Raw genomic sequence first — 62287 nt, 5'->3', positions numbered from 1 at the left:
TCTTCTGGCCTTGGGCACCAGACACACCGACATATATGCAGGCAAAACATGCATACTCATGGAATAAAGGATGGTGGACCTGGTGGCACTTGTCTTTAATCCCAGCACCCAGAAGGATGAGGCAAGTGGATACCTGTGAGTTAGAGACAATCTGGTCTACCTGTCCCAAAAATAAATGTGAAGGTAAAAGGGGGTAACAACATGGTGTTGTTATGGAGGGGGGCTTGAGGCTCATTCAGTAAGGTAACTAATGTGTCTTTTTTTTTTTTTTTTTTTTCGAGACAGGGTTTCTCTGTGTAGCTCTGGCTGTCCTGGAACTCACTCTGTAGACCAGGCTGGCTTCAAACTCAGAAATCCGCCTGCCTCTGCCTCCCAAGTGTTGGGATTAAAGGCGTGTGCCACCACCGCCCGGCTCTAATGTGTCTTTGTAAAGACAAGACTTTTTAGAGTGCAAGAGTGCAAAACATTCAATGAGCAAAAAAGTTAAAAAAAAAAAGCAAAACAAAACCCAATATTTTGTAACTTTCTCTAGATAAAAGTTAGATCCTGTCTTATTGGCAATGTAGGGAAGAGGAATTTCAATGTTACTAACAAGTCCCCAGTAGTAGAATGAGGTGCAGAAAATTTTTTCAAAGCCAAGTCACCTGTCCACCACTTTGATCCAGAAAATACAGAAAGACTATTGCTCTTCATGTCATATTTTACAAGTTATTATAAAACTTGCAGTGTGGTTATGATTAAAAATTTGTAACAATGAGTTAAGACTCCTAACAACCAGGTTGAGAGTAAAAATCTATACATAGGTAATCCTAAAGGAAAGGTATGGCTTGTATCTATTTTAGCAGATGTTCCTACATCCAGATGGGGGCAGCCATCTTTGTTAAGATTGGAAAGGATGGATTTTGCCATGTGACCATACTCCTCATCATTTTAAATTTTTTTTATTTTTTTGGTTTTTGAAGGCAGGCTATCTCCATGGAGCCATAGCTGTCCAGGAACTCACTCTGTAGACCAGGCTGGCCATGAACTCAGAAATCTGCCTGCCTCTGTCTCCCAAGTGCTGGGATTAAAGGCGTGCGCCACCACCGCCCGGCCAGCACACACCTTTAATCCCAGCACTTGGGAGGCAGAGGCAGGCAGATGTCTGAGTCTGAGGCCAGCCTGGTCTACAGAGTGAGTTCCAGGACAGCCAGGGCTACACAGAGAAACCCTTTCTAAAAAAAAAAAAAAAAAAAGAATGATACCAGACTAAAATAATATGCAAAAGCAAAGGGCTTCTATTCTACAGAAGTCCAGCATGCTGAGGTCTATTGTTTACCAAGATGGAGTTGCCCAAGTGAGAGCTCACAAGCCCAATTTAAAGCACATTAGGAGAATTCCAGGGAGGGGTAAGTGATCTTTATTTATTTATTTATTTATTTATTTATTTTGGTTTTTCAAGACAGAGTTTCTCTGTATAGTCCTGGCTGTCCTGGAACTCACTCTGTAGACCAGGCTGGCCTTGAACTCAGAAATCCACATGCCTCTGCCTCCTGAGTGGTGGGATTAAAGGCGTGCGCCACCACCGCCTGGCATTTTTTTGGGGGGGGGTATCTTTATCTTAATTGGTTGGCTTTATATCTAGGGACATTCCAGAACCATTGTTGGGGGGTTGGGGAGTGGTGCTGCAAACTGTTGCTAGGGAAGCCTGGAAACTGTTTTTGGGGAAGCCTGGAAACTGTTGCTGGGGAAGCCTGGAAACTGATGCTGGGGAAGCCTGCAAACTATTGCTGGGGAAGCCTGGAAACTGTTGCTGATCCACTGCCCTTACCTCAGGCCAGGTGGCAGGAGAGCTTCTGAAGGCAGAGGAGTTTTGGATGGCTGCCTGAGACCTGGGGTTTTCCAGTTACGACTTGCCTGAATTTGCCTAGTCTCCTGACCTGCCAGTCTGAAGCCCATCATGGAGTCCTCCTTGCTCAGTCTTCTCTTTCACTATACCAATAATTCTTCCAACCTTCGTTAGATGATTCTAACAGATTACCAATCTTACGACCTCACTTTCTCACTTCCCAGGATGTTTGTGATTCTCACCATCACCGCTCTTCCCCAGGGTCACACTGTTCTAATGATTTTTGATGACATTTCTGTGACATTCTCTCTGAGGACTGCAGGCGAGTCTGGGACCAGATCAGAGCACATACAGACAAGTGCAGACACCTTGCCTCTTGGGCTGGTTCTTCATAATATCAGAGTTCCCTTGACGTTATGGCCAAATTTAATCCTCTAGAGAGGGGACTCTAACTCTACAGGCAGAAGTCTTAGCAGTGGCCTTCAAAGTGAACCATGGGAGAAACAAAAAAAAGCTTGACAACAAAACTCTCTGATGCTAGCTAAGGCCTTTCAGACAGACAGAGCATCTTTCCAGGCTCCCTTGCCTGCCAAAACCTGAGGACCTCTAGATCCACACCTCAAATGAGGTCAGAAGGGTCACTGGGCCCGGGCTTGACAGATCCCTATTAAACCACCTTGACCATATCCAAGGTGCCATGAAGGTAGACACTGGGATGTTAACTGCCCACATGTTCCTCACGGCATGAGCACGTCAGGTCCAGGTCACTTTCCAGCCGACCTCTTAGGCTTTGTGATGGATGACTAAGGGGGCTCGGCTCGCTTAGCCAGAACACTGCCATTTCTGACAGGGAGCCCCGAGTTGTCATCACAGTATTAGGGCGACTCAGCTCCGTCCTCCTTGACAATGAGGTCACCTACTCGGTCCTGACAGATGCTTGGTGACCCACATTCTCTCCTTGTTTCTCTGTCGTTGGAATTGGAGGACAGCCTTATTAACCTCACCAAACCCCAGCACTTAGCTCTATCTTTAGGGGTATTTGCCTTACCCCTCAGTAGTACCAACCCGTGCCATCATCTTACTGGGAAAGGACCTCTTAGCCAAAGTGCGAGCCTTTATCTCCTCCACTCCTACAATCTGCTTGACCATAGGCTCACCAATTATTTCTCTCCTTCTCCAAATTACACAGCCGGACACACCTTGTCCCCCATCAGATTCCCGGGTGCATCCCTGAGTATAGGGCCTCCAAACCCCATCCAGCCCAACACAATCTTCCTCTCACCTAACTTCAAAATCCTTACATGCTCACTCAGGGCAAAAGCGGATGTTGCCTGTCTGCCGGGTCCTGGTTGTTTGGGAGGTTTTCTCTATGTGTTTTAAGAGTGCGGATGGGTCTGCTGTGTCTGTAAGCCATGGGGAAAACGCAGGAGCCAGGATGAGAATGGGTCAGGTTCAGAGGATTGTAGGGATGATGGTGGCCACTGCCTATTTTGTTTCTGACTGGTCTTTGAGCATCTGAGCTGTTTGTGTTCATTGGTTTAATTTTTGCTTTCTCTGCTGCTGCCAGCTGCTGGCCACCACCACGAAAGCCATTTGCCATGCCTGCTTTGATGGCCAGGGCTCAGAATTTATCTCTGGCCTTTCTGGTCATTGAATTCAGTTTAGCAGGGATTCAAATATCTTTTGGATGCAGATAATATTAAAGCTGTTTTATGCTGTTCTGCTTTATTGGAAAGCTGGCTTTGGAGTTGGGTTTTGGATCTTCCTCCTCTAGATCCAAGAAAGTTTGTTTAAAGATTTACTTCAAAATCTCTGTCCTGTGTCAAGTGGATCACCTGACTGTGACAAAGAAGAAGGAAACAAAAGAATTCAAAGGAACTTGCTTTACAATGACTACTGTCAGTAATAACTACTTGTGTCTCTGGTAAATGGGTAGATGGAAAATGTAAAAAAAGGGCTGGAGAGATGGCTCAGTGGTTAAGAGCACTGACTGCACTTCCAGAGGTCCTGAGTTCAAATCCCAGCAACCACATGGTGGCTCACAACCATCTGTAATGAGATTTGATGCCCTCTTCTGGTGTGTCTGAAGACAGCTACAGTGTATTCATATATAATAAATAAATAAATCTTTAAAAAAAAAAAGAAAATGTAAAAAAAAAAAAAGGCTCAGTTGGGCTATGCCTTTAATTCTAGCACTTGGAAAGAAGAAGCAGGTAGATCTGAGTTCAAGGCCAACTTGTTCTACAGAGTGTTTTCCAGGACAGCCAGTGCGACATAGTGAGATTCTGTCTCATAGCAAGCAAGCAAACAAACAGGGGGCTGGAGCAATGGGTCAGCAGTTGAGGGCACTGACTGCACTTATAGAGGACCCAGGTTCAATTCCCAGCACCCACATGGCCGCTCACAACTGCCAGTAACCCCAAGATCTCACACCCCTCACACAGACATGCAGGCACAGAATACCAATGCACATAAAAAAATAAAATTAAAAAAAAGGAAAAAAGAAAACAAAAGAACAATCCCTAAAGCAAGTCTTGCGTCTCTAAGAAGTGTCTGAGGATGTCACAGCTGGGTTTTAAGGGAAATGCAAGTTGTAAGGGTATAAAAAAGTCATCTAAGGTAATAAAAAATGTTTCAGATTTCTTGCTCCCCTGTGCTTTTGTTATACTAAGATTTCAAAGGTTCAGGAAACCTATACTCAGTGGTTCAGCCAGACCATTGTTTTGGAGTGCCAAGTCTGGCTTGACCAAGGCAGGGACGGTGGAACAATGTTCCTGTCCCTGGAACAGAGCCAGCAAGGTGTGGACCTCCACGTGTGTCAGTGGCTGCTGTGGGTGTAAGGCTTGTTTGCTCCTCGTTGAGGAAATATTCTCCCTGATGAAGTTAATGACTTCATGATAATTAGGAATAACACAAGTCTAGGAGTCAAAGGTGTTTCTATGTCTCAGAAAAATGGTAAACCCTGAGACCTTCAGGACAGCCTTTAAAGCTGAGGGAAAGAACTCTGAAAACAGGAGTTCAAAATATTTAATTTCTCAACTATGCAAAAAATATAAGGATGCAATATGAATTGTATCATGAGCTTAACAGATATAAAGGAGTAGAGATGCCGGGAGGTGGTGGCGCACGCCTTTAATCCCAGCACTTGGGAGACAGAGGCAGGCGGATCTCTGAATTCGAGGCCAGCCTCGTCTACAGAGTGAGTTCCAAAAAAAGAGCAGCCTGAGACTCAAGTTAAATTGTGGGTTACAAGCTGAGGGCCTATGTTCTGTTCAAGACAGCTTTCCAGACAGCAGCTCACGTGTGTGTGTGTGTGTGTGTGTGTGCATGTGTATATATGTGTGTGTGTGTATTTGTATGTGTGTGTGTGTGTGTGGATGTGTGTGTGTGTGTGTGTGTGTGGATGTGTGTGTATGTGTGTGTATGTGTGTGTGTGTTTTGTTTTTGAGACAGGGTTTCTCTGTGTAGCCCTGGGACTTTACCTATTTAAACCACCGTGTGGCACTCTATCTTTTATGAAGAATAGGGAATCTTTTATAGCCTAATTAAGGACCCGTGACATCCCAGATGGGAGACAGATCATTAGTAAACTTCACTAGTAGAATTTATCACAGCTGTCTGTCAGACATTATCCAATACAGAGGATACATACCACACTCTCTCAAGCCCTAGGTGTAGACACAATAGTATGATCCAGTGTTCTTCAAAGGCCCTTATATCTCTACCGTGACCCCTTAGACCGGATTGATCTACCATCCCGTCATACTATCTTGTTCAAACCTTAACCTCTGTGTTTCAGCTACTGACTAACACGCTCCCTGACCAGTTTGGAGAATATTGGTTGTATCCCTCTTAGGTCAACCTCGCAACCACCATTTGCGGCCTCCCCCATTGTCTTATTAGACTCACCTCGTTAACTGCTCTGTGCCAAATACTACTCCCACCCCTGGTCTCTCCCACAGCTCTCCCTTTGGTGTCACAGACTGCTTTAACTCCTCAGGAACATGAGTTGTGGGCACACTGGATTCTGCAAACTGCAACAATACCTCACCCCTGAGTACTATCCCTCAATCTCTAAACCCAAACATTCACAATGCCTCAATTATTTTTCTGACTCAAGGATACCACTGCCTACTCACTGGGTGGTCTGGGCCTTGTGCCCCGATGCTCCTTTCTCCAAAACTAGGAGTGATCCAGTGACAAACCCTTTTGGGTTCCCATCACAGGGTTTATAGAAGCACAGCCTGACAAACCAGGGATCGGTTCAGGTCATAGTCTTTCTCCAAGTACTGGGCGTAACCCCTGCAATGGCCATGGGAGAGGAAGCACTGACTACTTCCCTAGCTATTACTGTCAGTTTTCCTCTGAGTTCCTTCGGGATCTCCAGTTGGTGGCTCATCCTTACCATCCAGGGCCAACACACTGCCTGCTGCAGTGCTACAAATTAGTGAAGATTTACTAACAGCAGGGAGAGGTGGCCTTTGCTTCTTCCTCAGGGAGGAATGTTGCTTCTATGTCAGACCAATCCAGTATAGGAAAAGATAAGATCCAACACTTAAGAGGGATCTCAAAAAAACAAAACAAAACAAAACAAAACAAAACAAAACAAAACAAAAACAACAAAAAAACCCGTTAAGAAACAGCTTGATGGGGAGGCAGAGACAGGCGGATTTCTGAGTTCGAGGCCAGCCTGGTCTACAGAGTGAGTTCCAGGACAGCCAGGGCTACACAGAGAAACCCTGTCTCAAAAAAAGAAAAAAAGAAAAGAAAAAGAAACAGCTTGATGTCTCCGGCCAGTGGATCATTGACAATCTAATATAGAATTGGAAATTACCCTTCTGAACCCCCTTCTCCTTTCTTTTTTTTTTTTTTTAAGATTTATTTATTTATTTATATACATGAGTGCACTGTCGCTGTCTTCAGACACACACCAGAAGAGGACATCAGATCTCATTATAGATGGTTGTGAGCCACCATGTGGTTGCTGGGAATTGAACTCAGGACCTCTGGAAGAGCAGTCAGTGCTCTTAACCACTGAGCCATCTCTCCAGCCCCCCTTTTCCTTTTCTTAATCCTACTAGACATATCCTGCTTTATAAGCTTGTCTAGATATCTTCACCAAGAGATCCAAGAGACTTCTAAGCAGACTTTTTAATCAGTTGCTATTACAGGATAGCTAGCCCCTAACTGTGGAGCCAGAGGCCTATGATGCCCAGTTATAGTCTGATGGTGAAGATCAAGCCTTCCAGTAGGATCTGATGATAATGTCACACACTTTTCCTAACTGCACCCCTCAAGGCACTGGAATAGCCCGGCCTTATTCCCGATCGCTTCTGTCTACCAAGCCCTGACTCTTACCCAAGACACAGGAGGCTAAGCCCTGCCCTATACAGTCAAAAGCCCAAGCTCAGGACTTTGAAAACCCAGTAATTCCCCACCCTAGAAAACTCCAAGAAATTCTGTATAAAGCCTGCTCAGTTCCCTGCTGCTTCTTGCCCAAGCAGAGGCAGCCACCCTCGTGTCTTTCCCAATAAAATCTCTTATGTGTGTGAGGCTTGTTGTGCTGTGTGAATTCGTGGTATTGCTCGGCTCCTCTCCTGACTGCCAGGATATCTTTTTTCCCTCAGAGCTGCAACACTTACGCCATGTCTGCTGCAAGGAACTACTGCTTAACTCTCTCTTCTTCAGCTGGGTACTCAAGATGCTCTACTTCTGTCTTGAAGAGCATGGAGAGCTGAGGCATAGCCATACCCTGGAGTCCAGGGCCTACTTCCCACAGGACACAGAGTCCTGCAAGCACAATGCTGTGCCGGGCAGTTGCAGTGCAACTTCCTATCTTTCCTATTAATGTTTCCCCCAGTAGCCTAATCTCTCTGCATCGGGAAGTGCCAGGATGCCATTTTCTGGACCATGACTCTCCTACCACAAACCGAGGCTTTCACTAGCCTGACAGAAGCCTTGGCTCTACTCCGGGCATGCCAAGGAAATGTAGAACTTTATCCCTAACAGCAATCAGAGAGTCTTCCTTTTTAAAGATGTACCACATTATTATTATATATATGTGTGTGGGTGTGTTGTCTGTATGTCTGTGTACTACTGCATGCCTAGTACTCTCAGGGACCCTGTGTTACCCTGGTAACTCGAGTTATCAATGGTTGTGAGCTACGTGGATGCTGGAAATTGAACACAGCTCCTTTGGAAGAGCCGCCAGTACTCTTATTTGCTGAGCCATCTCTCTAGTCCTATATATTATTATTATTATTATTATTTATTTTAGACAGCGTTGGCTTGTCGTGTAGATAGATTTGGCTGGTCTCAAACTCTCAAGATATTCAACTGCTTCTGTGTAAGTTTGTCTGTATCATGCCTGTGGAGGCCAGATGGTATTGGATCCCCTAGAGCTGGAGTCAAAAGTGGTTCTGGGCTACCTAACACAGGTGTTAGGAACTGAACTGTGACCCTCTGGAAGAGCAGCCAGTGGCTGAGCTATCTCTCAGGTCTCTTCCTTTCTAAAGCCTCATTCCTGGGGCAATGCCTAATGCAAAGGGCCTGAACGGGGGCCATAATTCGATGTTGGGTACGGACTTGTACTTGCCAGGAAGAGAAACGTGACCTCAGGGTAACACTTGGGTAAATGACACCTAAAGGATCTATCCACTACATGATGTTGCAACCTCTGCCAGGATGATGAGCAGAGTGTCCCGGCCATCTGCCTATCACTGGTGCGTTTCATCTATTTCCTTCTTTCTTGAATCGGGGTCTCGTGGAGCACAGGGGCAGCTTTGAGTTAGTTAGCTGTGTAGCTAAGGGTGAACTTGAACCTCTGGTTCTTGCCTCCAGCTTCAGCCTGTAATGGCTACAGACAAGTATCCCTATGCTTAGTTGTGTATGCAGTGGGGATCAAAGCCAGGACTTAGAGTGGCGGGTGAGCACTCTACCGCCTGGGCTGTTGTGAGGCTGAAGTGTTCAACCTTAACTTCCAGTCACTATTAGGGGCGGAGGCCTACTAATCCCCTGAGGAGGGCTGTTGTCAATTATTAACCCCAAAGGGGGAGAAATCTGTGGGTCTATCCCATTCGTGAGGGAAGGGGCTCAGAAGGGCCTCTTAGGGCTGAGGCTACAGAGAGGATCCTAGAATGTGTTCTTACTACGTCTGGTTAACTTGGGAACCAAAGGGAAAGCTGATCGCCCTGGAGGAAGTGTTAAATGACAATCTTTATCACTTAGCTTTTCCCTTGACCCCGAAGAAACCAAACCTAACTACTGGAAAACAGAAACAGAACCTTCCTGCACAGGCTCCGTGATGCCATCTGGAACGCCACCGTCCCTTCCAGAGCTAAGGACGCAGGTGCCAGCAGGGAGGGAGACCTGACATGTCCGAGACTAGACTTCACTCGGCAAACTTTGTTAATGTGTAACTGTGGGAAAGCTGTCAGCTGAGATCCGGCCTCCCCAAGGAAGGCTGCTTTTTGACCATGGTGTAATTACATCTACAGAGAATCCCCCCTGAACACTTACCCACTTCTTCTGGGGACAGGAACCATTCCTAGTTGCAAAATCAAGACAATCACAGTTACACATTTTCCCAAATCTTTGGCTGTATTGCAATGGTTGTTTCATTTTGTAATCTCCAACTGAACATGTCCTAACCATGGATTAACAATATAGGTACTGACTGGTTTAACAGTATTTATCCAACATAACAAAATAAACTGCAATTTGTTATACTTTTTTTTTTTTTACAAAACATTTTATAAATATTTTTACAAAATGTATACAAAGCAATTTCAAGTGAGACATACTATACAAATGAAGGTATTTAAGCAAATAAAGCCCACACCACACTGACAGTGAGTGACCGTCCTCGGAGCTGGCCAGCCTGTGAGGCCTCCCTAATCTAACAGAGTCTACTAAATTCTCCAGGGCTAAAGGGTTTCCTTATCGTAATTGCCAGTTCAAAATTTGCTTCATCCTTAGGCAATACTTAAGGACACAGAAAATCAATGCGTAATAACAAATTCATACTTTTCCACAACAACAAACAGATTAAAAACAAAGGGAAGAAAAATAAATGATTTTTGTTACTGAGCACTCGTTCTAAAACTCAACTGACTAATGACCCTCAACCACCAACCGTTGACCACTGAGACAGGGCACTTCCCTTCACCAGTGGGGCTCGTGAGCGAATTATGGCCCATGCGGTGTAACCTAATCACAGGAGTAAAATACACTTTGTAATCTTCATTATCTAGAGTCTTTCCTCCATAAAAAGAAAACTTACATACAAGGACACAAAAATTTACAAGTTTCATTTTGGTAAGGTAGGCTCTCCATGTGTGCGACCGACGTCGGGGATGAGAAGCCCTGTAATTTGACATAAAGGAGAGAAGGCTGGGGCTGGGGCTGGAGAAAAGAAGTAACAGATATACTCGAGACGTTCCTCGTCTCTTAAGAATTCCACTGATTTGTAAAATTAAAGTAATTCATTAGTAGCCATGTGCAGGCGTCCAGGGGCCATCTTGAATAGTGACCATGAGAAGATCAGGGGAGGCTGTTAACCCAGGGCAGCCCAGACAGAGAGTTCTAACTGGCAAACAACTCATCTTTCTAGTGTGTTATAATACAGGAAGGAAGTCAGCAACTTGGACATTGGCACAGAGAAGGAAGGAAAGGACAGCTCTAAGACAGCCCAGATTTTCCCATTTCAGTTGGGCTGGGCTGTGGGCAGGGAAAGGTACCTCGCTCTTAAAGCCTGGCTGTCTCACAGTTTGTTTATGTAGTGGACAGAGGAGTAGAGAAGGTCCATACAGACTGCTATTGCTCAACTGTTTCTTCTTCTGTGTTTGAGTCAGGGGTGTGTTATACAGCCCAAGCTGGCCTTGAACCCAGGACTCTCCTGCTTCAGTCACCTGACTGCTGGGATTACAGGTGTATGCCAACATGCCTAGATTGTTGCTGTGTTATATGAAAAAAGATAAAAATCAAAATCAAAAGCCTTCCTTTCCATTGCAGGCCAATCTGGAAAAGAAATACTGCACATGATGACATAGGGACAACTCCATTTGGGGGTATAACGAAGCAGAAATCAACAATGGATGCATTCCCACAGCCTGGGGGATTAACAGAGGGAACAAACCCTCACAGGAATGAAAACGGCCTCTAGATCCCAGAGGTTCGGATGGAGAGTGGGGGGAGAGGGTTGAGAACACAGCACCGTGACCTGTTACGACATGAAGAAAGAAGGAGCAACAGAAACATGCCCTGACACAGGCCTGCACGGAGGGAAAAATGGGACTGTTCTCGGAAAAGAACATAAATAATAAAAGAGAAGGCTCACTATGGTGACCATGAACCACCCACAGCGGGAAAGGGGCCAGGACATGCCCCCTGTCTCCTGCCTCAGTTCCTTCCTTCAGTGGCCTGCTGGCTGTGACTTTGGTTTACTGTGTTCAGGAATGACTGATGCAATGTTGACTACTATTCTCACAAACAAGGCCAAAGTCCCCTTCAAAAGCTTCAACTGAGAGTACAACACAGTTTCAAGTGAAAGCCTTTTGATGCTTGGCTATGGGCTGAAGGAGAGGGGACAGAGAGGTTAAACGGAACAGAATTCAGCAACAATAAAGAACATAGGTTATGTTGATTTCACCCGATTATAAGATGCACAGCTCTTTAAGCCGCACACACAGAGACCCGGAGACCCCGGGGGCTCCAGCAGCCTCCCCAGCGCTGCCTGTAGCTGGTTCCCATCGCTCCCTATTGAGCTTGTGAGGATTTCAAAGCGTACACCCGGGACTAAGAACAGAGCATTACAGACAGAATTCAACATGAATGTGCTTAAAAACACAAAAGGTTCTGCTTCAGCAGCATCACACAGCACGGGTGTCAGGACGCTCTGTGGCTATGCTACTGGCGTCTTAGGCCAGGGCTGTGGGGGTGCAGGCAGAGCACTGGCTACCCACTGCTCAGAGGGCCGAGCAGGGAGGAGAGTCATGGGGTCTTCCCTACGCAAATACCCTCTCCCCCCGAAACAGAACAAAACCAAACCACTACTTTGGAGCTGCAGTGAGAGAGTCTTTAAAAAAGTGGCTTCTGTCAGTCCTGTTTGATTTTTCTTTAATAAGTCTGTTCTTTTGAAATGACTAATGATTGTCAAAATTTTACCCAGGGCCAAGTGTACTGTGGTCTTAAGCGACAGTGCTAAGAAACAAACCACAAAACAAATTAACCAACAACAATGGCCGTAAGCACTTTCATAACACTTGAAATGTGGAGGGCCTATCGGACTGCTTTCTAGAGAGAGGTGGGTGTACTGAGGGGTCTCCCCGCAGCCACGACGACATGTATTGCTCTTCAAAAGAACAGGGTGGAGATTAGAAAGGATAACCTGTGATGGAGGACCAAGCAGGCTGGAGACAGGAGACGTTTCCATTTGCTTTGCTGGGAGAGAATGTAACTGGTCCGGGGAGGGTCTGGGGGAGGACGGCTGCTATTAACACTCTAGGATACTATTTACAGCTGCTTCTAAAATGGAGTCCGTTTCTACAACACCTTCACTGTGGTCCGGGATGAACTTTTCCAGGCAGTTTTCCTGCGAGGCCATTGGAGAAAAGCTGGGGAAGTCCAGGTCCACCGCGCCGCTGGCTGCAGGGTCGGTCTGCGGCCGCCCTGCATTCTTGAGTTCCAGGATGTTCTTAAAGGTTTTCTCTAGGCTCTTGGTGAGCTGGAGATCTGGCTGGGGCTCACCCGACCCTTTCATGATGTCTGTGTGTAAAACCTCATTCTTTGGGGAATTCCTCAGGGCTTTGTCCTGGAAGGATTCGAGGCACGGCATCTCCATGTGAGAGCTGGCCAGGATGCCTGGGAGTTTGCTCTCAGAGCCATGATCCGGCCTGGGCAAGGTCTTGCGGTGGCCCTCGGGCCCCGGAGAGCACCCGCTGGCCTTGGCAGGGTCCCTCCGGCAGCCCTTGTCCTCAGGCGGACCCCGGTATTGGCCTAAGACCCCTTTGTCAAATTTCAGTGTTCTACTGTGGCCGTCTGACTTTTTAGAAATGTTTCCCTCTGCAGAGACCACGATGTGGTTAGGCACTAGATGAAACTGGTCATGATTCGTTGCTTCTGCCATGCCTGGCTTGGCTCGGTCTCTGCTTTGGGCTCTGGGCGCCTGATGGAGCGAGCTGGATTTGCTGCGATGCTGGTCACTCCTGTCAAGCGGTGTCTCAGGTGTAGCTTCGTCAAGTTTGAAGGAACAACAGAAATCGGCCTGAAAACCCTCTGGAAATGAGATCACAAAGAACTTTAGCAGTCAGAGGACGAGCACAGGGCAAAGCCTCCTGATTAGGCACAAGGGCAATCCTGCAGTCCTGGCTAGCCCCGCCCCTTGCCCGCTTTAGCTCATCTTTCCGCCCACAGGAACACTCAGAGCCACTTTAACAGAGGAGTGGCTTCTCCACGCAGCCAAGGCTCTGGGCCAGCTCCCACACAGGAAGCCGCCTGCAAAAGAGGCACTCTACCAAGGGGGCTGCAAGCCTACTCCCCCAGTGTTTCTTTTGAGGACTGACTGCTTTGAAAATAAAAGTTCTGGCTTCGAGGTACTTTACTCCTTTGTGGCAAAGTGGGATGGACACGCCCTGTCTGTCTCTGGGTTGCGGAGTTTATAGACGCGTGTGAAGACCCCAGTCACTTCTCCCAGATCATAAAACAAATGGCAAAAAGGCGCACGCGTTATCTGCTTGGAAGGACAGCAGGGCATGGAGGAGCCAGGGGATGGGAAAAGAAGCATTTGTGAGGAGCTGCGGTAGAGACCACAGTGGCTATCGCGAAGGGCCTGAGGAGGGTTAAGGAAGAAAGGAAGGAGAAGCTTTATCTAGATAACTCGACAGGATGCACAGAGCACCCACCACACTTACAATCCTGAGCTACAGGGTAGAGGCTACTGTAAAAAGAGGACTCCATCTAGTTGACACCAGCTGTGTGGGCCCTGCTCGTGTGGGGCAGACAAACTGACACGATCATCACAAGCTATTTTACCAAAGGCAGAGATTTCAGTTTCTCAGAAAAGGGATACAAACAGGTCCTCTAACACGGCCCTTCTGTGAGGTTCCTGGTCCATACCCACGATTCCTTCCAGATGCCACCGTTCCAGTCAGTCCACACAGTGTATTTATAAACGCCTTAGCCAAAGCAGGCCTAAACAGAACTTGAACATCTAACTGTCAGTGAAGAACACGTACGCATAGTGGCTTTTGCCTATAATCCCAGCACTGAGGCAGGTGGATTACCTTGAGTTCAATACCAGTTCAATATCATGAATTCTGGCATAGCCTAAGCTTCAGAGTGAAACTTCATCTCAACGAACAACCAATCTGACAACACAAATTAATAGAAAAAAATACTGGGGGGAGAGAGACCACCCAGCTACCAGGAGCACTGGCTGTCCTTGCAGAGGATGATGGTGTGGTCTCCAGCATCCACATAGTGGCTCATGACCATATGTAATTCCGATTCAAGGAACTCCGATGCCCTCTTCTGGGCTCTGTGAACACCGGGCATGTACATAGTGCACATACATACACGTAGGCATGACAACATAAAAGTTAAAAAAAAATTAGCAAAAGATAAAGCCAGGTGGTGGTTACACACTCTATAATCTCTGCTCAGGAGGCAGAGGCAGGTGGATTTCTGTCTGAGTTTGAGACCAGCCTGGTCTAGAGTGAGTTCCAGGACAGCCAGGACTATACAGAGAAACCCTGTCTCAAAAAAAAACTAAAAACAAACAAACAAACAAAACAAAACAAAATAAAAAAGAAGACAAGGTGTTGGAGGAAGGAGATTACAGGCAAAGGGTCACAGTGGTGCAGCTGCGGGGGACGAATCCTCTGAGGTATGGAGCGAATGCACTCAGATATTACTGTGCCGTTCACAGCAAGATACAAACTCTACGGGCTGCAGAGGTGACTCAAAGGTCACAAGTACTTGCTGTTCTACCACAGGACCTGAGCGCACAGTGCCTGTGTGTGTGTGTGTGTGTGTGTGTGTGCACAACTGAATGTGACTTAAATTCCAAGGAATCCAAAACTCTTTTTGTCTCTGAGGACATCCCCCAACATATGGCTATATATATATGATATTTACAAACACAATGTGTATATATAAATAAATCTATAACACACACACACACACACACACACACACAAAATCTTAAACAGCCAGTGACTTAAGGTGCTTGCACTCAGTCTGATGACTGCAGGACCCCAGGACCCACAAGTTTGATAGAGAGAACCAACCTTCACAAGTTGTCTCCTGACATGCACATGTATACTGACACCCTCTCTCTCTCACCCACACATTTTTTAAATTAAAAAAAAAATGCTAGGATGCAATTTAAAACAATTCAGGATGTAAAATCCTATCTAGCATGTGACTTCTAAAATCATTTTTTATAGATGGTATAAATAAATCCAGGTGAGACTTAACATTCCATGGGCTACTATGGTGTTTGTGGTTCATATGTATTTAGCTTCTAGTCTCAGCTACTCGGGGACTGAGGCAGGAGGATCACTCTAGGCACATGAACTTGAGATCAACCTGGGCAATATACCTAATCGAGGCAGGGCCAAATGTTAGAGCTCAGGTGAGATGCCTCAGGGAGAGGAAACATTGACTGACACACCTGACCACCCACATTCAACCCATGGATTTCAGCGGGAGCTATGAACCAACTCCCAGCAGTCATCCTCTGATGCAGGTGCTGTACCGTGTGTATGTCTACCACACACCACACATAGACCTTCACAATAACACACACACATTGGGTTTTCAAGACAGGGTTTCTACACATTTCCCTGGCCACCCTGGAACCTACTCTGTAGACCAGGCTGGCCTCGAACTTGGAGATCTGCCTGCCTCTGCCTCCCAAGTGCTGAGGTGAAAGTCTACCACCACTGCCAGGCACAATAATATTTTTTTAAAAACAGAAACAAAAGGAAGAAGAAGGAGGAGGAGGAGGAAGAGGAAGAAAAGGAGGAAGAAGAAGGAGGAGGAAAAGGAAGAAGAGGAGGAAGAGGAAGAGGAGGAGGGGAGGAGAAAACATTATTGTTTTATCACCCTGATCCCCCTTCCCTCCTAGAGACAAGGAATCTCTGTGTAGCCCCTACTGATTCTGAAACTTGATTTGTAGACCAGGCTGGTCTCAAACTCAGAGATTCTCCCTGCCTCTGCTTCCTGAATGCTGGGATTAAACACATTAGACACCACAGTCAGCCTTTTAGCTTTATTTTTAGAGAACGTCTTTGAGCCAAGTGTGGTGGTCTGCGTGCCTGTAATCCTAGCAGGGGGGGATACAGGCAGGAAGATTGACATTCAGGGCCAGCCTGGGTCACACGAAACCCTGTCTCATGTGTCAATCTCCTGAATAGCTAGCACATGCCATCTTTTTCTGTGTATGTGTCCAGGGGACTAAAGGTAACACCTTCTGTGTTACCATTAAGCCGAATACCTAACCCCAAACTTTTTTATTTTTAATTAATTTTGAGATTAACATTCAAAATCATGGGATTTGTTATACCATTTCTTAACTGTGTATTGCTGTTCTTGTACAGTTAGCCTGATCCACTACACTCCCCTTCTGGTCCCCTCCTATCTCAGTATTTTTTGTTTGAGACAGAGTTTTATTCATAGCCCAACCATAGTGGCTTGTAACTTGCAATCTTCCTGCTTGCCTAAGCCTCCTGTTTCTGGGAGTCTGAGAGCAGGCCAGCCAGGACAACATATTAGTGACCCTGTGTTCATTTCCCAGTGCCCATCCTCTGTGGCTCACACCTGCCTGCGACGCCTCTTCCAGGGAATCCAAGACTCCAGCCTGCACAGGCACCTGAACTCAAGTGCATACACCCCATCCCCAACACATACACAAACACAATTAACAATGAAGGGTCTAAGAGACGGCTTAGCAGGTAAGAGTGTGCACTGTTCCTGAGTTTGGCTCCTAGCTGCCGTCTCCAGAGGCTCACAGCTGTCTCCAACTCTGGCCCCAGAAGGTCCAGCACCTTTCTGGTCCCTGAAGACACCAAAACTTGCACTCACATGCATATACCTGCTACACACACATAATTTAAAAAAAAAATCTTAAGAAATAGAAGGAGCTGGAGAGATGGCTCAGCAGTTAAGAGCACTGACTGCTCTTCCAGAGGTCCCGAGTTCAATTCCCAGCAACCAGATGGTGGCTCACAACCATCTGTAATGGGATCTGATGCCCTCTTCTGGTGTGTCTGAAGAGAATAACATGTATATACATATATTAAATCCATCCATCCATCAATCAATATACCTTTAAAAAAATGAAATTAAAAAATATTTAAAATAAAAATTTAAAAGGGCAGATTTGGAGCTGAATGCTCACACCTTTCATCCCAGCACTTGGGAGGCAGAGACAGGCCTTGTGAGTTAAAGGATAGCCTGGTCTACATAAAGAGCTCCAGGACAGCTAGGGCTCCACAGCGGAGACCTTGTCGGTGGGGAAAGGGGGAAAGCACGCAGGAGGGTGGACTCTAGGTGGACGAGTGAGTGAGAAATACTTGGCTCATAACCGGGACCCTGCTTCACTGATGTTTTCTAACTGCGGCCCGCAAACAACAGGGGCTTCTCCTTACACACTGAGAAGCCTCTGTGTTAATTTAGTTCTCAAAGACTAGAAAGACAGGATTTGAAGTTTAATGGGGAAAGCCAGGCCTTTAACTGAATGTAAAATTTCAGTTTGGATTTTGCAGGCCAGAATCATTCTTGGTATATTCACATACCCCCCTCAACTGTGTGAGTTTTTCCTTCCCAGAATTCATGTTCTGCCTTCTGGACTCATCAAAGGTTGGTTCGCACAACTTCCCAAAGCCACACCGCTGGGGAACTGTCACAGCCTACCTGTACCTTTCCCTGTATCATCCCTGATGATCCTTACCCGGATCTACGAGCGCCAGTCGCTTGTCCCGCGACAGGGAAGCTCGTTCCTCCTGGTTGAACATCCTGTCGATCATAACCATCTCTGCAGAGGGGTTGATCCTCTGGAAAGGAGAGAGGCCAGTCACTTCAAAGCTTCGATTGCGTGGTTCAAACCTCTGGGTTTGGGGACTGAATGAAGCAGGGGGAGTGAGAGCATGGTGTCTAGATACTGTTGAGCTCCCTGTGACATGGGTGCTACACACAGGATGCTATTACACTTGCTGTTGTTTACACAGTCTCATGTAGCCTAGGCTGACCTTCAACTTATAGCAATCACCCTGCAGCCACGCCCAGCTGTAGGTCACCCCTTCTCAAACAATAGATCTCGTTTTTTAGACGCAGGGTCTCAGTATGTAATCTTGGCTACCCTCAAACTCACTATGCAAACCAGGCTGGCCTTGGATTCCCAGAGATCCACCTGCCTCTGCCTCCTGAGGGCTGGGATTAAATTAAACATGTGTGCCGTATGTCTGGCGAGGTATGTCTCTTGTGATGGCTCAGGAATTCTGTATCAGGAATGGCCATAAATGACACTGCTGCTGTCCCTCCCTCCCTGCAATGGCAAAGTGTGAAGTCTTTTCCTCCAAGCTTAGACATTTCTGCTTATGCCCCAGGTGAGAAGTCCTTGGGGCATGCTGGGAAGCACACTTACCATGGCATCCTCTAGGAGCAGGGATCTGTATTTGTTCAGCATAGCTTGGGTCCTTTTGAGGAGCTGAGTGGCAACTTCTTCAAATTCATTGTCCACTTAAAAAAAAAATAGAGGGAGAAAACAGTAAGAGAGAATCATCCATAGACTGAGGTCCTCTGTTCTTGAGACTGACACGGGCTCCTCCCCACAGCCGACCTGCAGCAAGCTTCCCTCTCAGAGCAGCCTTTTCTGCTTAAGATCCTGCAGATACCTGGGCTCCTGCACTGCATGCGGTAATGGAACTTACTCTAAAAGCCCGGAAAACCAACAGCATATGACTGACAGCTGCTACGGGAGGGCTAGGAAGGAAGAGCACTGGACTCTACCCTCTGGCTGAGGGGCTAGTTCCTGAAGCCTCTGTCCCTTCACAGAAGCAGGTGACAGGAAGATCTGAAGCAGTAAAGACTGTCTGGGCTGGGAACACACAAACCAGTCCATGACACCTGGCAGGTCATGACCTCTCAAGAAAGGTCACATTCCCATCCACTCTTCTAGAATCTCCAGATATTTGCTGTTGACTCTGAAAGCCATTCACCAACCCTCCCAGAGTGTGGGGAGATCAGAGGTCCTGGGAGGATCAAGACCATGACAGTGGAGGAAGATGACACCACAGAGCTTGGCAGGCAGGAGGAAAAGCAGGGTAGCACCAATCCCTACTACTGGACTTATTGACAGAGAACAGGGACAGGCACCGGGTGGGTGGGGTTCTTGGCGGTTCCTAACCTTCTCCTCAGTTTTCTGAAACTGATGTCCTAAGACATTCAGCCAATGTCTTAGACTTGTTTGGGGACCTCAAGGAACTAACTCGTGGGACAGCTATGGAGGAAGTCATTTTCAATGCAAAGTCCCTGGTACAAAGCCATATGACCTATTGTCAGCAGCCTCAACTGTGCCTCCCAGTCACTGCTGCCCCTCTGCCAGCAAGGAACTGCATTTAGAGAGGCCATTCATGAGAACAAGTCACACCATTCTCAGGGGCTGCGCTATTGAGTGAGGGAAAACAAGTTCTGTCTGTGATGGGGAACGGCTACTTGTCTCCAGTCAGGGTGCTACCCTGCTCTCCCGGGCAGTGGCTGCTCACCTTTGCTCAGGTCTTCCTCTGTGGGCATGGAGCCCTGGCACACGTGGTAGGAGAGCAGCCTCTGCACTGTGTCACTCAGTGATCGGAACTGGCTTTTGTCGGGTGTCACAGCATGGGCTTGGTCCCTCTGTAACTGCTGAAGGATGCTGTAAAAGGGAAACGGTGAGTGCTCGGCTAGGCCACAGTAGGAAGCCAGTTAACCAAGACGTTTGCTAACAGTGCCACTTCTACAGCACGATGGATAGCATTTCTCACACTTTATAATATACTGTTGGGCTATGAGCCTGACCTCAAAAAAGGTAGTATTTCTACCAGGCGTCAGTGTGTGGGTGTTCAGAGAGACCGCTGCAATGGCTGACCACTGGCTAGCAACAATCATGCCAACACCGCTAATCAACAGACAAATGGCTCCTCCGGAGTCTTTTTGCCTCTAGAGACAGGGGCTTTCTCTTCAAGAACAAAAAAACAGTGTCCTTTATCTGATCTGTTTTCAGGACTTGATGAAAGCAAACTATAGGAAAAAGTTTTCAAAGTAAATCAATACCCTGTCTCTTTTCTTGTGTGAGTATGCATAAGCCCCACAGCGCACGTACGCATATGGAGGTCAGAGAACAATCTGCAGGAGTCAGTTCTCTCCTCCTTCCACCCTGTGGGCTGCAGAGTCTGACTGAACCATCTCTGGCCATCAGGCTTGGTGGCCAGCACCTTTCACTTGCTATGCCATCTCACGGGGTCCAACCATGTTTTTTTTTTTGTTGTTTTTGAGACAGGTTCTCAGTCGCCTAGTACTGGCTGAGCAGGTCAGGCTAGCACTGGCTGAGCAGGTCAGGCTAGCACTGGCTGAGCAGGCCAGGCTAGCACTGGCTGAGCAGGCCAGGCTAGCCAGCCAGAGATTCCACGGGATCCACCTGTGTTGGCCTCCCAGTCTGGGCTTAGAAGAACTAGCTGCTGTGTATGGCTTGTTTTACATGGGTCAGAGATTGAACTCCGGTCCGAACTTTGCCAACATTGCCCCAGCACTCAAATTCCTTAAAAAAATAAAAAATAGAAAATTGTAGCCCTGGCTGGCCTGTCGTTCAAAGTACATTTTAAAAAAGGCTAAGAAACTCAACCATTGTAACTGAGATGTGTGGTTCAGTGAATACAAGGGGCTCTGAGATGCTCTGAGAAAAAAAGAATGGAAACCTAACTTACAAAGCTCCTTTAGTCAGCTGTTTGGCAGCAGGCCTTTTCTGTCCTGAATGGCTGTCCACCTGAGGATAAAACACAGGAGAAAAATCACAAGCTATACTTATAGATAAGGGTCGCTATGCTCCACGTGATTCCCATTGTCTGTGACAAAGACTTTAAAGTGCATCCTGCTAAGGACAGAAGCCAGCAAGCACGACCAACTTCCCTGGAACCAGAGCTGTCTACAGAAAGCTGGACAGCAACTTTAGTTTTCTTTCTTTCTTTTCTTTCTTTCTTTCTTTTTTTTTTTTTTTTGGTTTTTCGAGACAGGGTTTCTCTGTGTAGCCCTGGCTGTCCTGAACTCACTCTGTAGACCAGGCTGGCCTTGAACTCAGAAATCCGCCTGCCTCTGCCTCCCAAGTGCTGGGATTAATTAAAGGCGTGCGCCACCACCACCCGGTGCAACTTTAGTTTTCAAAGACAGGGTTGGTTTCTCTGTATAGCCCTGGCTGGCCTCGAACTCAGACACCTGCATGCCTCTGCCTCCCCAGTGCTGGGATTAAAGGTGTACACTACCACTGCCCAGCTAGCAACTTTCATTAAGCTACTAATTAACAAATTTAGGGCAAGAAACTAAGGCCTTCGAAAGCTGAACATAATGGCTCTCCTAACTTTCAAAGACTAGTAGTTTGAAATGCCCTGAGATTTTATACAGTACAACGTTGGGTCAAACAGCTACAGAAATACCCTCGTTCATGCATTCATGACTGACGCTTACATAAACACAAACAAAAAACCCAAACCTACCCCATCACTATGAATAGGCATACCTGTTTGTTTTCTGAGTCAGTCTTGCCTTGCTATAGACCCCTGGCTGTCCTGGGACTCATTGTGTAAATCAGTTTGGTCACAATCTGTGGGACAGAAACCACTCTGACACAGTGACTGTTCTGATTTTCCTTTGTGGCGTGCTGGGGATTGAACCCTGGGACTTGGTGCTAGTCAGGCAAAGGCTTACTACTGAGTCACACCCTGTGATGCTTACATGACTGCCAACTTGAGAGGCTCTAATACCTCTTAGGAAAGAAAGCTCTGGGCTCATCTGTGAGCAGGTGAGTGGAGCCCCTCCTGACTGCGGGTGGCACCGTCCCCTGGTGTGACCGAGGAGGAAGTGAGTGAGCACTGCCATTTTCTGTCCCCTGGCTGCGGACACACTCTGCCAGCTGCTTCTCACTGCTGCTCTCATGGCTGCCCTGCCAGGGACTGCACTCTCCAACAGTGAGCCAAACTAAATCCGTCCTTCCGTCAGCTGCTTTGTCCAGTATTTTGTCTGGCCAACAAACAAAAGTCTGTAACTCTCAGCCCTAAGAATGTGGTGTTTTAAGTGACTAGCACATAGTGGCTACCAGTGTCTCTCTCTTTTTTTCTGTGTGTGTGTGTGTGTGTGTGTGTGTGTGTGTACAGCACTTGGGGATCAATCCGAAGGGTGTACAGAGTCTGGGAAACTACTTCACCACTGAGCTATAAGCCTGTTCTTGTTTCCTTTCGCTGTGGTAAGACCTCTGATCAGAAACAAGTTTAGAGAGAAAAGGATTTCTCTGCCTTACACTCTCAGGTCACAGAGCCTCACTTGAAGGAAGTCAGGGCAGAAAAGAGCAGAGGCCATGGTGAGACACTACTTGTTAGCTTTTTCTCTGGGTCACTCAATCGCAGGCTCAGATTTAGCATTCTTAAACAGCCCAGGTTTACCTGCCCAGAAAATGGTGCCACTCATAGTGGGGTGGACCCTCTGTCAAATATGACAACCAAGAGGCTCTCTCACAGACATGCCCACTCTCACAGACAGGCCACTCACAGACAGGCCCACTCTCACAGACAGACAGGCCAATTTCATCTCTAGGCAATTCCTCAATCAAGGCTTCCGTCTCAGATGACTCTAAGATGTATCAAGCTGATAAAGCTTAAAGCTTGACAACTCAAAATCCATCTATCTATCTATCTATCTATCTATCTATCTATCTATCTATCTATCTACATATTAAGTGATTACCAGAGGTTATCATAGGAAAGAGACACCTACATGCCTGGGCTCACTGTAATGTTATTTGCATTAGCTACGTTATAAAACCAAACCTTAATCTATGATGGGTTCACGAGGCACCAGAAACATGCCAGGAACAGTTGAGAAAGACACATCCTGGAAATGTGGTGTGAGCAGGCCTGGCCCCTGGCAAGGTCCACAGCATCCACACTGCTGCACGCACTTGGAGACAGACTGGGTATGTGCACAGTGCTAGCTACCAACCATGAAGCCTCCTGAGACTGCGCACTCTGGGTAGAAGTCACAAAAGGCAATTGCACACAGTTTCCTACCTGCACAGCTGTCTGGCTCGGGGACAGTCCCACCGAGTTCTCCTGCTGCGGCTGTGTGGTCCCCAAGGGTGCTGGCATAATTTTGCTTCCAGAATCCTGTCCTGTTAGAATGAGCGTAGAAGAAGACAGAAGTCAGATCCGGCATATGTGTTCTGAAAGGGAGTTCTTTCTCTTATTCTTTCCTTTCTTCTCTTTCTTTCTCTTTCTTTCTTTCTTTCTTTCTTTCTTTCTTTCTTTCTTTTTTTTTTTTTTTGGTTTTTTGAGACAGGGTTTCTCTGTGTAGCCCTGGCTGTCCTGGAACTCACTCTGTAGACCAGGCTGTCCTCGAACTCAGAAATCCGCCTGTCTCTGCTCCCAAGTGCTGGCATTAATTAAAGGCGTGCGCCACCACCGCCCGGCTTCTTTTTGTTTTTGGATACAAGGTCTTACTATGTACCCTATCTGGCCTGGAACTTGCTGAGTAGACCAGGCTGACTTTGAATTTACAGAGACCTGTCCTGCTCCTGCCTCCAGCATGCAGGATTGGACCACCATGCCCAGTCTGAAAGAATTTCTTGATGAATACCTGTTGGGAGTAAGGGAGCAGGAGACACTGATCGCTTATGGGTGGAGGCAGAGGGAGGCACTATTAAACTCTGGTTAGGTAATAAATAGGACCGACTTAGTCCACTGTAATAACAGAACTGCAAGAGCTACCTGCAGTTTTCAGCTGTCTACGGTCTGAGAAATACAGGTCAGCCAGTGTTTGGGTAACCTACTCTACTCCCCAACCCCCACTGTATCAAATGACAATGTAGGCGTGTCCCAGTAGTTTTAATAGCTAATGGCTGTGCGGGCAGAGTCAAATGTGGCCGGATACTTGGTATTGTCATTTCTAAGGCTCATTAACTGTTTTCTGTCTGTAGAGAATTGTTCTTCCTCTTCTGCCACTTGGAGATTAAAGCAAGCAGCAGGGGTAAAGGTCACAACGTCCTCAAGGAGATAGGGTTGGCTGTCCTGCTGCTGACTGGTTCAGACTGGACTGGTAAGGAATGTGGCTTTTGTAGAATAAAGAGCTGAAGGCTGAGGCTGAGGCAGAGGCTGAGGCGAGGGAGTGGGTGGACAAAGGAGGCAGAGAAGTAGACAGACAGAAGCAGAACGGGATGGGGCGGTGAGGTAGGCCAGTGGGGAGACAGGATAAGTCGGGTTAAATTATAATAATAATATAATAGAGGCTGGCTGAGAGACTGCCCCAGCAAACAGGCCCACAACCTTACACTGCACTGTGTCTCTGTGTCCTTATTCTTATTAAACCTCAAGTGGGACCCCAAAAGCCCCACAATTAGCCTGCGGTCTATCAGCACTTCAGGACTCCAAAACACACCTGCAGGAGGGGACATTCTAGCTCCTGGTTTGTTTTGTTTTTTTAACCTTGTGTTGAGCTGGTAAGAACAGCTACTAACTCATTTTAGGCAAAAGGCTGTTTGTACTCTGAATATGAATGGAGTCCAGCAGGTAGTAAGTGCCATAGGGCCTTAGGACTGGATAGAGTCTACAGGTTTCCAGTTTGGGAAGTGGGGCTTCTAACGGGTGCATACACACACACACACACACACACACGCATGCACACACGCATGCACACACGCATACACACACACAACGTGGGGCTGGTCACAAAGTTCTGTGAGCCGTGCAGAGCCAGGGCTCATCACTTCTCAGAAGCATGGTTTTCTACATAAGTTTTTTTTTGTTTTTCGAGACAGGGTTTCTCTGTATAGCCCTGGCTGTCCTGGTTCTCATTCTGTAGACCAGGCTGGCCTCGAACTCAGAAATCCGCCTGCTTCTGCCTCCCAAGTGCTGGGATTAAAGGCGTGCGCCACCACTGCCCGGTTTGGGAGTGCTTTTTTTCTTTCTGAGTGGTACCGTAAATGATCTACTTCCTAATCAATGTCCCTGCAGCCTCAGGAACACACTCTATTCTTTGGGTGAGAAGGGTACAGAGAAGGGGATTATCAGGAAGAATTCAGATTAGGGAAGGTTCACGCAGCAACACTTTGTGAAAACAGGGAGGCAGGAAGATCATGCTCCAGGCGGGGAGGACAGGCAGACTGCGGGAACTTCTGCAGTAGGCTCCTGACCTGGCAGTGCTGTGCTCAAGAGCTCAGGGATCTGGGACTGCCTCAGGCCGTCTGTGGTCTTGGACGTGGGAATGGGGGAGGTCTGGTTCAAACACTTTTTCTGAGCCTGGAGAACAAAGAATGAAGAAGAATGTTATTTTCTTGTTTTAAGTCTTAATAGATAATTTTTTTTAGATTTTAGATTTATTTAACGTGTTCGAGTGATTTGCCTATGTGTATGTACTGTGTAGGACATGTGTACCTGGTGACTAAAGAGGCCAAAGGAAGACAACAGATCCTTTGGAGCTAGAGTTATGGATGGTTGTGACCACATAGAGGTGCTGGGTCATTTGCAACAAGTGCTTTTTGTTAATTGCTGACCCATCTTCCCAGCCCTGATAGATGATTTTAAAATGCCAAACAAACCATGTGAAGTGTGGAACGCTTTTAATCAGAGTAAGAGGCAGCCGATCTCTGTGAGTTATAGGACAGACAGAAGTACATAGAAACACCTGTGTCAAAAAATATTACAAGCGCCGGGCGGTGGTGGCGCACGCCTTTAATTAATGCCAGCACTTGGGAGGCAGAGGCAGGTGGATTTCTGAGTTCGAGGGCAGCCTGGTCTCCAGAGTGAGTTCCAGGACAGCCAGGGCTATACAGAGAAACCCTGTCTCGAAAAACCAAATCAAAACAAAATAATAATAATAATACAAGCAAATGTTATTAGACAGTCTATTTTTTTTTAAAGGTTTACTGTTTATTTTTAAACGATGTATATATCTGTCTGTACTTCTGAGTACAGTGCTGGCAAAGGCTGTAGAGAGCGTCAGATGAAGTTACAGGCAGTTGTGAGTCACAGAACATTGCTTCTGGGAATCAAACTCAGGTCTTCTGCAAGAGCAGTACATGTTCTTAACCACTGACCCATCCCTCCAACCCCTCAACCAAACTTTTTTTTTTTTTTTTTTTTTGGTTTTTCGAGACAGGGTTTCTCTGTGTAGCCCTGGCTGTCCTGGAACTCACTCTGTAGACCAGGCTGGCCTCGAACTCAGAAACCCGCCTGCCTCTGCCTCCCAAGTGCTGGGATTAAAGGCGTGCGCCACCACTGCCCGAAGGCTTTGAGGTTTCAAAAAGCCTATTCCAAGCCCAGAGTTTCCTTCTCTTTCTGCTGCCTGTGGATGCAGATGTAGAACACTCAGCTCCTTCTCCAGCACCATGCCTGCCTGCTGCCAGACTTCCCCACCGTGATGATAATGGACTGAACAGCAGGCCCAATCCAGTGCTTTCTTATTAGAGGTGCTATGGTCATGGTGTCTCTTTACAGCAGTAGATAGACCACTGACCAAGACAAAACCAGTGAAGGACTAGTGATACAGATGAGTTAACAAGGGCGCCTGCCTCACATGCACTGTGACTCCAGCAACGCATAAACCCCAGGAAGTGGCACACTGACTTTAGCCCTTGGTAGGTAGGAGCAAGAGGATCACAAGTTCAAGGTCACTAGCTACACAGTCAGCTCAGGGCTAGCCTGGAATACAAAGATCCTCCATCCCAATGAAATAGAGGCAAGAGGGTTTGTTTGTAGTACAGCCTGGGCTATGAGTAAGACAGATGCTGCTTTTAAAAAACAAAAGCAAAAGCAAACAAAAGTTTCCCTGACTCTATCTTCACAGCTCCCACCCTGTCAGGTGCCTCTGTTTCTCTCTACGTTGTCTGACCACACTTTCCACTAATGTCACTTCCTTCCTGTGCGTGTGTGTGTGTGTGTGTGTGTATGTATGTGTATTTTCCCCACTTATTTATTTAAGAGTTGTATTTTTAGAGGTCTGCCAGAGTCTGACATACTCAGAGGCGGATGCTCACAACTAGCCATTGAACTGATAATGGGGTTCCCAATGGAGGAGTTAGAGTGAAGACTGAAGGAGCTGAAAGGGTTTGTGGCCCCATGAGGAGAGCAACAATACCAACCAACCAGAGCTCCCAGGGTCTAACCCACCAGGCTGGGAGCACTTAGGGAGGGACCCATGGCTCCAGCTGTATATGTAGGGGAGGATGGCCTTGTCAGCATAGGTGGGAAAGGAGATCCTTGGATCCATGAAGGCTGGGCGCCCAGTGGGGGGGAATTCGAGGGTGGGGAGGTAGGAGTGGGGGGGGGTTAGGTGAGGGCACATCTTCATAGAAGCAGGAGGAGGGGGGATAGAATAGGGGGTTCCTGGGCGGGGGTGGGGGGATGGGGTAAGGGAATAACATCTGAAATATAAATATAATATCCAATAAAAAAAGTGAGTTGTATTTTATTTTAAATTATGTATATGTGTGTCAGTGCATGTAAGTGCAGTGTCTGTGTAGGCCAGAGATGTCAGATGGCCCTGCAGTAGGGCTTACAGGTAGTTGTGAGCTGACCCTCATGGCTGCTGGAAGCCAAGCTCAGGTCCCCTGTAAGGGAGGTACTGCTTTTAACTACTGAGCCATCTCTCCAGCCTGGTTCTCCCTTTAAAAACTGTTGACCTATGCTGGGTGGTGGTGGTGCATGCCTTTAATCCCAGCACTTGGGGAGGCAGAAGCAGGTGATCTCTGAGGTTGAGGTCAGCCTGTCTACAAAGTGAGTTCCAGGACAGCCAGGGCTACATAGAGAAACCCTGTCTCAAGAAAACAAAAACAAACAAACCCCACAAAATCATTTACTGATACTGTATACATGTGTCTGTGTGGTATATACATGTGTATACTACAATATACAAATGTGTAGACAAATGCATGCTGTGTACAGTGTGGTACACACATGTGTAGACAAATGCATGCTGTGTACACAGGATATGCATGTCTATACACAAACTCAGAGGCCAGAAGAGGGTGTGAGGTATCCTTTCCTCTCACCCTCTGCCTACTGCTTCAAGGCTGGAGTTTTCTAGGCTGCATGGAAACAATCCTCTAGTCTCCACCCCTTGACGTCACCGCATGTGCCGGACTCTAGGCTCCTTACTTGGGCACTGAGATCCCAGCCTCCAGCCCTCGTTTCTGCACAGCAAGTACTCTGAGCCACTGAGCCATCTCTGCAGCCCTTCTGCTTTTCTGAGAGAGGGCCTCACTGTACAGCCCAGGCTGGCCTCAGTCTCCCACGTGCTGGGATTAGAGGCGTGAGCTGCCACCGTCTCTCAGTCTACTGCGCTGGGACTCTGCACGCCACAGGCTCTGGTAGCTAACCGCATCGCAGGCTCTCAGCGCCCTCTGGCATGTACCCTGTGTGGAGGTCCTCAGGCTAAGCTCACCCCTGCCATTCTGGCCATCCTGTGCTGATGTGCCCTGGCTCTCACCTAGCTCTCTTCATGCATACGTGTGCTCCCTGTTCAGTCTCCGTCACTCCGATGGCTTCAATTACAGTTTACACACTGTGCACTCAATCCCTTCGTGGCCCACAGGACCTCACACTTTATGGCTGTTTAATAGCAACTGTCCTTTGGCTTCCTCAAACTCGATGCACACACCTGAAACCCAGGAACTTCCGTTAGAAGTAAAGACGCTCCGTTTTTCTCTACCTCAGTGAACCTGAGTGTCACTGTCAGGATCCAGCGTCCACATTCCTCAACCATGGCAGCCAACCGCGAGCTCTACCTTCGCTGCTTTGATTCCACGTGCTCCCACCATGTCCACCGCTGTAAGGCCAGCATGAGCCTTCACTATTTCATTTCACATCCAAGTTAACACGCTCTTTTTCCCCCCCCTCACAAAGCCCATGGTGGCTTCAGACCTGCTTTGTAGGTGAGGCTAACTTTGAACTCCTGATCTGCTGCTCTCTACCTGCTAACTCCCAAGAGCCGGGACCACATACAGGTGTGTGTCCACACCTGGCCTATGACACTCGTTGTTTTGCTCTGTTCTGAGGTTCTCACTATGTAGCCCTGGTTGTCCTATGTAGATCAGGCTGGCCTCAAACTCAACCAACATCTGCCTGCATCTGCCTCCCTAGTGCTGGGACTGCAGGCTCACACCTGGCGTACCTCGGCTCCTGTCAGACCCATAGGATACGCTTGACGAACCTTTCCCACCCAGCATCTTCCTCAAATCACCTGGAATGCTTCCCTTCCCTTGAGGCACACATCATCTTCTCTCCCAGGCTTTCATTTGTGATTTCTCCTTTCTGGAACATTCGCCCCCTACACCTTCTGTCTTGTTGGCCTTTTCTTCCCTTTAGAAGGTCACAGATCAGCAGCCAGCAAGAAGGCTCAGCAGGTAAAGTTCCTGTCATCAAGCCTGATCCCTGAGTGTGGCCCCTGGGTCCCAGGGGTGGGGGAAGAAGAGAGCCAACTTCTGCAAGTGGCCATCTCTAATCTGCACACTCTTGCTTCTCGAGGTGGCATATGCGGCCACACTCTCACAAAATAACCAGCGGATGGTCCCAGGTCAGCCAGCTCAGCTTTCTTGTGCTGTCTATCTTGTTTGCCCAATCCTTACACACGCCCGTTTGGAAGACAGTGCATGTGAGCTGGCTTCTCACTGATCCTCAAACAGGGCTTTATGTTCTAGGGCCTGACGTGTGTGGTACTCAGTGCTGAGTACAGACTGGGCTCACATGCTTAGCGGTCAGTACAAATGAACAGAAGACCAGGCAGAGAGACAGATGGGAGAGCCTGTGGGGGGCACAGGGAGGCGAGCCCCTGAAGCAGCATGGAAAGGGTCAGGTTGGTCCCAAGTATAGGTTCAAAAGCATCATGTGTCTGGCCTACTCAGAGGACCATAGGGGACCAGAGACCTTGACGCAGGCCAGCAATGGGTGCCTTGTCCTATGAGTGGGGAGCCCCAGAAGCTCTGGCTCAGGTCATCAGGCAAATGCTTTAGGAGGCTTAGTGTTCTGGAATTGAGCTTTGAGGGAAAAGCTGAAGTCACATCAATCACCCTGACAAGGAACGCATCTCTAATGAGGTGACATTAGGGCTGTAACAAGCTGTGGGAGCTGGCTGGGCCCGTGCCCTCCACCCCAGGCTGCACTTTAGCATTTCTCAGGAGCTTCTGGAAAATGCTGGTGCCTAAGGCCCTTGCTCCAGGCTGGAGTGTAAATCAGAATTTATGGGGATAAGGTGCAGGCACCCACAGTCTCTAGAATGTTCCCCATATGCCTCTACTGTGTAGCTAAGTTCCTTGTTTTCCAGACAAGAGAACTGAAGACAGGCTTAGCCACAAGTCACCTGCTGACAGGGCACAGGCAAGGATGACTGGTCGGGCTTCCTCACCCAACACCTGCTAGCCCAGGAAGGCTCCCTGCAGAGTATGACCATGGGAAAGGGAAGAGGGAAGGTACAGTATCTGGTGGCCTCTGTGACCACTCGACCCACCTCCTCCATGGTGGTGTGGGACTGTCACAGGGCCGCTTATGTGCAGGGTCCCAGAAAGGATTAAAAATAATCTGGTCAGGTCCCGGCACTGTCTTGGTTACTGTCAATATCTCCATCATTCATGGAGAGAATGTTTGAGAGATTTTCACAGAAGAATTTTCAAGCTGGGTGTGGTGATGCCTATTAGCACTGCGGAAGAAGAGGCAGGTAGATTTGAGTTTGAGGCCAGCCAGAGCTACACAGTGAGGGACCCTGCCTTAAAAATGTCTATCTATCTGGACATCCACAGACACTATATGGCAGGAGAGGGTAGGGGATCGGAGAAAGGCAGGGCTGGAGAACAAGACAGAGACTCCAGCTCCACCACACCTGCAGCCTCACACCCACGGCCATGAGAGCTCTGAGAGGTTTGGACCTATCATAGCTTTTGCTTGACAAGCTAAGTTCTCATAAAGTCGCCCGGCTTCATCACTACATCTCTGTTGTGATCCACTCAGAAGACAGCATGAGGCCTGGAGTCGCTCTGGGCCTCACAGCTTTGGTTCACAGGGCTCCACAGAGGACGACTGGTTCTCAGTTTGAGACAAGGCATTCCCAACCAAGCCTCCAACAGGGAGAGGTGCTTGGTGGCGTAGGTAACTGTCAAAGGCAGAGAGCCTGTTGCAAGGGTGCCCGCGGGCTCACCCCTTGGGACAACTGAAGCAACGAGAGGAAGGACAGTAGGATAAGCACAAAAAACCACAACCAGATCAGAGACGTGACCAGACTGTCTGGACTGGCGTCAAAGAGCAAGGCAGGGCCAGAGTGGGGAGGTACAGATGAACGGGGTGGGGGAGGGGAGGGGGTCAGAGTGGGGAGGTACAGATGAACGGAGCAGGGGGTGGGGGGGGAAAGCCAAGAGCTCATCTGGGCCACACCCAATTGCTAGCTGAAGATTTGGACTCATTACACTGGTTTATCTACTTCATCCAGATATTTGCTTAATTTTACATTTGTCCGCGTGGGTAGCACATGCCACGGCATATATGTGGTGGTCAGAGGGACAATCTGCGGGACTGGGCTCTCGCTCTCTCTGTCTCCAACAAGTGGGCTCCAGAGAGCGTGCCTGGGCTTTGTGGCAGGCACCTTTACCTACTGAGCCATCTTGCAGGTCCTTAAGTCTTTTTAAAAATGCTTATTTATTTATTTATTTATTTATTTATTTATTTATTTATTTATTTTTGGCTAGGTATGATGGCACATGACTTAAAATTAATCCTAGCACTCTGGAGTTAGAGGCAGGCAGATCTCTGAGTCTGAGGCCAGCCTGGTCTACATGTAGAGTGGGTTCCAGGACAGAAATGTCAGAGTCCCCTGGAACGGGAGTTGTAGACAGTTGTGAGCTGTCCCGGGGGCTGCTGGGAATTGAACTGTAAGAGCAGCAGGTGCCTTTAACCACTGGGTTAAAGGCCTAAGCCACTAATGTGCAAACAATATTTCCTGATTGAATTCTGGGTGAAAATCTATTGTAACGTGCATAAACGTCTTGACTCAAAGAAATCTGACATTATTTGACTTAGCATTAAGTCTCTTGGTTGGGCAGCAACAACACGAAATGTCAGGAAACCCCTGTTCTCAGGAGATGCTGAAGAAGTTACAGGCAAACAGTCAGAGTGTTTATAAAGGACTTTGAGATGCCCCAGAGAAAAATGTGCTTGTTCTTGTGCACAGCAGACAGGCACACACGGACCCTTGGTACAAGTAACACAGACTGCAGAATCTAGGCTGAGGGAGACAGACACCAGGTGAGCAGCTTTCTGTCGCCTTCCAGTTTCTGTGGCTCTGAGTCTCTCTCTGCATTAGAGAGAGTGGGAAGCCATCTCAGCCCAGGCTCCGGGCACACCTGTAAGCAAGTGGTGGCTGCAGAGCAGGGGAGGAAACTTCCTGGTCTCTGTGAGTGCCAGGAGCCAAGCCAAGGAACTACCCACACTGAACGCAACACCAAGAAATCTAGTCCTCTCGAATGTTAACAGTTAAAAACATATTATTATTACGTGTGTGCACATGTGCGTAGGTGTGCATGTGTGTAACTGTGTACATGTATGCCGGTGTACACGTGTGTGTGTGTGTATGTACGTATGTATGTATGTACGTATGTATGTATGTATGTATGTATATATGTGTGGAGGTAAGAGGACATCTTTGTGGAGTGGCCCTCCCCTTCCTTCCACCTTTGCATGGGTTTCTGGGATGAATTCAGGTTCCAGGCTTGCTCAGCCACTGCTTAACTGCTGAGCTCTCTCACAGGCCCGGAACGTTAGCCTTATACGTTATTAAAACGCTGGGTTATGACAGCGGAAGACATGGTGCAGTAGTTTCAGCACTTGTGCTCTTGTAGAGGGCCAGAGTTCAGTTCCCAGCGCCCACCTCAGTGGCTCACAACTGCCTGCAACTCCAGCTCCAGGGGACTGACATCTCTAGCTACCTCTGGCACCTATGCCCACATGTACACACCTACGCAAACACATACATGAACAAATTAAAAGCAATCTTTAAAAAATATTTGCTAAATTAAAAATTTTACAAACAGCCGGGCGGTGGTGGCGCACGCCTTTAATCCCAGCACTTGGGAGGCAGAGACAGGCGAATTTCTGAGTTCAAGGCCAGCCTGGTCTACAGAGTGAGTTCCAGGACAGCCAGGTTTACACAGAGAAACCCTGTCTCGAAAAACCAAAAAAAAAAAAAAAAAAAAAAAAAAAATTTTACAAACATAAATAGTACATAAATGGTGTTTTTGTTCATTACAACAGTCAAGAATTTCTATAGAAAAGCTACACAGCAATTCTACAGCGGAGCCACTCTTGGTGCCAGGGATATGAATGGCAGGTGACATACCTACTGCTCCTGTAGTGCAGGCTGCCTCCCAGGCTACGCCCGCACCCCTTCACTCCAGAATGGAGTTCCTGAAAACTGACAGCAGGAACACCCTGGACGTGATACCAACAACCTAGGGAGTCAGCAAGTGCTCCTCCCACTTGAGGGGGGGAGGGGAAGTGGCCACGCTATAGGTGAAAACAGATAATCAATTATAATCAAAGCAAAGCAGATCAACAGATACTGGCTCAAGTTACATAACGGAGTACAGCGGCCACAGTGTGATGCACGGAGCAGCCTGTCAGCCGTGTCACCTGACTGTAAGTACAGAGGCTATGTCACAGGGAATCTAAAGGCCTAGCAAGAACGGGGCCTTGGGGAGACGAAGAGGCAGACTGGCTGCTAGCTCTTGACATTGTTTTTTAAAAAAGATTTACTTATTTATTTTATGTATATGAGTATACTGTCAACTGTCTTCAGACATAGCAGAAGGGGACATCTGATCCTATGGTTGTGAACCACCAAGTGGTTGCTGGGAATTGAACTCAGGACTTCTGGAAGAGCGGTCAGTGCTCTCTATGCTGGGTCATCTCTCCAGCCCCAGTCTTAAAAACCTGCTTGCTATGAATCTTAGTGTGATTACCAAGTCCAAGGTATATGTATGTGCCTTCTGAAAGACTGGTATCTGTACACGTAAAAGATTAAGAGTTTAAGTTTTTCCACAGACACTAAGAAACAAATCAGCAGGTAAAAACAACAACCGCACAGACAAGAGAATCCGCTGTGGATTCTAAAGTTTCTCCTGAGTGCAAGAAGACTGTGGGAATGAAGATGGGGAGGCAGATGTGTGGGTGGAAGCCAGATACAGAGGGAGAAGACCCGGGTGTGACTAGTGCTCGAAGCCAACTGCTCTGTTGTGTTGTACTGTGTTGGAACTCAGGCCTTAAGCATGCTAGGCGAAGCACTCTCTCACTGAGGTGTGTGTCTGACTCCTACGGAGCATGCTCAGAATGAAGAGAAGAAAGAGGAATATCTGCGGAGGTGTGGAGGACAGAAGCTGAGGCACACCTTAGAGCGCTATGTGGTCTTACCAACTGGGCTGGCTCAGGGCAAAGGAGAGTGTTCTTGATCCGCATGCCTCCCTCTGGGCTGAGCCAGTAACCACTGCAGAGAGGCGTAGGGTCCCTGGCTCACAGGCAGCAGTCACATTCCACCCAGCTGACATGGCCACACAGTAATGATATGGCTGCCAGCTGACGGTCTTTTGGGAAGTGTGTCCATTCTAGAGGTTCTGACCTGCCCAATGGATGCATCTTTTGATGGGTGTAAGACAGCATCAGTAGGAGGTGAGGCCTGGTTAAAGTCAGTCTCAGGACAGTGCCCTGCAGAGACACTACTGGCCTCTCAGTAACTCCACGGTATGATGATATTATTACCCTACCTCACCCATGAAAAATAAATTTGTAGGCATGATTGTACTGATTGCTTTCACCTCACACAGCCTAGATTCAAATTTGAGAATTAAAAAAATATAATGCATTCATTCATATGTGTGTGTGGATACACATGTACACTTGGAGTAGTTAAATTTTTGTCAACACAAGTTGGAGTTATCTGAGAAGAGGAAGTCCCAGTTCAGGAACTGCCTCTATTACACTAGCCTGTAAGCAAGTCTGTGGGGCATATTTTTGGTTGATGATTAATGTGGGAGAACCCAGCCCACTGTGGGTGGTGACGTCCCTAGTCGGGTGGTTCTGGGTATATAAAAAACTAGCTGAGAAGCAGGGTCTAGTGGTGTACGCCTTTAATCCCAGCATAGGGGAGGCAGAGGCAGGTGGATTTCAGAAAGTTCGAGGCCAGCCTGGTCTATATAGCAAGTTCCAGGACAGCCAGGGCTACACAGAGAAATCCTGTCTTGAAACAAAACAAAAAAAACTAGCTGAATAAGCCCTGGTGAGCAAGCCAGGAAGCAGCACTCCTCTATGCCCTCACACCGACTCCTGTCTCCAGGGATCTACTCTGACTTCCCTCACTAACTTCCCTCAAGGACGGCCTCTGACATAGAAGTGTCACTCACTCCTCCTCACGGTGCTTTTGGTCCTGGTGTGTCATCTCACTGATAGACATAAGCTAATACAGCATTCCTGCCAGAGCATGCGTGCCCATGTCAGGGGGCCACTTAGGGGGCGGCTGTCTTCTACCATATGGGTCCAGGGACCAGACTCAGGTCGTCAGGTGTGGCAGTAATTCTTTTACCTGCTGAGTCATCTCGCTGGTCCCAAATCCAGTTTGATTACAGAGTTTTCACTCTACAATGCCCCACTCTACAACGGCTAAGAGACTTTCATTAAGACGGAGGAAGATGATCAACCATAAACTGAAAAACTGATGTTAATAAGAACATTTCACCGAAGGTGACACTTATGTAATTATATCAATGCAACAGGAACTTCCCCACCGCACATGTCGCACACAGCACCCCACACTGACCTGACAGAAGAACTGCTGCTGGGTCCCCGGGGTGCTGCTCAAGGTGCTGGGAGATTTGGAAGCAGAGCCTGGAAGACGGTGGGACACACTGCCAGGTACTGGAGTTCTGTTTGCTTGGGCCAGCTGGTCTCCCGTAAAGTTTGATCCTGATGTCCCAGACTGCACCGTAGGCCCAAGAGTAGGGTGGGCAGTGCTAGCTGAGCTGACGGCAGGGAACCGAGCAGATCCTGGCATGCTGCTCACCGAGGGCATGGTGGCGAAGCCTGGCCTTCCTTGGGAAACACTGCTCTGCCCGGGTGACAGGTGCAGCACGGTGGGTGAGGCCTGCTGCAAGGGCATCTGTCCTCCAACGATCTGAGGAGAGGCATGGTTGACTATCACTGGACTTCCAGAGGTGGCAAAAGTCTGCCCAGATACCAGCTGGACGGCGGGATTCTGGTTGTTAAGCATCTGTCCAGAATATGCTTGGTTGGTCCTGAGCATGTTAGAAGAATTCCTATTCAACATGGCATGCTCGGAGGCCACTTGGCCAGAGATGAGCTGGGAGGGCTGAGTCTGAAGAAGCTGCCCATTTATAGTCTGGACATGGTGTACAGAGTTGGAGCTGACAGAAAGGCTTGTGGGTATAAGGAACTGACTTTGGGGAGTGTGAGGCTGGCCCATGGGGGAATGGATAACAATGCTGCCCCCTGCGCTGCTCACGGCCTGTGAGGTGACAGGCTTTCTTGTGTTCTGTTGGTTGACAATGTTCACAGACATGTGTGGACCAACCACAGAGCCCTGGGGCGAGCTTGCGGAGGCGAAGGAGAGCCCTTGCTGTACATGGTGCTGCTGGACTCCAAGGTTGTTCACATTGTACGTACTCTGCTGACCCATCTGGATCGGCTTGGGCTGGATACTAATTGGGACTTTATTTGAATTCGGTGCGAGGCCCCTTTGAATAATGATGTTATGCACAGGTACGGATGCTTGGAAATTTGTGCTGTTAAATGGGACGGTGACAGGCTGTGCTACGGGACTGGACGTGGCGTTCCCAAACAAAGAGTTGCCATTAGGAGTCTGTCTGTGAACCAGAAGCCCCCCACTCACATTGGATGGGCCTTGCTGCCCACTGCCTTTCAATATGATCTGAGAGCCATCTAGGTTATTAATAGTCATCATGGAAGGCTGATTACCGAAGGACCCGATTAACTGTATCTGACCGGAGCCACTGATCTGGCTGCTGTTAGGCAAATGCTGGCTGGGAACACTGATCCCCACGTGTTGCATAAAGCCATGCTGCACACCCACTGTATTGCTTGCAAACGATGCTCCAACAGGCACGTGAGTCACCCCGATAGGCTGCAGTGTCTGACCTGAGTAATTAGAAACATTAGGAGCCTGAGTAAAGGATGCTGATGAAGGAGGGTGAAGCTGGGCTTGTGCAAACGGCTGGCTCGAGCCTATACTGGCGTCCAGATACGCCTCTTCTGCCAATGTCTGTTCAGTGATATTAGCCTCCTGCAAGGACTTCTGGAGAATGTCAAAGGGTTGGTCCTCGCTGAGATCAGGGAGAGGAGAAGATTCAAGTTCATCTTCAAGAAACTGAAGGCTACTGGCAAGCGGCAGCCCATCGCTGGGCCCTTCTCCAAGCTGGTTACTTACACCTTTGAGGGACGATTTAGGGTCAGCATTCTAAAAAGCAGAATTATTGTGTTACAAGGCATATCAAATCTTCAGAAGAGACACTTAAAATCCCCACTCCTGGATGGATACGAATATAAAGTTTAATGGTAAGGTTTCAGGGCACACTGATTTTTTTTTGTTTGCTGTTATTTTGAAACAAAGTCATACTCAGGCTGGACTTGAACCTGCAGTCCTCCTGGGAAACACAACTCTCTCTCTCTCAACCACTTACCTTCTTTCTCCTGTTTTATTTCTTTAGTTATGCTGAATAGTCTGTCCGGCCATCTGACAGATGATTTTATAGGGAACATACAAAAAGCTAGCTGAGGTGAGGCTCACACAGCCGTCTCAGTGCTGAGGTGAGGCTCACACAGCCGTCTCAGTGCTGAAGCTGAGTCAGGATGGCCAGGAATCTGAGGTCAGCCTGGGCTAAAAGCAAGGGTGAGGCCAATCTGGGCCACATTTTTGAGACTCTGTCTCACACGTAAAGACAAGCTGTGCATGCTGGCACAGGCCTTAAACCCAGCACTCTGGAGACAAGGAGGAGTTCTGTAAGTTTAACATTTGCCTGAACTACACGGTGAGTTCTAGGATAGCCAGGGCTATAAAGTAAGACCTGCCTCAAAAACAAAACAACAGATGTAGACAGGCAGACAGATAACGTGACATAACTAAGGATATCTAGACATCAGCTTCTTGTTTCTGAGATATTGGGTCATACTTTTTTCCTTTTTTTGGGGGGGGGTGAGAATGGGGGAGGGCTTTTCAAAACAGAGTTTCTCTGTGTAGCCTGATGTTCTGGAACTTGCTCTGTAGATTGGGCTGGCCTTGAACTCACAGAATTCAACCTGCCTCTGTTTCCTGAGCATGCGCCATCACTGCCAGCTACCCTTTCTTTTCTGAAGGGGTGGGTGGGGTGCTAAAGACTGAACCTAGAACCCAACTGGTGATAAGAAAGCTTTGTTTTTCAGGTTGTTTCCAAGGTTTTAGTGACAGTTAGCCCAGGGGGTATCTATCCAGACACTGTACACCACGAAGTCAAAATGGGTTTGAGGAGCCCAGGGTATCACTTTGCTAGACATCCAAGAAGGTACCCCTACAGCCCCAGAAGGCCAGACTGGACCAAAGTGAGTTCCGATGTAAAATGAATGCTCTTCTGACTTCGAATAAGTATTTACTTATTAACACTCAAGTAGTTAGGAAAACTATCTCAGACTAAAAACAAATAAACAAACAAAAACAAACCCAGTTAACTCAAAAGGAAAAGCCACTCCTTTCTTGATATGTCCATGTGTCTTAGTTATGTCTTTAAGGAACCCCAGGGGAACAGACAGTCTGGAGAGACGACAACGCAGACCCAGGAAGAGAAGCTGGAAAGAGTAATAAGAACTAAGACACTTGACATAGCCCAGTCATCTTCTGTGGCACAGAGAGAAAAAAATTTTAACTTGCTGTTCTGGAAAAGAAACAAACACATCAAGCACGAAGGCAAGCTTTATCACCCAGCCCCTCAGCCTTAGGGGTGACTCTGTTCTGTGTACTATACTGTAATCAAAAAGAAACAAAAAAAAAAAAGAAAAGAAAAAAGAAAATTAAAAATAGACCGATCAAGAACAAGTATTCTGCGCTGGGCAGTAGTGGCGCACGCCTTTAATTGATCCCAGCACTTGGGAGGCAGAGGCAGGTGGATTTCTGAGTTCGAGGCCAGCCTGGTCTCTAGAGTGAGTTCCAGGACAGCCAGGGCTATACAGAGAAACCCTGTCTCGAAAAACAAAATAAAACAAAACAAAACAAAACGAACAAGTATTCTGGGCTGGAGAGATGGCTCAGTGGTTAAGAGCACTGACTGTTCTTCCAGAAGTTCTGAGTTCAATTCCCAGCAACTACATGGTGGCTCACAACCATCTGTAATGGGATCTGATGTCCTCTTATGGTGTGTCTGAAGAGAACTACAGTGAACCTATATAAATAAAATAAATAAATCTTTAAAACAAACAAACCAACAAACAAAAACAAGTATTCTAGCCCAGTGGTGGCGCACGCCTTTAAATCCTAACACTTGGGAGTCAGAGGCACGTGGATCTCTGAGTTTGGGGCCAGCTTAGTCTACAGAGTGAGTTCTAGGAGAGCCAGGGCAACACAGAAACCCTGTCTCAAAAAAACCAAAAATAAGTAAATGAAAGGAAGGAAGGAAGGAAGGAAGGGAGGGAGGGAGGGAGGGAGGAAGGAAGGACGAATGAACAAGTATTCTTGTGTGTGGTGGTGCAAGTCTTTGAATCCCAACACTCAGGAGGAAGAGGTAGTCAGGTCTCTATGAGTTTGAAGCCAGCCTGGTCTATAGGGCTATATAGAGAGGCCATGTTTTCTGTTTTTTGTTGTTTTTGTTTTTTAAGCCTTTGGACTTGCAAAACTGTAACAATTTTGAGTCTTAGCTGGATGATTAGAAGAGCCATGGCTGGGCTACTTCCCAGGAGGTCTTAAAGAACTATCTGAGAAGCAGTAGGAAAAGCAACTGAGAGCAAGAAGACTATTTTCTCTGGAGCAATATCAAGGCAGAAGTGACGCAGGGTGGCTGGCACCCATAACTCTAGCATGTAGAAGGCTGGAGAAATGTTGAGAGTTTGAGGTCATACCGAGACTCAGAATGAGCCTAGTTTTAAAAGAGAAGACAGGATCGTGGTGGAGCAGCTTTAGTTCTTAGATTTGGGGGGCAGAGACAGGCGGATCTCTTGAGTTCCAGGCCAGCCTGGTCTACACAGAAAAACACTATCTTAAAGGGTGGGGTGAGGTGGAGAGAAAACTGGCTGGGATGTAGCCCTTGCCTGAGGTCCTCCATGAGGGGTGTAGCCCTGGCCTGAGGTCCTCCATGAGGGGTGTAGCCCTGCCCTGAGGTCCTCCATGAAGGGTGTAGCCCTGGCCTGAGGTCCTCCATGAGGGGTGTAGCCCTGGCCTGAGGTCCTCCATGAGGGGTGTAGCCCTGGCCTGAGGTCCTCCATGAGGGGTGTAGCCCTGGCCTGAGGTCCTGAAATGGATTCCCAGGTCTACAAGAAAAATAAAAGGCTACCGAGTAAGAAGACTTCCAGCACTGAGGCTCTGAAGCCATCAAAACTGGTCAGGATGTGTTACATGACGTGATCAGGTAATATGGCTGAAACACCTGAAAGCCTTGAGCATGTCCACAGACTGTGTGTGCCATGGAGTTCCCTAGATGAGGGACATAAGGCTGTGGGGACGGTGACAGCAAGTCCATGCTTGTTGACGACATCAAGTGGTTTCCATGGACCACTGTAAGTTAGTTTGTTATTGTGTTTTCCTACTGAGAAAAGTGAACATTATTGAGATTTACGGACCTACCTAAGATCAGCATAACTCGTAAATGGCAGAGAAGGACAAAGGTCTGGGCAGTCCCATAGCAGACCGTCATGTGTAGAAGAGGGACAGAATGGAGAAGACAAAGGTCATTTAAGTTTAAAGAGTAATTCCTCATTGTGTGTGCATGGTGTGTGTGCACGGTGTGTGCGTGCATGGTGTGTGTGTTCATGGTGTGTATGTGTGCACATGTGTGTATGTGTGTGCATGGTGTGTGCATGCATGGTGTGTGTGTGTGTGTTCATGGTGTGTATGTGTGCACATGTGTGTATGTGTGTGCATGGTGTGTGTGTGCATGGTGTGTGTCCATTGTGTGTCTGTGCACATGGTGTGTGTGTGTACATGTTGTATATGTGTGGCATGGTGTGTGTGTATGCATGGTATATGTGTGTGCATGGTGTGTATGTATGTGTATGGTGTATGTGTGTGCATGGTGTGTGCATGCATGGTGTGTGTGTTCATGGTGTGTATGTGTGCACATGTGTGTATGTGTGTGCATGGTGTGTGTGTATGCATGGTGTATGTGTGTCCATTGTGTGTCTGTGCACATGGTGTGTGTGTGTGTGTACATGGTGTATATGTGTGGCATGGTATGTGTATGCATGGTGTATGTGTGTGCATGGTGTGTATGTATGTGCATGGTGTATGTGTGTGCATGGTGTGTGTGTGTACATGGTGTGTGTGCATGGTGTGGGTGTGCACTGTGTGTATGGCATGGAGTATATGTGTGCATGGTATGTGTGTGTGGCATGGTGTGTGTACATGGTGTGTGTATGTGTGCGCATGGTGTGTGTGGCATGATACACGTGTGGGTCTAGGTGGGGATGGACAAGGCCAGAAAGACAAGGACAGATAGATACCAGGTATCCTGCTGTCACACTGTCTGACTTGTGTGAGCCAGGGCCTCTCACTGGAGCAGCAGCTGGTCCAGATGCCGAGAAGCCCCAGTCCTCCTCCCGGCTCAGACCCCTAGCACTGGGACTGGAGGCACTTCTGCAGCCAGGCCTAGCTTTAACGTGGGTCCTGGGGATTTGGACTCAGGTCCTTATCTGGCCCAGCAAGTGCTCCCACCTACTGAGGCCTTTCCCCAGCCCTAAACACAGGGATCTGAGAACGTCTCCAAGTAAGACTCTTTCCATCTTGTCTACTCTCCTGGAGCTGAACAATCTGGGCTGCAGAGGCTGGGGCCTGATTCATAATTCTAGCGCCGCCCCTGTTGGCTGTGTAAACCTCTCTGTGCCTTAGCTTCCTTGTCTACAAGACAGAGCTAACAGTAAAACCACTTCCTGCAAATGCTGTGAGCATCAGATGCAGTCTGTATGAGAGCCTCAGTGACAAGCACATACTGCACCTCAACACGATCAACAGGATTTGTAAGTAACTATAATTAAAAAGTCTCCTTAAAGCACACATGACAAGATTCAAAACATTCTAATGTGCCTTCCTCACGTCACAACACTGGTGTCATTTCAGACGGTTGGAGGCTTAGAAAGCTGGCAGGGCAGGGCCAGAGGGATGGCTCAGAGGGTGAAGGCTCACCACAAAGCCACAAGGCTTGAATTTGATCTCTGGGACCCACTTGGAGGAAGGAGACAACCAACTCAAGGTCGTCCTCCTCCTGATTCATGCATGTACACATAGGCACATATGTAAACCCTCCTCCACACATACATACAACAAATGAATGTTAAAAACAGAAGAAACTGGCAGGGTAAATATCTTATGAGCCTGATTCTATGAAAAAAATAACACTGACATACAGATTTTTCCTCTCCTGTCAACTGCAAGGTGAGGCAATGGTTCTTAGCACTCTACAGAGGTGAAAAAAGCCTCTCTTGTAAGGCTTCCTTGAGACATACAGGGTTCAGGTTCTGTTTTCAACACTCACCGTGGAGTTGGCGAAAATCGAATTAGAATTGGCTGCAGAATACCCTGCGTTCGTCACGTCATCGCCGCTCTGCAAAGGGGCAAATTCAACATGGCGGTTATTGTAGCGCGTGGAGAAACTAAAGCCCAGCCTGAGACACTTGTCTGTCACTTACCGATTTACTGCTAGGTCCGTGCAGAAAATAGTTCAACGCTTGTGGGTCTCTAGAAAAGAAAGAAAAGAGAGAGGGAAACAAGTAAACACTGCTACTTATATTTAAATAGTTGTTGATATCTTAATAAGGCAAAAAGATACGACATATGAGCCTGAGTAAAACCATTTTCTATATTTCTGTCTTCCGGAAGCACCTACTGCTTCAGTTCCAGGGACTAAACTCAGGACCTTGCCCTTGCTTAGTGAGAATGCTAAAACTAAAGCAACACCCTGGCCTGGCATCCTGAAACTTACTAAAAAATAACAAGTAAAACCAAAAAGAATGGATTTCTGAGTTATGACTGTATGTAAAACTACCTCTGTCCCAGTGCTGTAACCACGATGAATTAAAATAATTTTTGATTTTAAAAGCCCAGAAGCTTAGGATAGCTGCCGAGCTCTCCTGTCCCGTACACCTCACACAGGGGCCGCCCCGGGCTCCACGGGAGTGTCTTACCCAATAAGATCGAGGAGACAGGAGTCGTCGTCATCATCCATGACACCTGCAGGGAGAGAGGACAGTGAGTCTGGGCAGAGCGGTCAGCAGCGTGAGCATAGCGCAGATGCCACACGCTGAGCCTCCCTCTGCAGACCAACCACCATGGGAGCTTTCTCTAGTTACCTATCAAGTTTGCCATTTGAAAAATGTTGTGGCTGGTGGGCAAAGTGTCATTTGCCAGTAGTCCTGGCTACTCAGGTAGGACTGAGTAGGGAAGGAAACTTGAGTCTAAGAGTTCAAGGCCAGCCTGGGCAACAGCAAGACCCCAGCTCATGAATAAGTAAATACACAGATAACCACGCAAGCCAGGCATGCTGACACACGCCTGGATCCCAGGAGTTAGAAGGCAGAGACAGGAGGATCAGGAGGTCAAGGCTACCCTGGCCTACATGGCAAGGTTGAGGCCAACCTGGGCTATATGAGACTCCATGTCAAAAACAAAGCCAATCAAAATAAAGGTTAAAAAATATAAAATTGACAGTTACTTGAATAAGTTTTTGACTTAAATTGTTTTCACTATAAATCAGTTTTCATCTTAGAGGTCCAAAGACTCTAGACACATCTAAGGTAGCTGCAGGCACCTCTCTCTCACGTGCAGTCTCCTAAGGGGACCATGAAGGATGAGTGATGCCATCAAATACAGAATGAGTAAGGGCAGAGAAAAAAATTTGCTTTAGAAAAGCTCTCAGACTCTGAAGTCCTTCAGTGTTGTGACTGGATGCTTCTAAACACTGAGAGCAATTCCGATTTCTCAGTGTATTCTGGTGACCTCTAGGAAGGCAAAGAGTGGGCTCTCCCCACATTTGGAGACAGACCAGGAGGCCCTGTGCTGCAGGCCATACTGGCTCTGTTCGTGGGGCCTGGGTGCTTCCCAGTGAAGCAATACTGTGTAAGTTCAATGCCGAATAGTCCATAGCTAAACCAGGAATCTTTAAAGTTTAAACTGCAGCACGAATTCATCCCACTGCAGCTCGGAGCTCCCTCTCCCTGCCCACAGCAGCCAGAAGCATGGCCAGCATCGCTCTGGCCCAGACTGTAACAACTGAACAAATTCCAGGAGTGGTTCTCCCCCCGAGAGCCAGTCAACTTACACTAGTGATCCGACACCTGGCAACCCTGCTTCTCACCCATTTCAAGCCATGCGTGGAATAATTTACATCACAGAACGCCAGGGCCAAGAGTTCTGGAGCAGTTGGAAAGGGCAGTTGTGAACGGCAGTTGGACGGAGGAATGAAATCCTGTAGAGATGCCCAGAGGAGGGGCAAGCCCGGGGACGGCAGAGGGAAGGACGAGTCTTACAAAGAGATTTTTCTCTGTTCAAACTTCTTTCTCCCATTAGTTTCTCCAAACTAATCACAAGGCCTAATAGATGTGGAATTCCCTCCTGCCACGGGGAAGGGCACTTTCTCTACAAAAGCGTGGAAGGGTAAGTTTCCTGATGTGGGACCCTCCTAGGGGTGGCTGGATTCGCTGGCTTGTGGGCTGATTACAATCCACTGAGCAGAGCTCAGGGTGAGGAGAGGCTGAGTGAGGGAAGGAAGGAGAGCGTAGGAAGTGAAGCAGAAGAGGCTGCTGGCTGCTGAAGCTATGAGCAGCCAGCCACGAGACATAGGACCCAGGCGTGAGTCATTTGAGGTTATACTGGCACCAATGTTCCTGCACACATGACTTCTGGAAACAAGACTGGGAAGGAAACAGGAAAACTATGATCAAATGGCTATGCCGATCTGTTACACAAGCCAGGCATGGTGATGTGGTGACATCTGTATTCTCACCCCTTGGGAGACAGAGGCAGACGGCCTGATGCAAGTTTAAGGACAGCCTGGTCTACTTAACGAGTACCAGGACAGCCTAGGCTACATACGAACCTGCCTCAAACAAATGCCACAAAACAGAAGACATGTCCTGATAACAGGCATTAGCCACAGCTCTTGTCATTATAAACCACACCTCCCAGGCGTCACAATCACTCGGAATAAACTGTCCAATTATGATGTAGCTTTAGGCCTACAAAGCGTATATATTATTTCTTTACTTTGACACGGCTATCAAATGAAGAATCCCTGTATCCTCAAACTTTTTTTTTCTTTTCTTTTTTTTGAGACTGAGTCTCAACGCTGTATCCTTCCATGGTTTGGAACTCACTGTGTAGACCCCCTAGCCTTTGCCTGAGAGTGCTGGGATTCAGAGCATGTGTGGCCATGCCTGCTCCTTCTACACTTAAACATTAAAGTTGAAGACCGGGCTCAGTGGTCTGGCTCACGTGAAGCTTAGGTTTGATCGTTAGCACCACCAAACCCACTGCGTCTACGGCTCCAATACAAACCGATTGGGAGGAATGTGAATGGGGGTTGCTTAGGAAATGGCTCGGGGGAAAGAGTTTAATTCTTAGCACCCATGTAACAAGACGAGCATGGTGACACACACAGTAATCCCAATCGTGAAGTGCACAGAGGCAGGAGTATACCTGGCACTCAATCCCTTGCCATCTCAGCATATAAGCTCCCAGTGAAAGATCCTATCTTAAAAAGTAAAGTGGGTGACTCCTGGGGACTCACACCCAAAGTTGACCTCCAGCCTACACACACACACACACACACACACACACACACACACACACACAGAAAAAAACATGAGAAAAACCCCCCCTCCCTCCTCCCCAAAATATGTCCATACCTCTCCCCCTCCCTCCTGACACCCTTACCTAGCTCCTCCATTCGACAGATTCTGTGAGGGAAACTCAACGCCAGCCACCCACGAGGGTCTCTCCCACTAGCACCTCAGACACTGAGATTATTTGTTACCTCAAGGTTTGAAGTGACGAGCTACTCATTAAGCAGTCCTAACGGAACAATTATACACAGGTCTCTGACAATGTGGGTGAGGCCAGGGCCCTCACTGAGCATTTATACTGCTAACTAACCAAGTCTGTACTACAAGATGAGTTCAAGTTGGGGTAGAGTCTCTTCTCCTGAACTAATGACACTTGTCAAACACTTGATTTGAAAGACAGCCCAACCAGGCAGGCCACGCTCTCTGGCCTACGGGTAGAATGCCATGAGCCTTCCTAGTCAGGGGACCCTGAGAATTCTACTTTTTAAAGGGCCACAGCTGGCAGTGGTGGCACACTCGTGCACTCACAGCACTCTCTCGGAGACTCACGTGGATCTCTGTGAGTTCAAGGCCAGCATAGGCTACATAGAGATCCTATCTCAAACTACAACCAAAGGGCTTGTGAGAGGTCTCAGTGGGTGAGGCATGTGCCACACAAGCCTGGCGATCTGAGCTTGATCCACACGGCACACACCAGGGTGGAAAGGGAACGCCAACACAAGCTGTCCTCTGACCGCCACACGTTAATACACTAAAAGCATAACAAAATCTTTGCCTCAATTTAAATCAAGATTTACTGTTATTTTATGTGTCTTTGAGTGTTTGCCTGTAAGTATGTATGTGTACCGCATGTGCGCCTGGTGCCTGAGGCGGCCAGAATAGAGTGTTGGATCGCTTGGACTTGGAGCTAGAGATGATCCCCCAAGTACGTGCTGGGAACTGAACCTGGGCCCTCTGAAAGCAGCAAAGCACTCTGGAGGGCTGAGCCTTCTGTCGAGTGCCCCGATTTAAATTTTCAGTCAGCTAATGTACTTGTTTAGTATGTGTGTGTTGTGTGTGCGTGTCATGGCCCACGTGTGGAGAACGACTGAGTTGGTTCTGGCCTCCCACCATGTGGGAGCCATGCCGGGGCCCTCCAAGGCGGGCACACTCGGGATTCTTCCTTGGTTTCTGGGTGGTTTTTTTTCAAGGGTGGGGATGAGGGGCTGAGGACAAGCAATGCACGGCCTTGGAAGGCTATAAAATGGAATTTCAACTTCTTCACCAGGTGAACTTTGCAATCTAAAGGTGAGTGGAACTATTTCCCTCCCTTATTTTGCAGTCTGGTTTGGGGTTTTGTTGTTTTGTTTTGGGTAGGGCCAGGGAATCAACCTTAGAAACCCCAGGTTTCTCTTGTTTATTTCCTTCCCTTTCCTTCCTTCTCTTTTTTTGATAAGAATGTCAAGCAGACCAGGCTGGACCCAAACTCAATTTGTAACCCAGGATGCCCTTGACCTTTTGATTCTGCTTCCCCTTCTAAAGCACTGGGATTACAGGTGTGCACTTCCACATCTGGCTCCCGTGGTACTGGGGACAGACCTCATTAGAGCACACTGGACAGGCATTCTGCCAGCTGTGATGCAGTCCTGGCCCTCTGCCCACTCTGCCCACTGTATTTTTCTTTTTCTTTCTTTCTTTTTTTTTTAAACTTTATTTATTTATTTATTTATTTATTTATTATAAGTACACTGTAGCTGTCTTCAGACACCCCACAAGAGGGCATCAGATCTCATTGCAGATGGTTGTGAGCCACCATGTGGTTGCTGGGATTTGAACTCATGACCTCTGGAAGAGCAGTCAGTGCTCTTAACCACTGAGCCATCTCACCAGCCCTTTCTTTCTTTTTTTAAGATTTATTTATTTATTCATTTTATTTACATGAATACACTGTCGTTGTCCTCAGAGAGTCCAGAACAGGGCACCAGACCCCATTACAGATGGTTGTGAACCACCATGTGGTTGCTGGGAATTGAACTCAGGACCTCTGGAAGAGCAGCCAGTGCTCTTAACCACTGAGCCATCTCTCCAGCCCATATTTTTATTTTCAAACACTGTTTTCATGTCTAGAAGTTTTGAACTGTGTGGGGTACTCTCATAGGGTGTGTGTGTGGGTGCTCTCATAGGGTATGTGTGGGGGTGCTCTTGTAGGGTGTGTAAAAGCAGAGGAGAGGGCCGGGTGGTGGTGACGCATGCCTTTAATCCCAGCACTTGGGAGGCAGAGGCAGGCGGATTTCTGAGTTCGAGGCCAGCCTGGTCTACAGAGTGAGTTTCAGGACAGCCAGGGCTATACAGAGAAACCTTGTCTCGAAAAACCAAAAAAAAAAAAAAAAAAAAAAAAAAAAAGCAAGGAGAACCTTAAGTGTTGTTTCTCAGATGCTGTCTGCTTTTTTTTTTTTTAAGATAGTATTGTTCACTATCCTAAGGCTTGTCCAGAAGGCTGGCTGGCCAGAGAGGCGGGGATCTGTTTGTCTCTGGGCTACCAGTGTGAGGGAGGCCCTGAGCTGGCTTTTAGGGGTGTTTGAAGATGTATCTCAGGTCTGTGCTTATACTGGGTCTTTTGTTGTTTTAAATCTTCACTTACTGTACTTCATCCCCCTCTGTGGCCTCGCCTGTTCTGTGGTGCTGCAGAGAAACCATGACTACAGACTTGCTATGACTGCTCTATCACTGAGTGGGATCCCAGCCTCTGGAAGGTTTTATGCTTATGTAAAATAGTTGTAAACATTTCCCTCCACATTTAGTCTGCCATTTACGGCCTGCTCATTATGAGTGGCGTTTCTTGCTGCTTTCTCTTCAGAAAGCGCCACCACACTCGGCTCTGCTCTAGCAACTGCATGTGTGCCTGATGTATGTAGAAGTGTGTGGACCATGGTGTACCTGTGGGGGTGCAGGAGTCTCTGACAAGAGCTCACTCCTCCTGCCCATGAGGAGGTGCTGGGATCAGTCTCAGGTCCTCAGGCGTGCCCTGGGGAGCATGCCCTGGGGACTGACAGGCACCTTTACCTACTGAGCTATTCTGCACCCTTTTAGGTAGGATCTGGGGTAAACCAGGCTGGCCTTGAATTTGCTATGAAGCTAAGAAAGGCCTTGACCTGTCTGCCTCCAAAGCGCTGGGGTGTGTGTGCCTCCACCCATGGGCTACACGGTGCGGGGAACCTACCCAGGGCAGCATACTAGTCAACCACTCTCCTGAGCCACAGTCCCAGCTCACGTATCATATATATACATAAAAGGGTGTCAGGTAGGGTCAGCTTGTGAGAATCCATTGTCCTCTCCACTGTGTCGGTTCTGGGGATTGGAGGCAGGTACCTTTACCCACTGAGTCTTCTCACCAGCTCCTTGTTAATTTTTAATAGAGGGTTAATTTAATTCCAATCTGGACTGAGGCCCTTCTGAGTACTTCACTTCATGCCCCATGAATTACACGTGTTAAGAGTGAGCTTCATGTGTAGCTGGCTGTAATCCTTTGGGTGGTTCCTAAGATCTGTGGGTAATTAACAGATAGTGACCAGCAGGACTGACTACTCAGCAGTAGAGCATCTGCCTAGGATGCATTAGGAGTTTAGGAGGTCCTAGGTCCAATCCCCAGGAACTTCCTCCCCACCCCCACCCCTTTAAATAACCCGGAAGAAAGAGGCACTGCAGGTTTTCAGAGGGTATTCTCTGTGCAGCACCCCCCTGCTGTCCCACTGTGTGCCGCTGGGCACTTAAAGGTTCATCAGTAACTTCCTCTCTCAGGGATCAGTACTCTGGGCCACCTCACATCCAGTGTCTAAAATCCATGCTTTCATGTATTTTGTCCAGAGAGACAGAAAATTACATTAATTTACTTGTTTATGCATGTGTGCATGTGCACACAGCTATGTGCAGGCCACAGCAAATGCAAAGGTCAGAGGACAGCTCTGGGCATCCGTTATCTCTGTCATGTGGACTGAAGAGACAGAACTCAGTTGTCAGGCTTGGCGGCAAGCGCCTATACTGAGCTGTTATGTTAGCCCTATTCTCCCCAATTTTTAATTGTTTCCTGTGTAGCCAGCAAGGCCCTGCTTTGTTTTTAAAAGTGTGTGTATCTGTGTGCACATAGAGACGGGCTCTCGCACTAGACGAGCTTGCTATTTCGGTTAGGATGGTTGGCCAGCAAGCTTCTGCAATGGCCTTGGCCTCCCTCTACCTTAGGAGCTTCTAGGATGCGCCTGCCTCCACCCTGGCACACTTGGGTTACAGGCACACATAGCCACACCCAACATTTTAGTGTGCTGGAGATTTCATCTCAGATCTTCATGCTTAGAACCCGCTAGGCCATCTTCTCAGCCCTCCTACCCCTGAGGTGTCAATTTAAAAAAAAAACAAAACACTTTAGGGGAAAATACCAGGGGGTAGATGTGGTGATGTGTGCTCCTGTCTATAACCTCAGCCCTTGGGAGGCTGAGGCAGGAGACTTGTCTAGAATTTGAGGCCAGCCAGGGCTACCTAGAAAGTTTCAGTGCTTGGACTGAGAAAGAGTTTGTCTTAAAGAAACAAAACAGGGAGTGTTGGCTCAGCTGTCACTGTGGAACCTCCCTGGTGAGAGAAGAGGGCTGCTGCCTTCCAACCTCCAAACCCCAATGGTAGTGGGTGCACCAAGTACCAGCACACACACAAGGCAAATGTAACTGAGACACAGCAGTTAGGGAGCTCCTCGGCATGAACTATGAAATCAGTGTCCCCCAAGAGTGAGGAGAGCAGGTGTTTCCTGCTTGACTGTGATGAAGAGCTTAGGAAATGGAAGGCTTCTTGTGATTCGGTCAGTGATCAGGCTGTTCAGTGGCTGTAAGAAGATCCAGCCCCTATTGTATACCAGGTACTATGTGAGGGGCTTTGGACATGAAACCAGTACACCATGACATATAATGAAGGCAGAAAGCCAGGTGGCCCTGTTGGAGGAAGTGTGTCGCTGGGGGTGGGCTTTAAGGTTTCACACCAGGCTGTCTCGCTGGGGACATGGGAGGCAGAGACAGGAGAATGGCCGTAAGTTCAGTCAGACTCAATATGCTTGGCTCTGGTTTTGCAGCTACTGTTCAGTTAAAAACCTACATGTTTGTTGTGTCACCCAGCTAAAGGCCTTTAGCAGAAGGAAAATGTAGAAAAGGCTAAGAAAAAATATTAGAAGAAAAACTTAGGAATTGTAAAATCCCTCAAAAGGTGATTTTAAATGTGGTCAGGCTGAAGCCTGGGCCATCTAATGAAGTGCAGTTTGCAGGCCTTTAAAATTAAGTCCTGACCAGGCATGGTGGCACACACTGGAATCCCAATACCTGAGAGGCAGAGGCAGGAGGGTCACAGTAAGTTTCAGGCCAGCCTGGTCTACACAGTGTGTTCCAGGCTAGACAGGGATATATAGTGAAACCTTGCTTCAGAATCAATTTAGGCTGTGTGTGGTAAATACATGCCTTTAATCCTGGCTCTCAGGAGGCAGAAGCAGGCAGATCTCTGTGAGCTCATGACCAATTTGGTTTACACAGAGAGTTCCAGGGTAGACAGGGCTACACAGAGAATCTTGTCTCAAAAACAAATAACGACAAAAACAACTTTAAAAAGTAAATCCTATTTGAAGTGAGGAGGGACAGTAATAAGGCTAATATATTAAGCACATCAGCAAAAAGAACGCACCACACGTGGGCGGCAGAGTGGCCAAGAGTGCAGGCACAGTATCTGGGAAGGCCATGCAGAGGCTGGGGACCTACAGGAGACAGAACTCATTTCTTTTGGAAAATGCTTTAAATATAATAAAAGCAATAAATCTTAGGGGTTAGCATATCTAAGTCTTTCTATTATATTTTCTTTTTTTTCTTTTTTCTTTTTTTTTTTCCTTCGATTGCTGCTTCCCACCCTTCCCACCTTTTTTTCCTTTTTTTTTTTTTTTTTTTTTGGTTTTTCGAGACAGGGTTTCTCTGAGTAGCCTTGGCTGTCCTGGAACTCACTCTGTAGACCAGGCTAGCCTCGAACTCTCGAACTCAGAAATCCGCCTGCCTCTGCCTCCCAAGTGCTGGGATTAAAGGCGTGCGCCACCACCGCCCGGCTTTTTTTTTTTTTTTAAAGATTTGTTTATTTCTTTTATGAGTACACTGTTGCTCTCTTCATACACACCAGAAGAGGACATCAGATCCCATTACAGATGGTTGTGAGCCACCATGTGGTTGCTAGGAATTGAACTCAGGACCTCTGGAAGAGCAGTCAGTGCTCTTAACCCCTGAGCCATCTCTCCAGCCCCTCTATTATATTTTCTTATTGTGTCTGTGTGCGTGCGTGTGTGCACGCGAGTGCCCATACACATATGCACACATACGCAAGTGCCTCAGTACATATGTGGGCATCAGAAGACAACCTGAGGGAACCAGTTCTCTCCTTACCTGATCCTGGGTAATGATCCCAGGTGGCAGGCTTGGTGGCAGATGCCTTTCCTAAGTGAGTTATCATATTAGCCCAGTGTTTCTACTTTTAAAAAAATGGACACTTGTACATGCCGTCATCGTAAGCAGAGAAAAGGGAGGGGAATTTCTACCAGTAGCCCCACCCAAGCCTGAAGTTAACGGAAACATCATCAAAACTTAAGTCATTAAGCCAGCGCCAGGGCTGGGGAGGCAGCTCGGTGTGCAAGAGGACTTGCTATAAAAGCAATAAATAGTTAGTATTTGAGTTCAACTCTCTGCAACCTATGTAAAATAAAAACAAAGCCAGACACAGGTAGACGCCAGGAGTTTGCTGGCCAGCCAGCCTAGCCAAAATGGTAAGCTTCAGGTTTCACTGAGAGCCTGCCTCAAAAAACAAGATGGAGTGTAAGAGAAACATGGGTGCTAGCCTCTTCTGACCTCTGCACACGCCTGCAGGGGTGCACACGCCCACACACATGCATGGGCGGACACTACACACATACACACAAAATTAATTAGGAGCCGGCGATCAAAGAGCACCAGGTGCTCCTGGCAAGAAGCCTGATTCAATTTGCAGCACCCACATGGCAGCTCACAACCGTCTGCGGCTCCAGTCCCAGGGATCTGAAGCTCTCTTCTGAGCTCCGTGAGAACTGTACATACACAGTACACAGAAATATATGCAAGCAAAACATCCATATACATAAAGCCAATGGGAAAAATTTAAAAATCAATTTTTTTTTTTTTTTTTTTTTGGTTTTTCGAGACAGGGTTTCTCTGTGTAGCCCTGGCTGTCCTGGAACTCACTCTGTAGACCAGGCTGGCCTCGAACTCAGAAATCCGCCTGCCTCTGCCTCCCAAGTGCTGGGATTAAAGGTGTGCACCACCACTGCCCGGCAAAAAAATCAATTTAAAAATGTAATTATAACACTTGGGAGGTAGAGGCAGGAAGATTAGGAGTTGTGTGGACATCCAGCCTCAAAGGGGAGCAGGCTGGAGACGCAGCAGCTATCCACAGAGCTTCCTCTGGCGAAGCCCGGCTTAGGGAACTGGCTGGTTATGCATGCTCTCAATCTCACTGCTCTCTGTCAACGAGTAACATGTAAATATTTTGGTTTTTTGGTATGTTCCAAGGAGAATAGCCCCAAGAAAACAAGCAACAATATTATCAGACAGAGGCGTCCCCTTCCCAGGGACAGACCCGAGGACAGTGTGTGGCAAAATCAATTTTTAAAGAAGAAACATAAAAAAAATAAAAATAAAAATAAGGAAGAAACATGAGAGGCCTTTTAAAAAGTTTTAAATGATTTAGCAGGCTTGTAGTGTAGCAGGACAGGCCAAGAAAGGGTTCTGAGTTCAAGGCAGGCCTGTGTTATGAAGTAATCAACTGCCATAAACATACTGCTGGCTGTACCTTTATCCTAGCACTCCAGAGCCTGAGGCGCCACTGAGAGTTGAAGACCAGCCTGGACCACATAGGGAGTGCCAGTCCACCCAGGCTGTGGGAGGTATAGGCCTTGTGCTCATCCAGAAGCACCGGGAGAGCCGGGAATGTTAAATACACAGGCTTACTCCATTAAAGGAAGGGTGTAAAACCTGTTTCCCATGCAGAAGGCTAGGAGCAGACGTGGTTAATGGATAGCATCTCCAAGACCCTGGTCATGAGCCTGTCAATCTACAGAGCCCATCTTTATGGAAGACGTCACATGTGCCTTTACAAAGACCTTCGATTGATGTACCCACATCTCAAGCTTCATTGTACACACAGGGCTCAGTTCATTATCACCAGGAAAGTTTCATGCTTCAATATGTCTAACATGAACTGCTCAGTCCGGCTCCCACATCTGCAACCCACACTGACTTAGAGTTCAATCCAACTCCCTTACACACACACACACACACACACACACACACACACACACACACACATACACACATGCACGCACATACAAGATGGTTCAGCAGACAGTGGTGCAGACAAACCTGACAATGCAATGTGAGTTCGATCCCCAGACCTACATGGTAGACAACTCCTGCTTGTTATCTTGACTTCCCCAGTATGTGCAGCAAATAAACAAATGGATTAAAATATTTGAAAATAAAAATATAATTTAAAAAGTTTCTAAATATAAGGAAGATCATAAAGTTAGCATTTCAAATCCATGAGGAAAAGGAGTATTATTACTTAGGAGAGTTCCTAGCACGTGCTTGTAGAAGACACGGAATCCCATCTTTGCTGAGATGGGTTTTTGCTCAGGTAATCTCCCCAGCAGCCTCCTCAGTAGCTGGACTACAGTACACACATCCAGCGCACCAGGAACAGACGGCGGCGGGGCGGCGGGCCCACTGGAGAAAGGCTGCACACCACAGGCGGCCTCGCCATAGCAATTTACAAGATAAATCGCCCATCTGTTGGACGAAAGTCAGTTCCCCACAGAGCCTGCCTTCTTTCCCCAATTCCATTTCCTGACTTACCAGCTCCCAGAAGGTCTAGATAGAAGCCCTCCTTTCCAACAGAAAGGTTACACTTCAGGGCTGCGTGTGCAAGCTTGAATTTTCTAGTAGCAATTATGTGTGGGGCTGGGGTCAAACCCAGGACTTGACACAAGCCTAAGTACACAGTTCTGGGCTACCTCCGAGTGCCCCACTGTTAAATCTATGGAGGGAGGAAGGGAGGTGAGTGTGCATGCTCACCAAGTGCCTGATTCAGTGCCCCCAAATTTTAAAAGTATAATTAACTTTATTATAAGTAGCCTAGCATATCTAAGATATTAATTGGAACATGTAGTTAATATACTTACAAGACATTTTACATTCTTGGGGTTTTTTTTTTTTTTTTTTAAGACAGGCATGCGGATCTATGAGATCGAGGCCAGCCTGGTCTACAGAGTGAGTTCCAGGGCAGCCAGGGCTACACAGAGAAACCCCATCTCAAAAAACAAGCAAGCAAACAAACAACAAAAAAAATCCAGAAAAAATTTTTTGAGAGAATTGAGCTGAGCACGGTGACACAGGCCTGCAATATGGGAGGCTCACAATGGAGAGCGAGGCTAAAGGCTAGCCTGAGCTACATAGTGAGCCTGCTGCTTCAATAAGAGGAGGGGAAGTGGGGAGGAGGGCCTGGAGAGATGGTTCTGTGGTTAAGAGAACGGGTTGCTCTTGCAGGGGTTTGGTCCCCAGCACTCACACTGTAGCTCACAACCTTCTGTAACCCCAGTTCCAAGGTATCCGACACCCTCCACTGGTCTCCATGGTCACCAGCATGAAAGTGATGCAGACATGCATGCACAAAACATCCCATACACATAAAACAAATCAGCCCAAAATAAAACGGGAGAGGCAAGGAGGAGGGGACTTGTTAGAAGGGTATAAGCCTGGTGGACCTCGAGGGCAGGGCACTGTCTGCTGGGCACAAGACCCTGGGTTCCATCCTTTCAACTGCAAAGAAGGTAAAGGATGAATAATAGTTACTCAAAGTCTATTTGCTTGTGCAGCTTGAATCCAAGCCTCATGCATGCTAACACATGCTCTGCCACTGAAATGCTTCTCTATGCCTTTTCCAGAGGATCTGGAGCATGGTCAGTTGTGAGAACCATTCAATCATACAGAAGTAACATCTGGGCAGTTTGCCCAACTCCCAAAGCAGTTCTGTCTTGTCTAAGCTGTACCACTTGAATGCTCCCAATAGACTGGCTTTAACTTGCTAAATAACCAAGGACGACCTTAGATTTCGAGTCCTGCTACCTCCATTTCCCGAGCACTGGATTGCAGGCATGTACCACCACACCCAAGTTATGCCACACTGGGAGGAGAGCCACACTGGGACAAGAATTACTAGGAAAGGCCTGTGTGTCTGCTAGTTGTGATGGTGGTCTGTATGGCCCCAAGTGTGAGCACGCATGTATGTGTGGAAACTTGTACACATGTAGGCATGCATGTGTGGAGGTCTTAGGTTGTCACCAGACCTCTTCCAAGATTTCCACTTTTATTTATTGAGGCGATAATTAAACCCAGAGTTTGCCAGTCAATGAGAGTAGCTAGCCAGCTTGCCCTGTGAGTGCATCTCTGCCTCCTGGGTTCTGGGATTACAGGTCACTGACAGCCCGCCTGGCTTTTATTTTGGAGGCTGGCAATCCAGAGTCCAGGTCTCATGCTTGTACACAAATGTTGTATTCATGGAGTCATCTCGTCAGCTGGGAATTGGATTTTTGGTGAGTGAAGTGGATGAAGTCTACCATGTTTCCCACCTAACAGCCAGGAAGCTCGGGAGTATAACCAGAGGGGAAACCCAAAGCGCATTCCTTTAGGGAGTAACACAGTGGGGAAAACATGTCTGTGTGGCCCCAGTGCTGTTAGCTACAGTGAATTCTGTTTATGCTTCCCCCGAGTGACTGGCTCTCTTGGAAACAGATGTTGTGATGTCAAGTATAAGCTTCTACGGGTCGGCCTTCTGTTTAATGCATGTCCCAGCCTTCTTTCCTACATGCCTCTCCGTCCACCCACAGACGTCCCCTCAGAGCTGCCTCTTTCAGGCGATCCCCGCTGGATTCTGGGTTTTTCCATCTAAATCTCTCTTTGTGTGCCATTACACTGTGCTGCCCACTGCAAATGCCCTGTAGTGCTTGAAGGGAGAGCCGGTGTGTACTAAGGCACGACCACACTGACAAGACTGGGAAAGGCAACTTCATCTCTCCGGTGAGAACAGACAAAGGTCCCTTTGCCTTTGTCCTTTCTCTTAAAAATCTGTCCCCTGGGCTGGAGAGATGGCTCAGTGGTTAAGAGCATGAATTGCTCTTCCAGAGGTCCTGAGTTCAATTCCCAGCAACCACATGGTGGCTAACAACCATCTGTAATGGGATCTGATGCCCTCTTCTGGTGTGTCTGAAGACAGTGACAATGTACTCATATACATAAAATAAATAAAAATTTAAAAAAAAAAAAATCTGTCCCCTGTTCCCAGAGAGTACCCTTCTAAAACAAGCTCCTCCCAAAGAGACCCCACTGCCGTTCCCCTCTTCCCCACTGACACATCCATAATGGCCACACAGGTTCTCTGTGTCCTGGTTCTCAGCCCTGTGGAGCCGCCACACCCAGGACTCACCACACATGCCCTGTACTCAGCCTTGCCAATCCCTCCTCCAGAGCTGCAGGGGAGCCTGCTACCTAGTCCAAGTCTCCTCCAACCTATCCCAGCTACCTTCTGCCTCCACCACCCCACAGCACGCCGCGAAGTTTACTCCGCTTCCTCTGCTTGTCCCATGAGAAGAAGATGCACGTTAGCGATTCATGGAAACACCCTGAAAAGCTCCCAAGAGTACCTGAAAAACTTCTTAATGTTTGCTGGCTGGCTGGCTGGATGGATGGCTGGATGGATGGCTGGATGGTCGGGTGTTCCCACGCCACCCTAATGACGGCTTTCTCTGTCCTGACTGTACCTCCACTTAGCCATAGATCACTGCGTAACCCTCCGAGCTACATGTACCCCCAAATGCTCTCTCAAGTGTTGTGCACATAATTAGTACTTAATATTTGATGTGGGAGAGGGGATAATGAAATGGGTCAGGTGTAAAGACACCCGTCTCCAAGCCGGATAACTTGAATTCAATCCCTACGATTCAAATGGTAAGAGAACCAACTCTCACAAGTTGTCCTCTGACCTCCATTATGGAATTGTACCTCCCAGAAATAAATAAATAAATAAACAAACAAACAAACAAATAAATAAATAAATGTAATTTTAAAATTGCAAATCAACATCTGGCTTTATAGCTTGGTAACACATTTTCCTGGCATGGCTTCATCCCCAGTACCAAACCAACCAATCAATCAACTTACCAACCAACCAAGAGAGCAAACTCCACAGGATAAAGGAAGAAAAGGTTATTTAAAACTGAATTTAAGGATGGAAAGTACTTTTTTTCAGGCAGTGTCTCATTATGTAGAGCAGGCTGGCCTTGACTTCACATCCTGCTGTGTCTGCCTCTAGGTGGTGGGGTTAAAAGGCACGAGCTGCTACGCCTGACAAGAATGGAAAATGCTTTGAAGATGAGTATATATAATATCAAATTCACTGTCATGGTCAGGATGACCTTGAGCCTCAGGTCGTGCCTCCCCAGTGCTAGTATTTGCGGCACATTCCCCTACACCAGGCTTCTGCCGAGCTGGAGACCAAATCCAGACTGCTATGCACGCTACGGAAGCTCCCCCCCTACTGGACGACAGCTTCAGTCCCTTCCTGTGAACACCCTTAATCATCTCTAGACAACTCAGGATCCCAGACACGGTGTAGTCACGCACACAGCTGTTATACGGCATTATTAAGAGACGATGGCTCTAGAGGGTGTTTCTGAATATTCCCCACAGTGGTTAGTACAATCTATAGGGGTGGATATGGACAAACTGATTGCACTTTTGCATGTTATATGTGTGGTGCGCACGTGTGCCTGCATGTTGCATGTGTAGAAACCTGACACTGCAGTCTTAACTGCTCTCCACCTTATTCTTTGGGGCAGGGTCTCAACCGAGCTCCTCAGTGTGTAGGTCTGGCTAGCCAGCTTGCTTTGAGATCTCCACCTTCCAACAACTAGAATGACAGGTGGGCCACTGTGCCCGCCCAGCATTAGGCTGGGTTCTGGGGATCTGATCTCTGGCTGACCCAACTGTGTAGCAAGCACCTGACCCACAGAAGGAACCATCTCTACAGCTTGAGACAGGTATATTTTAAGTGCATTAAGTAATACACTAAGGTATGTGACACTATTTTACAATTTGACATTCAGCTAAGCTTCGCTAGGCCCTCTGTTTCAAAGAGCAGGATGCTCTCTCTTTTCTTGGTATTATTCTAGCCTCACTGCCTGTACACTGTCAAGTCCACCATGTACACCACATATGCTGTAACAGAATGAATGAGGCCTGTGGGCACGGTGTGACACAGATGTCTTCACTGTTGTAGATGAGGGTCTACGTGGTCTTGGCTGTTCTGAAGCTTGTCATGTAGACCAGGCAGATCTCAAACTCAGAGTTCACTACCCCGGAGTGATTCCAGGAGTGACACTTGGCCAAAGGTCCTACTTGTAAAGAGAAGCGGACCTCTGAAGTAAAATGGATATTTAAAAAAAGCTATCTGGAAAGCCAGGTACGGTGGTTTCTGTTGTAATTCAAGGACTTGGGGCTATGGCAGGACAGTTCAAGGCCAACCCAGGCTGGATAGATTGTGAAAGAAAGAAAAAGAAAAAAGAAAGGGGGGAAAAGGGACCTAAGGAGCAGATGTGGCTCTAAACACATTTGAGTGGCAAGGCTTTTTTTCTTTTCCATGTGATCTCACCTACAGGAGCCCAGGGCAGTTTCTAAAGGCAAATGTTCACAGATCTGGGGAATCAGAATACAAACACTAGTAAGGCCAGTAAGGATTAGCCTGTTTCTAAGTATACTTATTTGTACTTCTAGGAAATCTCAGAGTGTATAAAGAAAAAAAACCTATTGTTTGCTTCCTTTATATTAAAAGCTAAAAGTAAGGCTGGGTGGTGGTGGTGGTGCACGCCTTTAATCCCAGCACAGGCAGAGGCAGGAGGATTTCTGAGTCTGAGGCCAGTCTAGTCTATATAGAGAGTCCCAGGACAGTAAGGGCTACACAGAGAAGTCCTGTTCCAAAAACAAAACTAAAACAAGCTAAAATAAACTTCAAATCAAACCCACAAAACCCTGGTAGCAATCAAAGGCCTGTAACTACAGTTCTAAAAGGTCTCTGACGCCCTCTTCTGGCCCCCAAGGGCACTGTATGCATGTGGGGCACATACACAAATGCAGGCAAAACATCTATACATGTAAAATAAAAGATCTCAAAAAACAAAGCAAAACCACAAAAACAAGACATACTTTTAATCAGGCACAATTGCAATCTCAGCATTCAGGATGCTGAGGCAGGAGGACTCTTTGGAGCCCAGTCTCTTGTAGTCTCTTGTATGAAACGAGCTCTAGGCCAGCCAGAGCAACATAGTGAGCCCTTGTCTCAAAACAACAAAACAGGGTTGGGAATGAATATGTGACAAGCAAGCCTGAAGCCCTGGGCTTGATCCACAGCAAACAACCAGATAAAGTGTCAGCTCAGGTCTGTAATGAGACCCTGTCTCCAAACCACCTTAATGCTGAGAACCCAGCCTCCTAGAGCACTGGCTATAAACCTAGCCCTGATGATTACGGGAGTCTACTGTGGCAGGTGTGTAGAGGTTGGAACTGACTCTCTCCTTCCACCCTGGGACACACAGGTGTCAGGTTCATGGCAACCGGTTCCACCACTGAACATCTCGTCTCAGCAGCAGAGCCAACCAACCACCCACTCAACCATTCGCCCCTCAACCTCTGTTGTCCAGGCGCTCCCTAACACGCCTAAATTCAAGTGAACCTCTTACTTCAGCCTCAGACCCTGGCTGGGTCTTTTCAGCCAGCACCGCAGGAAAAGTGCCATCGTCCCTGGCTAAGGTCAACTTGTTAGACCTCACAATTCTCAGCTGTATAGAATCTTACTAGTTGTAGATTAAACAGTTTGATATGAACAGCAAAATGTAATAATTCAGGGACCCTTCGCAATGGACCTTAGGCAGGTCCAGGTTAGTTGCTCTTTTCATAAATCAGAAATTAGGGATGGAACCCAAGTTCTTTTGAGACTTCAGCAATATAGGTTCTCACCACATAGCCTTGTCTGGCCTAGCACCCAGTGTAGACCACACTGGCCTCAAATACAAAGATCCTCCTGCTTCTGCCTCCCCGAAAGTTGGGATCAAAGGCATGCGCCACCATGCCTACCAACTTTAACTTGTATTAAATTGCCATCAGTGTACGAGGCAGGGTAAAATCTGACATAATATTTGTGAAATGTTTACGTTCTACCCAGGAACAAAGCTGAACTGATGATTCAAGGAAGGTGGACTTGGTGGACCTGAAATAAGCCACTTTGTGCTGGAGAGAGATGGCTCAGTGGTTAAGAGGTTAAAGGTCCAGAGTTCAATTCTCAGAAGCACATGGTGGCTCATGACCATTTCTAATGGGATCTGACGCCCTCTTGTGGTGTATCTAAACAAGTACAATGTACTCATATACATAAAATCAATATTAAAAAAAAGAAAGAAGTCATTTGGAGAGGCAACACCTATCCTGACTTAAGAGCTTTGGCTCTGCTAATGCAGTGTTTAATGTGTTTGTAACCAGTGAGCCAAAGAAGCCACAAGAACAGGAAGTGTTCAATTTACAACTTTATTAAGAGATTGATAATTAAACAAGTCACGACCTTTTAAGACTGTGTAGGACTAAGGGAGCTCTCAGGACTTTCCCTGAAAGGAAGCACTCAAGAGAAGGAGAGAACCGTGAAGACCCAGTGGCCCCTCCCAGCCCCAGGGCCCACTTCACCTCCCCTAAGAACCTGGGCGGGCACTACAAATGCTCAATCGGGACAGCATAGTCTCACCCTGTGCTCCAACTCCAGTCAGCCACGTAGGACCGTCCTGAGGCCTCCCTTTAAGCATCTTGTCTGGCCCCTTGCTGGCCCCGCCCACATCTTTATCGACATGGGAGGTCTGCTCATGTGAGACGCTGCTGCTTATCGGCTCTTTCCTTTACCCATTATTTCCATCCAATTAGGGTACGTCCCACAAATGAGCCCTTTCTCCCGAGATTCAGGCCTTTTAAACCTCCCTCCCTAACAAGTGACCCTG

The 62287-nt window shown here is 47.5% G+C and overlaps 1 protein-coding gene across 1 annotated transcript; it reads right to left on the bottom strand.

Annotated features, from left to right (window-relative positions):
• Window positions 1-9401: 9401 nt before the first annotated feature.
• Window positions 9402-43775, bottom strand: Bicral (BRD4 interacting chromatin remodeling complex associated protein like). The gene is made up of 12 exons (XM_028766653.1): window positions 43642-43775; window positions 43477-43522; window positions 42982-43030; window positions 42828-42896; window positions 35906-37579; window positions 25254-25359; window positions 23137-23237; window positions 20788-20846; window positions 19594-19739; window positions 18474-18568; window positions 17781-17883; window positions 9402-13102 (listed from the first exon to the last, which is right to left on the bottom strand). Exons 1-12 carry the CDS (start codon window positions 43655-43657, stop codon window positions 12321-12323), a joined length of 3246 nt encoding a protein of 1081 aa, XP_028622486.1. The 5' UTR covers window positions 43658-43775; the 3' UTR covers window positions 9402-12320.
• Window positions 43776-62287: the final 18512 nt, after the last annotated feature.

The sequence above is a fragment of the Grammomys surdaster genome, unplaced genomic scaffold (genome assembly GCF_004785775.1).
Source record: "Grammomys surdaster isolate TR1022 unplaced genomic scaffold, NIH_TR_1.0 169, whole genome shotgun sequence".
NCBI classification, from domain to species: domain Eukaryota; kingdom Metazoa; phylum Chordata; class Mammalia; order Rodentia; family Muridae; genus Grammomys; species Grammomys surdaster.
Note: the sequence above shows the minus strand (reverse complement) of the source record. Positions and strands in the feature narration are given on the sequence as shown.

Bases quoted from the DNA above. Each gene is read 5' to 3' on its own strand.
- Bicral (XM_028766653.1), bottom strand. The intron at 37,580-42,827 runs GTGAGTGTTGAA...TCTGCTTTTTAG, and splicing joins CGATTTTCGCCAACTCCACG to AATGCTGACCCTAAATCGTC. The intron at 17,884-18,473 runs GTAAGTGTGCTT...TCTCCTTTCCAG, and splicing joins TGCTCCTAGAGGATGCCATG to AGGATCAACCCCTCTGCAGA.